The 72,089-nt window shown below is 35.8% G+C and overlaps 3 protein-coding genes and 1 pseudogene across 3 annotated transcripts in view; 3 read left to right on the top strand and 1 right to left on the bottom strand.

Annotated features, from left to right (window-relative positions):
- Window positions 1-11,217: 11,217 nt before the first annotated feature.
- On the top strand, window positions 11,218-12,681 carry LOC126586015 (RING-H2 finger protein ATL52-like). Its single transcript, XM_050250683.1, is given in 2 exon segments — window positions 11,218-12,528; window positions 12,531-12,681. Coding segments are annotated over 2 exon segments (1,062 nt in total). The 5' UTR covers window positions 11,218-11,510; the 3' UTR covers window positions 12,575-12,681.
- Window positions 12,682-19,179: 6,498 nt separating this feature from the next.
- Window positions 19,180-20,050, top strand: LOC126602751 (uncharacterized; annotated as a pseudogene).
- Window positions 20,051-63,375: 43,325 nt separating this feature from the next.
- On the bottom strand, window positions 63,376-64,056 carry LOC126602759 (uncharacterized mitochondrial protein AtMg00810-like). Its single transcript, XM_050269637.1, has 2 exons — window positions 64,012-64,056; window positions 63,376-63,918 (listed from the first exon to the last, which is right to left on the bottom strand). Exons 1-2 carry the CDS (start codon window positions 64,054-64,056, stop codon window positions 63,376-63,378), a joined length of 588 nt encoding a protein of 195 aa, XP_050125594.1.
- A 4,230-nt stretch (window positions 64,057-68,286) lies between these two features.
- LOC126602768 (fatty acyl-CoA reductase 1-like) overlaps window positions 68,287-72,089 on the top strand; it is a 9,295-nt gene continuing 5,492 nt past the window's right edge. The window contains 3 exon segments of the mRNA XM_050269645.1: window positions 68,287-68,450; window positions 70,310-70,410; window positions 70,897-71,073. Of these exon segments, the coding sequence (XP_050125602.1) occupies window positions 68,287-68,450; window positions 70,310-70,410; window positions 70,897-71,073 (442 nt within the window).

The following is a 72,089-nucleotide window of genomic DNA, read 5'->3' on the forward strand; positions in this document are numbered from 1 at the left end:
CATCCTAAAATTTACTAATGCATAAGACAATAGATAATATCTCTTTTTTAATAGTACTATAATTAGCTTGTGCAGGATTCCATACTCCTGAATGCAAACGAACAATTTGTTCAGGAGATCCGGAAGAAGATTGTTGTTTTAGGATACCTCCATAACCAACGTCAGATGCATCAATTTCAACTATTTTAAAAGAGTTGGGAGTTAGAATGCCAAGACATGGTAAGGTCTTGACATGAGTTTTTATCTGTTTGACAATGGAAGTGTGAACTGGAGACCAGGATGGAGGATTATCTTTGAGACGATCAAATAAAGGTTTACATTGTTGACGAAGATGAGGGTAAAATTCAAAGACATAATTTATAGAGCCCAAAAATCTTTGGAGTAGGGTTTTGTCAGTAATCTGATCTGGAAATTTATCAGCAAATTGAATGACTCTATTAATGGGTTGGATGGTAGATCTATGGATATTGTATCCTAAAAATCTAATGTTGGTTTGAAACAACTTAATTTTAGATGCAGACACAACTAATCCATTAGACTTAATTATTCTAGCAAACAAATGTAAATGTTTCCAATGTTCATCTATTGACTTTGAATAAATAAGAACGTCATCAATATAAACAATTGAAAAATGACTATACTGGTTAAAATTTCATTCATAATATTTTGAAATTCACTTGGAGCATTCTTAAGGCCAAAAGGCAATACATTCCATTCATAATGTCCGAAAGGAGTCACAAAAACTGTTTTATATTTATCATTTTCATGAATTTGGATTTGCCAAAAGCCTGATTTCATATCAAATTTTGAAAAAATAATTGCTTGAGAAAGCTTTTTTTATCAAATCTCTTTTGTTGGGAATTGGATACCTAATCCATTCCAGAACTTCATTCAAAGGTTTATAGTTAATAACTAACCTGTGAGTTCTTCTTTCTAATTTTGCGTTCTTTTGAACATAAAATGCAGGACAAGACCATGGTGACTTGCTTTTACGGATAATTCCTTTATTAAGAAGTTTTTGAATTTCATTTTTCCTAAATTCTAAAACTTTTTGACTCATTTGAGTAGGTCTAGCCTTAGTAGGAATTTTTGATTCATTAAACTCTTTTACATAAGGGAGTTTAACAATATGTTGTTTTCGGTGCTAAAAGGCATTGAGAATATCTGAACAAATGTCATCAATAAGTTTCTTTTGAAAATTATTAATGGCTTCTAACAAAGATTTGTTTGTTAGCCGTTCTTCAATTCTTTTGTGATTAATTTCTTCTTGTAAGAAATTAATTTGTTGGGATTTGTTATTGATTAGATTGATGGATCGTGATATATTATTCCTTTAAAGATGTTTTAGTTTTCGAAGGTCTGTTTCTAAACAAAACTCAAAAGTGATTTTCTGTCCCAAGATTTTGGTGGTAATCCTATTGTGATGAACCTTAAAATGATATATAAGGGCTAAGAATGGAAGACCAAAGATAACTGGATCAGAAATATTTTTTATTAAAACAAATGGAGTTTTAAAACAAACATCATTTTGGCAAACATGCGCTTTAGGTATTTCATATTTTAATTGCATCGGTAATTGGTTTGCAGCACTAAATATTTCTGAAGATTTATGAAAATACTTAGTAGGTATTAATCATTCTTGAATACAATTCAAATCTGCGCTTGAATCAATCGAAGCAATAGTTTCAAAATGAAAATCATCAATTATTATTTTAATTTTAGAATACCATTTCTGGATTCGGATTTTGTCTAGAAGACTTAAAACTAAATTTTCTGTGGATGATTGGTCATCGGAACTGCAATCTGAAGAAGAACTACTTTGTTCTCCATCATTGTTTTTGACAATTGTTTGGGTTCGAATTTCACTAAGATGTGAACGAATTTCTAGGTTCTCAGATTTTAAGAATTTAATTTCATTTTTAATTTTGTTAACTTCGTGTTGGAGATCCTTGATTGTGATTTCTTTCTTAGTCTTATTGAATCTTTCTAAGGTTTTGCTAAGAGAAATTTTTTGGGTTGAATGGAATTGGCTAGTGCCATGTTCTTCGGAAGAAACTAATTTCTTTAGTTTTTTGAGATAAAATGATTTAAGTTCAGAGTCGTAGACTTTGCTTATTAGTTCTATAAGAAGATTTTCTTGTTCTTCTTGTTTGTTAAGTACTGAGATTTTCTAACAGCAAGCATCAGTACATCTTATCTTGATGTCAAGGGATGAAGAGTTACTTGATGAATTATTATCTGAAGAGGATAATTCCAAATCATCTTCAGATTGACTATGGTCAATGTTCCTAAGTTCTAAAACTTGGATTAACTGAAGTTTCTCTTCCTCAGAGATCTTAAATTGGTTAATTGTTTTCTTGACACGACAATCATTGGCATAATGGCCAAATTTGCCGCACTTATAGCAATTTCCTTTTTGTTTTGAGGTTTTGGAGTGGATTTTCCCTGAGGGTTTCCTTTTCCACGTTTTTGTTTTGGGTTTTTTATAAAATGTGTTAGTTTCAAAATTTCTATTTTTTTATTTGTACGCCTTGTATTTGGGGTGCTGTCTACATGAGTACTTATTGGAGTACTTGTGATCAAGGTATAAAATATCGATGATATCGGAAACATCGGTAGTCCAAAAACACAGAAATTTCGATGGAAATATCGGGATATTATCGATATCGATAAAAATTGAATAAAAACCACAAAAATTGTAAGAAAAACTTGGAATTTTTTATTGAAACTTTGCAAGATGTTTATATAATCAATTATCTATTAGTTTATCACAAAAAATTGGAAAGAAATGCATTGCATGATAGATATAACTGATTTAAGTTGATTATATAGCGAGCTGTCAAACATTATGAGTGTAGAAAATATATAGTAATTAATGAAAGAAGTTTAGACACACCATAATCATTTATATATAATGAATTAATACAATATTTTACACTTTATACATTGCATGGTAAAATACATGAGTGACCTAGCAAGGTCTAAAAATATCGATGATATCGGAAATATCGGTAGTCCAAAAAAACGGAAATTTCGATGGAAATATCGAGATATTATGGATATTTTAGACCATGCTTGTGATAGACCTGTGATTTTTTCTTCTTCTTATTAGAAGGAGCAATGGGAGATAGTCCGTATTGTTCACAAAATGTACCTAATTCGTATTTAGCAATAGATTTGTCTTTATTAATTTGTTTTGAGATTTTCATGTCTATACACATTTTCAAGCCTTCCTTCTGGATAATATTAATTATATTTCCATAAGTAAGGTTATGATATGGTATAATACCATCTTCATTAATTAAGACATTTCTAATTTTGTATGCAAAAAGGTTTAGTAATCCATTTATAAATTTTTCTTTCCAAAAAGGTTGGTTACTGTCTTCTCTAAGTATGACTCTAGATATGAATACATCTTTGTACCATCTAAAGTCGCTTAAAATTGGACATCTCAGATTGCTAAGTTGATTATGAATTCTGGAAGTGACATTACTAGGTGTTCCTATGAAGTGTTCTATTATTGTGAAAGGTAAAGTGTTAACTATTTCTGGGACACCTTGCCCAATGTGTTCATCAAAAATAGGTATTCCTTCCTCATTTTTTTAACAACATTTTTTATTTCATTTCTGGATTGTTCAGTGATATGTTTCTCCCACCAGGAATGAAGCATTCCCGTAAATCCAGTGACCAAAAGATCAACAACATGAGGTTCGCTAAGGTTATGATTGGTAATATAACTATCAACAACCATAGAGATGTGTTGGAGTTTGTTAAGAAGCTCTTGTTCTGACAAACCATCAATATTCCATTCATAAAGTTTATCAGAAGAAACTGAGAATTGATTTTGGATATTTCTTTCTTCAAATTGAATGTCTGGAGGTGTGGGTCTTGGATACCAATTCTTGGTAAGAGAGGTTGGATTGACTCGTCTATTGGTAATTATTTTGAGTTCAAGGTTTTGAAAAGCTTGTTCAACTTTTTGGATAGAATAAGAATTATTTTCTTATTCAGAAGGTATTGAAGATATTTCTGATGAGGATTCGTCTGGATGATTTAAAACATGAACAATTTTTTCCTTTTTTAATTCTAATAACATTTGATCTATTTTTTGGGAAGTTGAAGTTGTTTTTAAGGCTACTGCCTTTGAAGAAGAATCTGGAAAGTTAACCAGCGGTTTTTCCCTGATTGATAACTTAGGTAGAGGTAAATTGTCAATTTTAGTCTCAATTTTATCAAGTTGTTTACCAATGGTATGAAGACATTGATTGGTAAAATTGTTCTGTTCAATGACTGGTTTTAGTCCGGAATCTTCTTTGGAAACTTAAAAGGGGTGGCTAGAATTTATGTCGATAAGAATGGTTTCTTATGAAGGATGACTAGAGGAGACAATAGTTTTGTCTTCTTTGAGCCAATTTTCTTTAGTTATTACTTTTAATTTATGTTTAGACTCATAATATTTTTCAACAAAGTCAAAGAAAAATACTTCAACTCTGTTAGTTTCCATAAAACTGGTCCATTCTTTGTAAATTTCTGATTTTTGGTCTTTTGTATATTTATTTCTAAAGATATTTCTTCTAGGAATGTTTCCTACGGACTCAATATTGGTATTAATCTTTTTCTTATCCCATCTGAATGGTTTAATTTCAGAGGGTTTGTTTAGAACTAAAAGTTGATGATTAATTTGACTTGCTTCAAAATCAGATTCTGTAGGAGAAGTCTGTTCTCATAATATAAATATATAAATATATAAATATATATATATATATATATATATATATATATATATATATATATATATATATATATATATATATATAGGTTCACATCAGTTGGCAATAACATGCTTCTAAAGGTTCAAGTAATCATTATCTTGAACAATTGATAATTCAAAGCTCTAAAATATTTAAAAACAAAACTTTCAAACACTCTAATACTTTAGCATGTTCAATCACATACATTAACAATAGGCTGGTTCAATCACTTATATTTTTCTCTCAAGTGAGACATATATATATACACACACACACACACACATGGTTCGTTTATAACCACTTATGTCTCAAGATACTAAACTAAGCTAGAAACTAATTTTTTTTTTTAATTTTACATATATTAAATAAATGGTTAAATAGGTATCTGTTATAACCTTAGGTGATACCCATAATCACCCATTTAAATTTCAAGAGTAAACGGTTATACTCATAACCGTTATTTATCTAAACGATTATTCATAATCATAACCGTGAGTGTTAAATAGGTGGGTAATTGCTGTTACCCATACCTGTGGGTATTTTGTCCATCTCTAGTTACAACTTACACGTGGTTTACTCGCATCACATTTCTGTCTTAAGTAAAAAAACCTAGCCTTTCTGCACGTGCTTATGCGCGTTCGAAAGGCATTTTTTTACATCACGGCGAGCTACGCGTAGTATCTAGAGTCATTTTTTCTTTTTACATTCGCTCACGCATAAAGACATTGTTATAGTTACAATGATCTAAGCGCAACGTACAATGTTTAATTATAAAATTTGGACTTGTCAAGAGACATTCTTTCATTTAATTATAAAATTTGGACAATGTTTAATTATATTTAGCTAACATTTTTATTATGTTATGCTTAATTTATTGCCGATACGATTTTTCTTTAGTTTTGAGGAATGCGAGAAATAATTTAAAATATATAATTAATTTTATTATCTGACATTCTTTATTATAAAATTAAGCATAACATAATAAAAATGTTAGCTAAAGATGAGAAACCAATATCCACGTACATGCAAACCAAGACATGTTTCTCCTCTTCCTTGCCTGTGCAAAGTATTACTCCATCATATATTTTCTTCCCTGAAACCATCTCTATTCCAAGCATTCGTAAACCAAACTTTGTGATAATTCCAAATTCTGAGTGGTAGCAATTTGAAACAAAGGGCAACCTCGCTACAGTTGAAGCAAGGTGGGACTAAGGACTATTAATCCCTGCGAGCATCAGTTATATTCAAAATAAAGTTAGGATTTTTAATTAATATATATACATTGAATGGAATTAATAGAATTAGTGTCATTTGTATCCGATACAATACCTTAATAAAATTAAACCATAAATTATTAACATAATAGGCACACACAATTAGGGGTTCGTGAAATCACGCAAAAAATAAAATAAAAATACACATTAGTGTACCTTAAAAACTTGATAGCAATATCTTCGTCACTCAAGATTAATGAGTACATTCACCTTTGCATTACATAAGTAATCAATATAAGTTGGAAACCATCATATTAAAATGGACATGAAACTAAAATACCCCCACCCTTTAAATTCTGCAAAAATGAGTAACCATTATTTAACTAATAAATTAGTATATAATAATGAAGTTAACAGAAAGTTTCATACTTCTTGCAATAAAACAATTGGAAGGGGGGCTGAAACCTTTCATAGTCAGATGGTGCAAAATATACTTCTTCTGTATTTTTCCTGTCAAACCAACTTCAAAACTGATTATACAAATTAAAAAAATTCAAACGTTCACTTACCTAGAAACCAAAAATGAAAATTTTATTAAATTAATTAAAATAAACTCATTGGCAGAAGGAACATCAAAATGAAAATTTCTACTAATTAATTAAAATAAGCTAATTCGCAGGAGGAACATAAACAACCGTTTGAATTAATCTAAAGAGATACAAACTAAAAATATTAAGATTAAGATTGATAGGAGGAAATGATTGAGAATTGAGAATAAAAGATAAAGATTGAGAGTTGAGAAGTTAAGACTCTTCGTCGATTTGTCTCTCTGTTTCATCCTCTGCCGCGCTCTTCTTCTTCTTTATTTTTGTAACGAACGAAGAAACAATTTGCTATAAAAAAAATATATTTGTGTAATTAGATAATATGTAGCGAACCTGGTTGAGAAGAAATTGGGAATTTCGTAAGATGAAGACTCAGTGCACGTTTCTCTTTTCTGATTCTTGAATTTAAATGAAATTTGTGGAAGGATCTATCTAACTGCTTTTTGCTCAAGGGTGCAGTTTTCAGTTTCCAAGTTCTATTTTTTCATTTGAGGGATTTATCAGGTCTCTTTTGTATTTTTTTTATCAATTTTTTTTTGTCGAATTTTATCAATTGTTTTTCAATAAAATAATATATTGGTAGTTCAGTTTGATAGAAACTCTGCTTTTTGCTGAATGTTGGGTGCAATTTTTCAGTTTCCACGTTTGATTTTTTATTTGAAGTATCCGTCCATTTTTATTTGTTGTTTTGTTTTTTCATTTTTTCCCAATAAAATAAACTTTTACAAATTTTTATATATTTATATGGGATAATAATCTCTCTCCTAAAATGGAGGACGAGTGGGGTTATTGGCCCCTTTTCTAGTGAGATTTAATACACGTCTTCCCCATTTTTATTTTTTTAATATTTTTTTGCTTCTAATAAAATGAATTTTAGATTTATATTTTTTTACAAAATTGCCCTTGCGTGTTTTCATGTATCAAATTCGGTTAGTTCTAATTTTTTTTGTTTAGGGGGCTTTTCAGTCCAAGACACCAATGTGTGCTTTTGGCTTTCTAATATTAGAGATTAGAGATTAGAGATATAATACGAGTTGATTAGTATCCCATATAGTCATGATAACAACACCTAAAAATACTCCACTACAATAATATTCCCTAAACTTATCTTTAAAAATTCTCTTTCGTTTTATTTGACAGGGGCACCATTGTCGGACAAAGTCTTCTAACAAGTGGAGACTGATGTTATAAAATTAAATGGCCATTGAAAATTAATTATTTCTCAAATATGACCAATATTTGTTATACAATTAAATTTAGGCTTAAATGTCAAAATAGTTGATGTGTTTTATCTTATGAGTTAATTTGGTTTTTGTGTTTTTAATTTGGCCATATTGATTTTCGTATTTACTTTCATTAGGCAATCCTAAACTACCCGTTAAAGAACCATTAAAATTGACATGTGCCTTGGAAGTGAGAGGACATAAATGTAACTTCTCTGTAAATCACTAAAACCACACAAGATTAAATGATTGACGATGACCATCTCACATGCAAGGCACATGTCAATTTTAACGATCCTTTAACGGAATGTCTAGAATCGGCTAATAGAGGTAAACACCAGGACTAATTGACCAAATTAAAAAAATGGACACGAAATTGACCGATAGAGTAAAACTTAGTGACCATTTTGACATTTAACCCTTAAATTTATCTAATTAACCAAGGAAGCTGATTTTCACACTTCATTTAGTCTCCCACACACCCTTTGTTTTATTTTTGGTATCGAATTGAATAACGTAAAGGAAAACAACGAATAAAATTAAGTAAGGGTATGACAAAGGAGAAAAAATGTGTCCATTTATCATTTTACTTAATCAATTGAGATGAGATATACATTCAGATATTTTTTTTCACATTAAAAAGAGAAACACCACTAAACTAAAATAATGATTGTCGACTTCAGTAACTAACTTTCGACAAATAAAATACAAAACCAACATATACAATAGTAATTGGCGACTTTCACTAAGTTGTCATGGTAACTAAACATAAACTATTGATTATTTTCTCAAAAATGAATAATACAAAATGTTTCAACATATTAAATTAGGCCAATTTTTTTTTGTGCTCCATGTGGTGTTATTGGACTTTCAATATGACCCTCATGGTAAAAAAGTTGTTCTGTTAACAATTGAGGTTCACATCTTAACTTCCGTTAAATAAAGAGGATAAAGTTGTCCTTTCAAAATCAGAAAGAAACCTAATAGCTAGAGCATCTTTATATTTTTTAACAAGCGATACTATCTACACTAAAGGGGTGTGGGACTCACAATGGACTAGCAATTATGTAGTTCAAATTTACATTTGACGAGAATCGAATATAAAACTTCTCACTTATAAATGAAGAGAAATACTAGTAAAATCGTAGTACTGAGCGGCACTAGAGCATCTCTATCTTGTTTTTGCACATCCACTAACCCGCGACAAATGGATGAAAGGAAGTCTCCAATTTTGTTCTTTGGCAACTCCTACTCTTGAACTCCGTGCTCGGAAAATTTTGAGGCAACTTAATGACAAGCAGCGGGCAGCTAAGTCGGAGTGGAATGGGGTACCGAGGACCAAGGGCGAAGCTACAGAGGCGCAAGGAGGGGTGTCCGCCCCTCCCCTCGTCGGAAATCTAGCCTTGGAGGGATGGTTTCGCCCCTCTGGTCCCGCCGGAAATGATGAAATGCTGTATGTTTCTGGGTTTTCCTTGCTGCTGCGCGCAGGGTTCTAATTTTTTTTTAAAAAACCAGGCCAGAAAGCGAAGGCGTTTTGGTCCTGCTTGAAAAAAATTAAAAAATCCTTCCTTTAGTGGGACGACGTCGTTCTGTTATTGAGTTAAAGAAAAAAAAAATTATTTAAACGGGGACCAGTCATCACTGTATCCCCTCTTCTTTGGGCCTGCCACATTTCGGTTTTAACTCCACCATATTCTATTTTGCTGACTTTTTGTTTGTATTATCTTTTTTTTTTTAACGTTTTAATTTCCTCATCATTTTCTCTATTCCACCATCTTCCTCTTTCTCAATTGTATTCCATATAAAAATATTTACCTAAAACTCTCAAATAGCAGGTCTTAGGTTCGATTATCGTAAAAAACGAATCTAAACCATTTTATTATGGCTAGCCCAATGTGAAGTTTAGCTAATTTCCCCTTAAGATAAATAATATTGTTTGTTAATAAATAAAAAACTCCCAAATAACGTGTAAACATTTTGTTATCCTTTTAAAAAAAAAAAAATATAAGTATGGTTCAATGTTTATTTATAGATTATAGTACATTTATTAAGTGCAATATATACTTATTTATATGATACATAACAAAATTTACGTAAATCCGCTTAAGCCTAGACTAGCTTCCAGCCCGCCGCCCTGCTAGTGTTTAGTGTCTTTTAAAACCTTGGTTTGTATTGATAAATTATGAACGGCGTTAATATTGTCTACTCCGATTTGGTTGTCTACATTTTTGAGATATTTTACCCTTTTAAGTTTCGCCCCTCCCCCTGACGATTTCTGGCTTCGCCACTGCCGAGGACGACCCTCTGCTGTGAGTTGGTTTGACAACATGCTCTTCGCTGCCTTATGGAGTAATGGGGGGTGTTTCTTTATCCAAAGCTACCGTATAGTTTTAGCCAAAAGAATTAATCTGCCTCTGCTTCTTCATGGAATCCTCTCTAGCCGATATAATTGTTTCCGCCTCTGCCGGTTTCATAATTTGTCGAACCCTAATTCATCATCGGTAGGCAGCGACCAAGCAATCAACTGACATATAAACGAAACAAGAACCCATAGTAATAGTTTCTTTAATTTGATTTTGAATGGACAACTTTACCCTTTTTATTTAACGGAGACTAATAGAAGTTTAGGTTTGGATCTTAATTGCTAACAGAGGTCACCACAAAGGTTTAATTAGTAACTTTTTCACCATAAGAGTCACATTAAAAGTATGATGTCACAACAAAGACCATAAAAAAAAAAATTGGCCATTAAATTATAGGAAAACTAATGAAAATAGTTTGAAAACTTTGAGTTTTAACGATAAGGACAAAAAAAGGGTAAATTGAATAGTACCAAGATTGACTTTTTAGTTTTAAAATGTGGTTTTTCGTTAAAGTGAACAGTAATGCGAGCTTTTCGTTAAAACTCTCTTAAATTATGCCTTTCACAAAAAACATATTAAATTACGAAAAAATCTTTGGTCCTTTTTTAAAGGTGGCAAAAAGACCGAGTTTTTTTTTTTTTTTTTTTGTCAAAAATTAAATTTTGTTAAATTAGATATTAAATTAGCTACCGACAGAAGTTGAGCTCACGTTATCTTGCAAATGCTTGACACATTTTCACCAACATAGTAAAGGGCCACGTACAAGAAGCCCGGGGGTTGAGTTAGTTGGCAGTGTTGTGTAGCTATGTATAAAAAAATGCAAAGAGCCCACTCTCCTCATCCCGATATTCTTTTCTTTTGGTCAGATATCCTCTCGCCTATATTCACCGACTAAAGAGATTTGGATTGGATCACGAACTCAATTACCAATCATCTACTTCCAAATAGACAGGAAAACAAACCATCACCATAAATAATTCCAAACAAAAAGAATAACAGATTAAATAAAAAGTGGTGGAATAAAAGGGAGACACACATCAGTAATCCACCCTTCTCTCCCCTCTCCTCTCCTACGTTGCTTCCCTTTTCCTCCAACGCCTCATTTTTTTCTCTATTTTTTTCTCTTTTTATTTTATTTTTAATTTTCCTCCAACCCCCTCATTGTTTCTTTTTTCTTTTTTTTTTATTTTTTATTTTTTTCTCCTTTTCTTTAACCCCACACACATACTCTCTCTCTCTCTCTCATAGAAAACATTAGCATAGATAAAGCAAAGCAAAAGTGAGTGACCAAATTAAGAAAAAGAGGACTTGCAAGATCTGGTGGGAGCTAGGGTTATTGAGTTTTTTTGGTCATATGGGCTCTGCAGGAAACCAAAATCCATGGGCACCATATGACTCATACAAAGATTGTTCCCAAGGGATTTGCAGCATCTACTGCTCTAAATGGTGCTATATCATTGGCCCTCCTCCTCCTTCACTCGATTTCACCGAAGCCGATGACCAAAACCATGGCTCTCCAACAGATCTCTCTCCTCTCATTATAGCAATCATTGGCATCTTTGCTAGTGCCTTCATTCTAGTCACTTACTACACCGTTATATCCAAATACTGCAGGCGAAGAGGAAGTGATGGAGCTCGAGACACGAACATGGACAGTTCGAATCCAAACCTAGTTAGTGAATCGTGGCAAGGCTCAAATAACGGTCTGGATGAGTCCCTGATCAAGTCTATCACGGTTCACAAGTACAAGAAAGGTGATAAGCTTGTGGAAGGCACAGACTGCTCGGTATGCTTAAGTGAGTTTGAAGAAAATGAGAGCCTGAGGCTGTTGCCGAAATGTAGCCATGCTTTCCATGTTCCTTGCATTGATACTTGGCTCAAATCTCACTCCAGTTGTCCGCTATGTCGTTCAAACATTGCTGCTCCTGCCATTGCTCTTGTTCCTCATCAGCAACTAGCGCTGCCTCCGGTTGAAGAAAATCCACAGGAGGAGGTGAATGTGTCCGCTTCGGAATACCAACATAGGAGTAATGAAAATATTTTGGTGGTTCAAGATAACTCGGAAGAGGTTGTTAGTCAGTTGGAGAGTAGAGTGAGCAGTTGTGAGATTGAACAAGATCATGGGATCCAGCAGCAGTTGAGGAGATCAGTTTCCATTGCTGATGTGTTGCATTTGCATGATAGTGAAGATGATGATGAGGACTTGGAAAATCAGATGGGAAGTGCTCAATTTACCATGGAAATTGGATCATCAAAAGGAGTTGATCAAGAACAAAATTTCAAATCCAGTAACAGCCCTAGAAGTAGTGGAGTTTTCAGCTTGGTAAAGGGTCCTCTTGTGCTGAAGAGATCAACTTCAACAGGGAGATTAGTTTCTCAAGGTAAGGAAGGGAAAAGAATTCTTTCATTCCTAATTGAAACCATTGTTTTCCTCTTTTCCAAAATTAGTGTAAAAATCGCTCAATTTCTTCTTTTGCTTTTGTATACCATATTATATACCCAAAAAGAGAGATCCTGCATACAAATATGAGACTAACTGATTTAATCTAGCGCTATAAATTATCGGCTTGTTAGAAGAGGTTTGAGTTCAAATCTTGTGTACGAGAATTGTTTAATTAAAAAAATTCTTACATGGTTATTATACTTGAAAGAGCATAAACTATAGAAATAGGAAGCTCTTAGAAATACTAGAGTTTGCTAGTTATGGTCTGCAATTACCATTTGTTTGCACCTTGGACTGCTAAATATATTCTATCTCATTTGTTTATTAGTTCTTTATATTATGGCATAATAAGTACAAGTGCTTGTGGGAATAAGGACTGGGACTGAGATCCTCTAGGAAAGTGGAAAAATAAAGGGCAAACAGGGAAATCAGTCTAAATTGATTCCATCTATTTGGTAATGGTTTTGAAACTGATTTTGGAGCAAGCTTAAAAATTTTCCCTACCACCGTATGTCTTTAACTTTAAGAATTTTGTAGCTTTCAATGGAATAGAGCTCTAGTCTCTATAGTAGAGGGACTACCCAAAGGTTGTGTAAAAATTCCAACAAATGAGGACTACCTAGAGACCAAAAGAGGGGGCCCGATGTTGATTTTGAGTGGAAAACAAACTCCACCCATGTGAATGTTGTATAACAGCTTATCCCACTCTCCCTTTACATGCGGATGTAGGCTTACCCACTAACAATTGCTGATGCAGCATCAGTCATGGGCCCCACGCCGAACTTGTGACATTTTTTTTACTATTGGGAAACCAACGGTAGAGATAGCTTTTTGGTTTTTTTCTTGTTTTTATCAACAGACACAATACTCCAACAAAATTAACAATGATTTTTTTTAATATTTTAGTATTTACTTTTAGGATTGTACTATAATGACCTTCTATTAGAAACAATATTCCTTTAGGCACCTGAATATTCTCATGAAGTCCCTAAAAGAGTGGTGAAGACCCTAAACTAGGGTCTTCCATTGAAGATCCTCTTAGCCCATCTCTAATGGTCTTCCATTTGGTCATTAAATTATCTTGAATTCTTGGACACACATTCAATCGTTAAATGTATATGTCATTATTGGTGTTCGTTCCCAAATCTCTTGTTGAGGAAGGGCACAATGAGGAATCACCAACCACCACAAAATCAATCTTCATTGAGTTGAAAATAAAGTTGAAGGAAATGAAACATCTTAGGCTCTAAAATATCATCATATCGAGTGTGAAAGAGTAGAAAATGGAAGTAGATTGGGACCAATATAACACTTCAGTCTAAAGCCACACAACCGCTGATATGGATAGGACATCTGCCAAACATTGAGTTGGTAGCCCAACATGATCAGGAAATAGACATCAGGTAAAGCCCAATACATGAACCCCTAAATTAGCATCACCAGCCCACCAGCATGCTAGGGTTTCAAGAATACAAACCATCTATAAATATTCGTACGCCTCTTCCTATTTTGTAAAATCAAAAACTCCTGCAGACCTTGAGGTCACAGCTATAGCGACGTAGAATCATGATTTATGCTGACAGTTTCATTATCCTACGTTCTTATATGGCACTCTTGAGTTTCTCGAAGGTCTTTCTCTATTTGTTCGACCGTGATTTCTCTGTATAAACATATGACGTAATTGTTTTTGTCATCTAATTAGGTTGGATGTAGAATCTGAAGACTTAATGGCTTTTTGTTATCTGAAGTTTGTAAGAGAGTGGACTCGGGTTTCGTTTTGTAACAATTTCTTCAATGAGAAAATCTCATAATGTAATTTTGTGTATCAAAAAAGGATTTAATTGCTTGTGTCATTGTATATACTCTCTTATTCTAAACTGCCGTTACGAGTATATTATTAGCATGTGTTGCGTTTTAAAATTGAGAGCTTATCAAGGAACCTTGTAGCACTCACTTGGCGAAATAAATTAATGTACAACTAACAAATAGTTGAAGAGATTTTGTGTCAAAAGAGCAAATGAAGACCTGAAAATTGGGCAGGAAAGCATGAAGAGCAGCGCGGATAATATGTGCACCAATTTTCTGCATAAACTCTGCCACTCAGTCTTTCCTTAGAAGTGAGAGGTTGTAAGTTCAAATCTTGTGGATGACGAATTTGATATCAAATTAGGTTGCCCATTGTGTGGATTAACCCAACTCCCCATAGTGTAAAAATATTGATGTACTTAAAAAAAAAAAATTGTACCAAAAGAGCCTAGCTCCTTCTAGACAGTTCTCCCTAGAAAACCCACCGAACTCAACCGTTGCTTATTGCCTTGAAGATAGGCAACCCAATCCACTCCTCCCCACTCATAACACTCTAGCCCACTCAGGCAATTAGGCTCAAGGTGAGCCCGATGGAGAAGTCAGACAATAATTGCCTGGGCCAACGCCTTGCTTATGTGACGTAAGGTTGATGTCACGATGATGTCACCCACAATTTAAATTATTAAAAAATTATAAAAAATTAATAAAATATAAAAAAATTATGAAAAACTAATTAAAATAAAAAAAATTATATATATATTTTTAATAAATATCTAACCATGTTCTTCCAATTTACACTACATTTCAATATTTTTAAATACTTTCAACTAATCTTTTATTATTATTCAAAATTATAAATAAAGTTATCCTTTATTATTTTATAAAATAAAAAATACTAATATTAAATACGAATTGCCTAAGCTATTCAATTTAAAGGGGCAGTTACTGTTCATTTAAGGAGATTGAGTTGTCTATTGCTTAGGGGGCCTTACTACACTGGAAGTAGGGACGACAATTTAACTCGTCAAATCCGATCGTCACAGGTAACCGATCTGAACGGTATGGTTTCGGGCATCAAATTTCGGATATTTTACAGTTATGGGTAACTGTCAAATTTTTTCGGTTTCGGATTTGATTATGGTTATTGGGGTATCTGCCCCAATTTCCTACCAAAAGGGCTCAAAGTTTAATAAGAAACCATCCAAAACTATTGTCCATGGGCCAAACTTACAAGCCCAACCTGCTACAAATCTACACTTCCGTAAATACCCCTAAATCATTAGATCTGACTCTTCACCAACCTCAACCTAGCATGAAAACGCCATAATAACTCCCTGTCTTCATATCAAATCGAATTCCCCCATTTCAAAAACAACCAAATCAAAGTTCAAATTGAAGTTGAAAAATGAAGCATTCATCGGAATAAAACCGCCAAAACAAGTTCAAAGAAGTTCAAGAGAAAAAATGGGCAAAAAAGTGGTGCAAAACTTACCAAAACCTCCATCGGAACAAACCCTTGAAAAGTGGTGCAAAATGTACCAGAACCTCCGTGTGAACAAACTGGAGAAAAAGGAGTCCAAAATTTACCACAACCTTCGTCGGAACAAACCGGGAAAAAAGAAGTGCAAAACGCACCAAAACCACCATCGGAACAAACCGGCAAAAAGGAGGTAATAATCTTATCCTTGTTATACTCTCATGCACTTCTTAAAGTTAAACATTTCTAGAAAATAGTATGATTGTTTTGCCACTATTTTAGAAAACAATGTGACCTGTTATGATTTGAATCCATAAACAGTTTGCTCCCTTATGTAAAAACTAACACTGTCTCTGGAAGAAAAAGAACCAAAATATAAAACTGTTTCTGAAGAACCTAAAACATAACACTGTTTCTAGAAAGAAAAAAAATAAGATACAATGTTTGTTTTGTCTATGTACAAACAAATACTGTATTTGGAAAGAAAAGAACCAAAATCCAACCACCACAATGTCCCTTATTATGATTTGGATCCAGAAACAGTGTCATTCTTTGCTACTTTTCCCGACACAATGTCCCTTTTTATGATTTGGATCCAGAAATAGTTTGATTGTTTGCTACTTTTCCAAATACAGTGTCCTTTATTATGATTTGGATCCAGAAACAGTGTGATTGTTTGCTACTTTTCTAGACACAATGTCCTTTATTATGAATTGGATCCAGAAACAGTTTGATTTGTGTTAAACCTAGTACTGACTCTGAAATCCAACAAAAAATAAACACTAGCTCCATAAACAGTGTGATTGTTTGCTACTTTTCGAAACACAATGTCCTTTATTATGATTTGGATCCAGAAATAGTTTGATTGTTTGATACTTTTCCAGACACAATGTCCCTTTTATGATTTAGATCTAGAAACAATTTAATGTGTGTAAAAACTTGACTGTTGACTATCTGTTTTCTTCAATCCATTTTCTGTTTGTTCTTCTTAAATAGTTAATTATAATTCCTAAGCTTTGTTCATTTTTACAAATGCAGGTAACCAAGAAAATCAGAAGGAAGACTTTTGCAAAGAAACCAACAATGGATAAGAAGAAAACTCCAGTGGATAAGAAGAAAACTTCAACTGAGAAAAAGAAAAGATGTCGGAGTACATATCTCCAATATCGGTGCAATATGATCGGGTTTTCAGACTCAATGGAAATTTACAAGCCAATGCTTGAAGACCGCAAAGATGTTTGCGAACAGTTGAAAAAGACACCATTCTAAAGTCTTATTAAACTCTACATGGATCACTTTCTTGTCGTAACCAAAAGGAAGAAGAAGTCCACTACGAACTTAATTAAGATTATAAATTGCTCCGACCCCGAAAAACAGAAGTTCATATTTGGAGATCGTGACTTAAGAGGGATAACACCTAATGATGTTGCTCTAATCTTTGGACTAAACAACGATGGAGTGAAACTGCCAAACACTGATAAATCCTCCAAATATGGTAAGGAGGATAGATTCATAGAGAAGTACTTTCAGAAACCTTGATATATGCATACTTCTTAACTTTCTAGCACTATAAAATCCAGAAACAATTTTGTTTTTAAATTCCATAAATAGGGTAGTTTCTAGTTTGTTATTTTCCAGAAACAGTATGTCATATTATGATTTTGATTACAGAAACGATATTACTACAAATATAGAAACAGTGATATCTGCATGCTATTAGTACTACAAATCTAGAAACAATGTTACTTAACAAAGGAGAAACAGTGACTTACAATCTAGAAACCTTGTTATATGCATACTTCCTTATTTTCTAGAATTATAAAATCCAGAAACAGTTTTGTTTTTAAATTCCATAAACAGTGTAAAACTACAATTGTAATTAGAATTCATTTTGCAAATCCATAAACAGTTTCACACTAATAATTTGAATTAATATTTAATACTTGTGTAACTATGTGCAGAATGCTGATCCTATTCCTTTTATTGAGAAAGGTGAGGAATTTTTCGAAAAAAGGCAAAGAAAAGACTGTTACAAAGAAAAGAAAGAGGTTGCTGCCGAAAAAGATGTAATGCAACACAATTAATGAAGCCCAAGAACAGTTCGACAAGTTGTATAGTGAGGAATTGCAAAAGCTTGGTCCAAATTATCAAATTCACATCCTCGGAATTGCAATTCCTAACCCTACAACTATATTTGTATGATATGTATATACCATTCAATTTCTTAAGTTCGTTAATATATATATATATATATATATATGTATATATCATTGAACTTGATGGGATACGCATTATACGAAAATAATTTCAAAGATCTAAACATCAAACTTGTTTATATATACTTCGAGATCGCATACGCATAAAATCGCAAAAAACAAACATTCAGAGATCAAGTAACGGGGACAAAACTTTTCGACGGTTATAAACGAAAAATCTTATTGAAAGATTTTTGATTGTCTTCAAGTTTACAAAGTATTGAGACTGAAAATGAATCCTGAATTACTTACTTGTATTAAAATTGGAAGACGATATTGATTTTCTACAAGGATTTAATAGGAGAATCATAGCCATTGTTTATCTACATAAATATGGCATCTGCTCACAAAAATCAACCCGCTTATTATTGAACTAAAACCTATTGTTAATACCTTAGCATTGAGAATTTAATAGTGAGGATAAGATTAGCTTTGAAGATCATGGCTTATATAGGTTCTGGTTCTTTTTTCATAAATAGTTTCAGTTGTTGTTCAGTTTTTCCAGAAACAGTTTTAGTTTTTGTTCAGTTTTTGTATATGAGTTGCAGAAGGTTTTTTCTTGTTTTGAAGATACGGTGTTAGTTTTTTGTTCAGTTTTTCCAGATACAGTGATGCTTTTGTTCATTTTTTCATAAATAGTTTTAGTTTTTGTTCACTTTTTCTAGAAGCAGTGTTATTTTTTTGTTCGGATTTTCCAGAAACAGTTTTATGTTTTGGTTCTTTTTTCCATAAAAAGTTTTAATTTTTGTTCAGTTTTTCTAGAAACAGTGTTATATTTTGATTCGGGTTTTCCAGAAACAGTTCTATGTTTTGGTTCTTTTTTCCATAAACAATTTTAATTTTTGTTCAATTTTTCCAGAAACATTGTTATCTTTTGGTTTGGGTTTTCCAAAAACAGTTCTATGTTTTGGTAATTTTTTTTCCATAAACAATGTTAGTTTGTTGTTCATTTTTTTCAAATATAGTGTTATTTTGTTGTTCATTTTTCAAAGACAATGTTATTGTTATATATGTTAATTTAATATTTGTGTATTGATTTTTTTTTGTTTTTTTTTGTGTTGTATAGTTATGGAGAATGGTAAACTAGCTCAGTTTACTTATGGTGATTTATGCGTTATTAGTTCTATTTCATTAACGTGTACATTCGATCAAATTTGTGTTGATCTTTGCTCTATGTTTAAAGGTTTGAGACCAAGTTGTTTTGAGTTGAGATATTTTTAGAGTGAAAGATCTACTTTTCTATTGGATTGTGATGCCGATGTTAAGAACATGTTGTTAGTTCTTGGTGTTGTTGGAAAATCTCTGGTAGAAATATTGGTTTTTGATAAATGCACAGATGATCTAGTTGAGTTACCTATGGATAATGTATCTTCTTCGTGCTATACATCATATTCTACAACGCTTGTTAGTGAAAATTATCATTTAGGGATGGTTCTCATGATATTTATAGCTACATGACTTCTGAATGGGAAAACTATATTGAATCCATGGGTCAAATTTTTAAAAGAGGTTGTGCTGATTTTTGTGACAAGTTGAAGAAGTTCTCTGTTGAGTGTGGGTTTGAGTTGAAATATTTGAAGAATAATAAGAGTCGGATTAGCGCTGAGTGTTCTAAGAAAGAATCTAACGGTTGTCTTTGGGGTGTATATGCATCAAAGTGTTCGATTAATGATTTTTTTATTATTCAGAAATTGCACAATGTGCATACATGTAAAAGAATGATCTGAAAGAAGAAAAACAAAGTTGTTGCTTCTTTCATTAAGGACAAGGTTTAGTCAAATCCACTTATTAAACCGAAGGAAATCATTTCAAACCTAAAACAATTTTGCGGACTAGACATTGATTATTCTACTATATACTTCAGTAAAGAGAAGGTAGTTTCTGAGATAAACGACGACATTGTTGATTCTTAAAAGTTGTTGCCTTGGTATATAGAATCTAACCTTGAAAGCAATCCCAGATCTGTATAATCATACTATTTTCATGTTTAGTTTTCATTTTCAGAGACAATATTTTTTTTTTGGTTATTTTTTCCGAAAACAGTCTTATGTTTTGGTTGTTTTTCCAGAGACAGTGTTAGTTTTACATTAGAGGAGAAGCTGTTTCCAAAGACAATATATATACAGATTTTGCTCTTGTCTCTTTTTTGTTTCATTTTCTGACATGATGAAGAAGGACGCATCAATTATATTCTAGTCGATTGCACCATCAATAAACAATGATGTCAAATATGACTTTAGAACAACAAGCTCATGTGCCATGTTCTGTTTCTTTGGTTGCCTCCAAAAATAGTCTATGTGTAAGAAAATTAAAAGTGTTAAATACACACACACACACATATAAATACATACATCACACTGTTTATGAAATTTAAGCAAAACAAGCAAAACATGTAGGCAAGAAAAGAAACAGTCAAAGGTCAAATACAACACTGTTTCTGGATCTAAATGAAATAGGCACACTGCTTCTTAAATGTAAACTAGAAAAGAAATCACTATTTTTGGATTCAAAGCAAAATAATTACAATGTTTCTTAAATATAATCAACTGATGTATGAAAGAAAAGAAACAGTCAAAGGTTAAAACATAGACTGTTTATGGAATAAGCACATTGTTTATGAATTTAAAAAAAATAAGCATATTGTTTATGAAATATAAGTTCAGTGTTAAGGTTACTGATAGGAGCATATTTATGCGACTTTGTTAGCCTATTTTCTTGCATTTACTCAGTTTCTATTTATTAGAGTGTTTTAAGCTATTTTCGTGTGTTTGTAGGTCCAAATGGCAAAGTTGGCAAGAAAATACATTTTGGAGCATTTTAGAGCAGTTTTGGGCTTGGAATGGATATCACATGCATGGAGCGAGGTAGATGGACATTTTTGAAGTTCAAAAGAGGCTAGGAATGTGCTAAAGAGATGGAGAAATTAATTCAAGACATAGAAGATAAGGAATCAACTAAAAGGAAGGAACATTATCCAAAACCTTATCTTATCTTATCCTAACCTTATCCTAATCCTATTCTACCTAAATTCCAGCTGCAAGGGGGTGTTATTTTCATATTAGGACATTTAAAAACCTGATTTCTAGAAGGCCTTACCTTTTCCTAAAAGGGTGCCGCATACCTTATCCCTTGTCCTTATAGAAACCTGCCACATCACCCCTTTTCTAGAAGCCTAGAAATCTGCCGCACCCTAGATCCTTGTCCCTATTGGTTTGTGCTGTGCAATCCTTTTCCAACACAACTTTTGGAATGCCAAATCCTTCACCAAAACTACCTTGTGCCGTGTGCCCCCAGCCTATAAATACACCACAATGCCGCACCATTCAGAATACCACACACAAGAGCCTAAAATCAGAAAGACACAGTTGTGCCGCAGCTTTGCAAGGAAGGAGAAGAAGAAGCTTGGAGCCGTGCCTGCCATTCAAGACCTTTGGATTGTTTGAGCGTTTCTAGGTGTATTCTATCTTTTGTTTTCAATGTTTAATTTCAATTGTCTTTGTTTAATTGCAAACATGAGGAACTAATTTCGTTTTAGCTAGAGGTGAATTCAAAGTCATGAACATATATGTGATATGAATTGATTACATCTAGTTATTATTTCATAAATCGTGAATGCAATTTATTTAACTATTTGATTGATAACTTATTCTTGTGTGTTGATTAAGGGGGCCCACTTAGTTTGCATGCATGAATTTGATGCTAAAATACAAGGGAGTTTCACCTAATAGTTATGAACTTATATTTACAAGTAGTGGAGGTTGCTAGTCACGATCGCGTTAAGTAAATTCCTGGCAGGAGTATTATGCAGTTCATAGTTACGAATGCCATGTCAATGCATATGATTTTCACAGAACTTAATATCTTTGATATTTATCTCTATTATGTAGTTCGTGTAGGGAACTTGATAAGAATAATTTGGTTGTGTCGCTGAGTCCAATTCAATGAATTTAGGAAAATCTGATGGTTAATTTGTGCAGTTCACGGTTAACTTGGGGCATTGTCATTTGTGGTTTATAGGAAGAATAACTGGAAATCGATTTGTATGCATATGTGTCATGTGTGGAGAATGACCATCTAGCTAGCCTTTCACTCCCTTAATTTACCCAATTTCATACCCTTTAGTTTGTTTTTGCAAGTTTGTTTGTTTAAGTCTTAAATTTGTCAAAACAACCCCCATCTAGTATTCTGAGTCTTTTTAGTTTAATTTTCGTCCAAACTTCCCTTTAGTTCCTGTTTCAAGTCAATTTAACTTAATTTGTGTGTTTTTTAGTCTAGTTTAGTGATATAGAGTTTAATTTATGTAGATTAGCAGCCCTCATAATCCCCCGTCTAAAACGATCCTTACTTACACATACTACAACTATCAAGATCTATTTTCGATTTATCAACCTCAATTCCCTTTACTGAAACTATGTTACCTAAAATTATGCCTTGTTTTACCATAAAGTGACCTTTTCCCAATTTAAAACAAGGTTAGTTTCGATGCATCGTTTCAAGATTAATGTGAGATACACTAAAATCTTCCATGAAGACTTCAATAATCTTCTCAACAAAATCTGAAATGATACTTACCATGCATCTTTGAAACGTGCCTGGTGCATTGCATAAACCGAATGGCATTCGACGATAAGCAAAGGTGCCAAATGGACAAGTAAAAGTGGTATTTTCTTGATCATCCAGAGCTATAACAATCTGATTATATCCCGAATAGCCATTAAGAAAGCAATAAAACGAATGACCAGCTAACCTTTCAAGCATTTGATCAATGAATGGCAGGGGGAAGTGATCATTTCTTGTGGTGGCATTGAGCTTCCTATAATCGATGCAAGCTCTCTAACCTATTTGGACACGGGTGGGCACAAGTTCATTTTCTGCATTCTTCACCACATTGACTCCCTATTTCTTTGGAACAACTTGAACCGGTGAAACCCAACGACTATCCGAAATTGGGTAGATCACTCCACAATCAAGAAGCGTGATAATCTATTTCTTCACAACTTCCATCATTGAAGGGTTGAGTCAGCGTTGAGCCTTTCGAGATGGTTTAGCCCCTCCTCCAAAAATATGCGATGTATGCATGTTGTAGGACTTATTCCCTTGATATCGGGCAAGGTCCATTCAATGGCTGTTTTGTACTCCTTCAATACCCTAACCAATTTCTCCTCATCTCCTGCCGTGAGTGTAGAAGAGACTATGATAGGCAAAGTTTCTTGGTCTCCCAAGAAAACGTACTTCAAATGATTTGGTAATGGTTTAAGCTTAATAGAGGGTGCCTGAATTACTAAGGGTAACAACTTATTAGTAGAAACGGGAATTGAATTTAGGTTTGAAGGCTTACCAACATGTTGTGGCAATGATTCAAGAGTAGCCACCATCTTGGCCACTTCTTCACAATTAGGCACGGCAAGGAGATCCTCATTCCTGTCGTGAGTGTGCATAAGTTCTGCCCCTTGGTCTTTGAGTCCCATTCATTTTGTAATGGTTGTTTCAAGGGCATCCCTATTTAGGTCTTCAAGGTATTCCTGCGCCAATGAATCGAGTATACCAATAGAAAAACAAGAATGATCATCAAAAGGATACCTTATGGCTTTAGAAATATTGAAATCAATAATGTTGCCATCAAATTCCATTGTCAACTTCCCCTTGAATACATCTATCTTGGTGCGGGTTGTTTTCATGAAGGGTCTTCCAAGTAGGATTGGCAATGGAGTAGAATGAGCCGAAACTTCCATCTTAAGAACATAGAAATTGGCTGGAAAAATTAAATGATTAACCTGCACCAAAACATCTTCCAAAACTCCTTTCGGATATGCATTAGAATGATCGGCTAATTGAATAATAACTCCATCATTTTTCAGCTCTCCTAGGTTCATAGATTCATAAATAGAGTAAGGCATGACATTAATGGATGCACCTAAGTCTAACATAGCATACTCGAATTTAGCATTGCCAATAACACAAGGGATTGTGAAACTACCTGGATCCTTGCATTTAGGGGGCAGTTTTCTTTATAAAACTGCTGAAACGTTCTCACTTATCCGTACCACTTCTTTGTTTGAAATCCTCTTCCTTGTTGTGCAAAGTTCTTTAAAAAATTTAGCGTATTTTAGAACTTATTTGATTGCATCAAGGAGTGGAATATTAACTTGCACATTCCTAAACATCTTTAGAATGTCTTTTTCACTCTTTTCTTTCTTAGATTGCATAAATTTGCTAGGGAAATGACCATTTGGTGGAATAAGGTTAGAAGTACTTGAACTTGGACCTAACTTACCTGTGTTGGACGACTTAGAGGCTTTAGAAGGCTGGGGCAAGGGTTGTTCTACCTTTGCCGTGACCTTGTCTTATTCTTCATCCTCGAGCAGCAGCTTCTCGTCCTTCTTTTGGTTGGATTTGGACATTTATGGGTCGGTTCCAACCTCCTAGCCACTTTGCAATGTGATAGCCTTGGCGGTTTCAAATCCTCCATTTGGATTAACAACGGTTGAACTAGGTAGTTTGCCTTGTTATCTAAACTGTTCCATGAATTCCGCCACTTGCCCCATTTGATTCTGCAATTCGCCCACTTCTTTGGCTTGATTTTGTAATCCCTGCATCAATGAAGTTAGTATTTGAAGAATTATATCGCTATCCATTGACAAACCTGAATTTGGTTGGGCAGATTATGGATGAGGTTGTGTTGGTGTGAATGGCCTTTGAAATATCCCGGGAGGTGGCTGTCTAAATCCACCTTGTTGTTGAGGTTGTTGAGGCTCTCTTCACTTCATATTTGGGTGATCTCTCCAGCCCAGATTGTAGGTGTTGGAGTATGGTTCATACTTTGGCTGATTTTGGCCTTGATAACCAATAACATTGGCACTTTCCCATCCCCCATTCCCTATCAATTGAGGACATTGATCAGAAGAGTGTCCTTGCATAGAGCACACGCCACAAGTACTTGTTCCTTGCATTTTGGATCCTTTAACAACCTGTGACACAAGAATAGTGATATTAGCCAATTGAGATTGAATTTCGGCCATTGAACTTACCTTATTAACTTGGTGTTGTCGTGGGGGCTCTTTCTATCTAACTCCTTCGTATTGTTGTGCATTCAAGGCTTGATTCGCGATTAAGATCTTTGCATCAACTAGCGTTTTATCAACCAAGGCACCTCCTGCCAAGGCATCTAACATTTGTCTCTCAATTGGAAGAAGTCTTTCGTAGAAATATTGAATCAAAAGTTCTTCCTTCATTTGATGTTAAGGGCACGATGTAACTAGAGTCTTGAAACACTTATAATATGTTGGAAAGGATTCTCCTTGGCTTTGTTGAATTCCATTAATCCTCTTCCTCAAAAGAATGACTTTTGAAGTTGGGAAGAATTTCTCTAAGAATGCTCTCTTTATACTTTCCCAAGAAGTGACAGTTCCAGGTGCTAATTCGAACATCCAATCTTTAGCCTTCTCCAAAAGAGAGAATGGAAAGGCTTTCATCTTCAAAATATTCCCATCCACATTAATGGGTGTCATACTCGAGCATACTACTTCAAATTCCTTAAGATTCTTGTTTGGATCTTCCATGGACAACCTATGGTATTTGGGAATGTGATGTAAGAAACTAGACTTCAATTCGAACTCATCAATTTTACCTTGAACTGCCACAGGATATTGAATGCAAATAGGCACGACATTGTCCAATCCCGAGGCTGAAAGTTCCTTGATTGTTTGATTGTCAACAGCCATGTCTTGTTCCTCTTCCAATTCCTCTTCAATTTCAACTTCAGATTCAGATTCGGAACTAGAACTAGGTGGATTAAGTTCTGGATGCTTCCTCTTCCTTCTTAAAGTTCGTTCAAAATTGTCGTCAAAGTCCAATATATGCTCACGAATAGGTTGAGAACTACAAGTCATAAACTAGTACCTAAAACAAAGAAAACAAAATAAAATAAAATCAGAAACACAAGAAAAACACAAACAGAAACAATGGGGAAGATTAGCAATTTTGCTAATCCCTGGCAACGGTGCCAGTTACCGAAAACTACAATTCTTCTTGTCTATAGTATTCCTTGATTTTATCTCTGGTCTCATCGTCAAGGAACTTGTAAGCCTTTGTTGTCACAGGGAGGTAACTGCCTTTATCAGTCTTTGAGCTCTCTGCATTTGTCTTCTTTGCAGGCTTCCTTTTTGTTTCTTTAGCAATCGGCTTTGCTTTTACCACTTTTGGTTTCTCCTTTGTTTTGTCAACAATTGGCTTCACCTTTTCTTTGTCAAGTACTTTCTTCTTCTTTTCAGTTTCAACCATTGGCTTCTTCTTTTCAGTTTCAACCATTGGCTTGTGCTTTTCAGTTTCAGCTATTGGCCTTTCTTCTTCTTCTTCAACTATCCGCTTCTCCTTCTCTCTTTCAAAAATTGGTTCCAAATTTTGTTTCTGCTGTGATATAACAATGGAAGGGCTTTCACTGTCACTAACAACATATATGTACTTGGCCTTCTTTTTTGGCTTTTTCTGGATGGGGACATAGTCTAACTCCGGAAGAACGTTTGCTTTACATTCATCCCTGTTTTGAATATTTTTGACCAAAGTTCTTGTCCTCTTTTTTTCTTCAGTGGCATTTTGTTCTTGTCCATCTTCAGTGATATCTAATTAGACATGGCTTTTAGTAGACTTGCCACAAGGATCAAAAGTAATAAGTTGTAAGTGAGTGTTTAGCAGAAAATACAATACACATGGGTCTATTTAGACATTTCAAGCCAGGCTCTTAGCCAAGGGTTTTAAGTAGAAAAAGGGAATAGACTATTTCGATACATACAGAGCAGTAGCTAGTTTGCATTGGTATCTTTATATAAGTTGCATGTGCATCAAATGGATGTAAAAAAGGCTTTTTTAAATGGTGATTTGGATGAAGAAGTCTATATGGAACAACCAGAAGGTTTGTTCTCCTTGGGAAGGAAAAGAAAGTTTGTATATTAGTCAAGTCGTTATATGGAGTGAAGCAAGCACCAAAACAATGGCATTAAAAGTTTGATTTTGTCATTCTATCATATAAAAAATAGTTGAATTTTCCGGAAATCAGGGCGACCAATCGCCACCTGCGGCGGTGTATGGCCAATGGGCTGCCGATGCTATTTTACACTAAATTGATATCTTGATCTCAGATTTGATATCCATATGATATGTTTTGATAATTATGAACCTAGTTTGAGTAAGGTACATTACTTGATTATTATATGAATCGACGATCCAACCGTTGGATCGTCACCAAACTTTAATGCATTATAGAATTTAATATTTGAGGATAGCTAGAAGTAACGGATCAGGAATCCGATGTACAGATCTTCCCCAATTAGATTTCTAAGTTAATAAAAATTAATTGTAAACCGTCACCTAACTATAGCAATTGGCGGAGATCCGACCGTTGGATCACGATGAGAATTTAGTATGTGGTTCTATGAGCATAATGTGGACTTTGGAAAGTTATGGATCGGAAATCTGATGTACGGATCTTCCGGATCGAATTACGTAGGGTTGTGGACCCTACCGTTGATCGAGAGTTGACTTTTGGTCAACATGTCTCGAAACGTTTTAAATACTAAATTGAGTACCATGGGCTACTAAGTGAAGTTTAGTGGGGCCACATTGGTTAGAGAGTGACTAGAATATGTATGATATAATTATTACCCTTAATTTCTTATATTAATATCATTTGTGAATATGATTTGGGTTATAAATGAATTTTATATTGAAATGTGAATTATATATATGCCATAGACCTATGTTTATTAAATGTGAATTCTATTGAAGTGTTATTTTTATTTCTGGCTATTGATCTATTTTCATTAAGTATGATTTGACTTGAGCATTGGAAATATGGTTTGTATTGTATGATTGGATTGATGTGATGAAATGTGAGGGCTAGTAGTGGACCGTTAACCCATTGTCATGCTTCGAAACATGTTTCACCCCTCGTGTCATTATTTCATTCTTGTTTCATTAAGTCTTTGTAACTTGAGAAACTTGATCCATGTCTTGTTTCATTGATTGGTGTTATACATTGTACTCTGCGATTCCATTGAGTGATGGTCCGGAATCGTATCCTAGTTGGATTTCGTTGAGTGATGGTCTGGAATCCTTTCTACGTCGTGATTTCATTGAGTGATGGTTCGGAATCGTATCCTAGTTTGGAATTTCGTTGAGTGATAGTCCGGAATCCCTTCTACTCCGCAATTCCGTTGAGTGATGGTTTGAAATTGTATCCTGGTTTGGATTTCGTTGAGTGATGGTCCAAAATCCCTTCTACGCAGCGATTCCATTGAGTGATGGTCCGAAATCGTATCCTGGTTTGGATTCCGTTGAGTGATGGTCCGAAATCCCTTATATGGCACAATTCTGTTGAGTGATGGTCCGGAATCATATCCTGGTTTGGATTCCATTGAGTGATGGTCCGAAATCCCTTCTACTCTGCAATTTCGTTGAGTGATGGTCCAGAATCGTATCTTGGTTGGATTTCGTTGAGTGATGGTCCGGAATCGTATCCTGGTTTGGTTTCCGTTGAGTGATGGTCCATAATCCCCTTTGTTGTCTTGGATCCATTGAGTAGTTTGAAATCCCGTTCTTTCGAGATGTAGGCTTTGGCAGAACTGTGTCGTTCTAGTCCTGCATTTCGATGAGTTGTATGTGTTATTGATGATGTGATGTTGGAATAATGTTGGTTATGGTTATTGTAATTATGAATAGACGCGTTGACCATTGTGACTAGTGAATATGATTGTGCTCCGTCGTTTGTTCTTTATAATATTGTATGATATGCATTGTGATATATTGTTGAGACATAGCGATTTATGTGATGAATGTTCGAGTATAGTAAAATGGTGAACTACGAATGGCGATCCCTATTGAGGGTACGTAGGCAGTCTAACGAGGATGTTAGATACAGCCATAAAGTATACCAATAATCACTATGCAATTCGAGGCTCGAGATGTGCTTGGTACATATCCTGGAGGCAGGGTATGTTAGATATATGGTTTTTGATGACGTCACGTGTCGATCTTAGACGTATGTCGGGATCGGGGTGTGACGGTTTCTAAATTTAAAATTGAAGATGAATGACTTGAATTAAGTAGATACTATATTGGGAATTAAAGTAAAGAAGCATAGTAGGGGTTACGCTTTGTGTCAGTAACATTATATAGAAAAATTGCTTCTTAAGTTTAAGCTTCTACAAATAAAAGAAAGAAATACCCCTTATAACCCAAGTGAGACTTTGCTTAATAATTTTGACAGGTTTGTTGCACAACTTGAGTATGCTAGTGTAATCGGAAGTTTAATGTATTCCAGGCATTGTATTAGGCTAGATATTGTATTTGCAGTAAGAAAACTTTCTAGATACACTAGAAAATACTTGCAAGAATACTTGCAAAAGTAGGGATAAAAACACTTAAAAATACTTGCAAGAATACAAGGCTATTGTAGTATAGCGGCTCAAGTAAGGTTGTTCTCCATAAGGATTGATTAAATAATTTCTATTTAAACTAATTATTTCAAACAAAATTTGGAAACGATTGATTTTGAATTTTGAAATAATAAAAAAAATTAATAAAACAATTCAAGAAAACAATTCAAGAAACCAATTTGAAAGAAAACAATTTTAGAAAACAATAGTTAAAGGAAATTAGGTTTTGCGGTCACGTTAACAATCCTATGTAGTTTTACTAATTACTTATGAATTACACATGCAACTTTGAATGTTAGGTTTTCCTTATGCATATTCTACTTGTGGCATTCAAGCTAGAACGTATATCAAACATGCAATCCATCTGTGGCATTCATATTAAATATAAACATGCATGACTCATTATGCTTTGTGAAAACCATTTGAAAAACCATGCAACCCTTAAGACGTGGCATTCGCCATAGGTGAACTTACAATTACTAACCACAAGAAGCATTCCTCAATTTCAGGGTGACATTCCAACAGAAGTTGCATCCAATTACTTATCTAAACATCCTATTGGTTGCAAATCATTAAGACATAAGGACAGTTTAAATATAGTGATTAATAATTCAAAGCACGCATGCATAATATCATAAGCAATTAAATAAAGACTACATATTCATGCTAAAGCTCAAGGCATCGTCCTAGCAAAAAAATTAGTTACAAACAATCATAAAACAAAATATTATTAAGAACATGATAGAAAACACCTTGAAAATAAACTTGAATTGTCATGGGCTCTCTAAGCCGAATTCTCCAAAAGTTGTGCGTTCTACACAAGGAAGAAAATATCGGTAATATCGGAAATATCGGTAGTCCGAAAACACGGAAATATCGATGGAAATATCGGGATAATATCAATATCGATAAAAATTACATGGAAACCACGGAAATTGTAAGAAAAACTTGGAAATTTTTAATGAAACTTTGTAGGATGTTTATTTAGTCAATTATCTATTAGTTTATCACAAAAAATTGGAAGGAAATGCATTGCATGATGGATTTAACTGATTTAAGTTGATTATATAGCGAGCTGGCAAACATTGTGAGTGTAGAAAATATGTAGTAATTAATGAAAGAAGTTTAAACACACCATAATCATTTATATATAATTAATTAGTACAATATTTGGAGGTTTTATTTAGGATATTAAAAAAAAAAGGGAAGTGAATAAAATGATGAAGAATAATGTGCCGAATTTGACACTTTAAATTTCTTACACATAAGAATAAGACTAAACTTTAATTTGGATGCCGATTATGTTTTTTCAAGTTTATATAAAGTAAAAGAATTGAATTTTGGAAGCTAGGAGTGTGTCAATTGAATTTTGGCCGGTGTGCAAGGTATCAATCTCTTCGTCTCGTCGAGTAGTACAACTTTCCTTTTTGTTTCACTCAATTTCGTTGAGTATTGAAAAAGTTATACTCATTTGAATCTTACCCAGTTTCCGGCGACCTCAGTGGCTTTCGAGGCAATTTTCGACCAAACCACAACGAGTCAGACATCGTGTGAGATACCATTCTCTTCGTCTCTTCGAGGGCTACAACTTTCCTTTTTGTTTCACTCAATTTCGTTGCGTATTGAAAACGTTATACTCATTTGAATCTTACCCAATTTTCGGCGACCTCAGTGGCTTTCGAAGCAATTTCCGGCCAAACCACGGCGAGTTGGCCGGCGTGCAAGGTATAAATCTCTTCGTCTCGTCGAGTAGTACAACTTTCCTTTTTGTTTCACTCAATTTCGTTGAGTATTAAAAAAGTTATACTCATTTGAATCTTACCCAGTTTCCGGCGATCTTAGTGACTTTCGAGGCATTGTCCGGCCAAACCACGACGATTCAGACGTCATGTGAGGTACCATTCTCTTCGTCTCTTCGAGGGCTACAACTTTTGTTTTTGTCTTGCTTGATTTCGTTGAGGTTTGACAAAGTTATGGCCGTTTAAAGTGGGTGTAAATTTTCGGCCGAAATTCTGATTTTCTCCTATTGGGAGAGTCCCACATCGCCCATGCTTGCTCACTGCCCTCGCAATTTGTCCTATAAAACCCACATTCCCCTGCTCAGTAAGCTATATCTTGTTCGCCCTTTGGGCTATGATCAAGTGAAGTATGTGTTGAGTTTTCTCAACATATTTAAGTATTTTTTAGTATTATGTGGCGATATTATCGATAATTTTCGATATTTTGACAAAATTCATTTGGATAGTTAAAAAAATATCTGATCTCCAAAAAAACGATAATATCGGCGATATTTCGCCGATATTATCGATTTTTTCTTCCATGGTTCTACAAAACCCTAATGGCTAAATAGCTTTATTTATACTACTAATAATCCTTATTGGAAAATGTCTTCTAAAAACTAGGAAACATAATTGAATAAAATAACTGGGAAATACATTCCTATTCTAAATTTGGGAAATCTGCCCAGCTATAAAGAATCCCACGTTTCTAAATCCTCATGGCTCCAAAACAGGCCCAAAACAACTTAAATTGAAGCTTGAGATGTTCCGAACATAATTGCAGAAGGCCTCGAACCCAAAAAACATCATCTTGGATGCCAAAAAACCCAAATAAGCCCAAAATGTCACTTTGACTGCATTGCATGCTGTTCCTTTATTTCATTGCCAGAAAATAACCGCTTGGTGGAAAAATGTGAAACTTTGACAGGAGAAAGCTGAGAGACTCACGAACATTCCACCGTTTGACTACTTTTTGCTCAAGAGGAAGTCGAAAGTCCTACATTAAAAATATAAATCAAAAGTCCTACATTAAGAATATAAATCAAAGTATCAAAATCTCACAAAATAACCAATAAATTAATACTAAGATAAGAGTAAAATAGATAGTATAATATCGATTCATCAACTACTCATTGGAAAACAATAAATAGAATTTTTGGTTATCTTAAAAGAACTATTAACCTGAGTTTAACTTACTCTGAGTTTCCAACAATACTTGAAGGATATTCAGATGTAGGTTGGATAACAAATGCTATTGATTATAAGTCTACATCAGGGTGGATTTTCACCATTGCTGGATGAGCAATTTATTGGGCTTCAAAGAAACAAACATGTATAGCACATTCAACTATGGAATCTAAATTTATAGCATTAGCAACAGCAAGTAAAGAAGCGTAATGGATTAGAAATTTGTTATTGGAAATAGAGTTGTGGCCATAACCAATGCCATCCATTTCTTTATACTGTGATAGAGGCTACTTTGTCAAGAGCAAACAATAACATATACAATGGAAAATCTAGACATATTAGCTTAAGACATGAATATGTCAAGCAATTAATAACTGATGGGGTTATTAATATTATTTATGTTAAATCAAGTAATAACTTGGCAAATCCGTTACCAAAAGCACTTTCAAGAGGTTTGGTAGTTAATACACCTAGTGGATTGGGGCTAAAACCTTTTACTGAAACTTAGCCACCAATAATGGTAACCCGACTTTGTCTAGAATATCACTAGTTTAAGAGTTTAATGGGTAATAACAAGTTATTGATAAGTGGTTGTAAAAGCATTGAAAATTAATATATAGCACATTCCAGGATGATCAGTGCAAGACTGCTACATTTAGGAGAATGAGTTTTATCTCTTAATGAGATTATTTGTAGTTATGTCTATAGTAGTAGGGGTATGGGAATGAGCCCCACCTATATGAACATAAGAAGTGGTGCAGCTTCTACCAAGAATTGGGCTTTCTTTTGTAAATGTTCATGAAACTATGATGAAGCATAAGGCCATAATAGTGCTTAATTAGTTCATAAATTTCTTTAAGGAAATAAAATATAGTCATGTGTGTAGTAATTCCGGTTTTAACATAAGAACAATTGATTTAAACTTAGGTCACTATTGCATTCATTATAACTTTGAATTACTTACACTAATTAAAGGTTTTAATTCGAAATACACCTTTTATTTTATGCATGATTATATTGGTATGCTTGTGATTAATTCTAAAGAGAGAATTCTTATAATGTTATGTATTATATATATATATATTTTTTTAAATAGAGAAGGATTGTTGAATATTTTAATAATAATATTAATATATTCGTGTTGGAAGAAGTTAGGTATTTGCTCAACAATTACTCTTCATCATATTAAAGCAATGTGGTTATCCAATTTTGCTAAAAGATACGATCCATGTTAGACTAGTGCATAGTGTACTAATAGACATGAACTTTGGTAATTGATGATTTGCATCAGGCATGCGTATTGGGTATAAGTTTTCCCTTTATTTTGTCCTTATCATTAAAACTCAAAGTTTTCAAGCCCTTTTCATTAGTTTTCCTTAATATTAATTCAATTGTATCCCATGGTGAGATGGCATGCTCAAAACCAAAGGATGTATCTCATGTCAAGAAGGCAGTACCAAAAATCAAAAGATATGTCTAACGGTGCAATCCCCTCTATATATTGGTAAATTGGTAGAAGAGAAATTCATATAGAAATTTGTTGTATAAGTTCTTTTTATTTATTTCAAATGAATATAATTTGGTTTTGCTAATAGAATATTACATACTTTGTTATATCTTGGAAGTGATTTGCCAATAACCTTTTAGCAAACTTATTCGAGTGAGACAAATAACACTTTAAAAAAATGAATTAAATTGTATCTCAAAGTCATCTTTTATATTATTCTCTATGTTTCTATATTTGCTCTAACATCATTACCAATTGCAAAACAATGAGTAAATTTTAAGCACAACTCATCAGGAGTCGCACGATTACCAAGATCAATGATATCGTTAAACTTCGTATATTTTCTACCTTATTATAGAATTACAGATAAGATCAAGATACAATTGAAAATACAAACTTTTCATTTACATTATTATAGACTTTAATGCGTGTCTTTTCTACCAATATTTTTCTTTTTTTGATCTAGCGCCCATACATATACGTATTATCCCAGACTCCTTATTGGCAGCACTAATGGAAGTTGCACCGCTCTAGTTGCTTCGTTTTTTTTTTTTTGTCAAAGATAGAGTATATTATATTCTCAAAGGAAGGTTAATATCCTGGGCCAAGATATTAAACAAAAATTCAGGCCCAATACAATCCCACACGAAATCCCTTCCTTTCTCACCAACATACTTGGCCACCAAGTGAGCAACTTTGTTACTCTCTCTAGACACAAAGACGAAAACAACAGCCTGCATCCTACGTGCTAGAAACTCAATGTCACCAAGTAGACATTCAAGCCTGAAATCTTGGGTTAGCTCCTTTCTGATCATTTGAACAATAGTTTTAGCATCAGATTCTATAATTACATCCCCAAAACCCCTCAGTAAACAGACTTCGAGGGCCTCCCGGATTGCTGCTGCCTTTGCTGCAGCTGCGAAGTGGAATCTCATGGATCCCGATCCCCCCGCACCTTGGAGAACACCAGCAAAATCACGAGCCACCAAACCCAGACCAGCCCGTTGCGTCACTTTGCTTCAGGTCGCATCCGTGTTGATTTTTATCGTACCAAATCCAGGTTTCTGCCAATGTTTCTGTCCAGCACCATCGTGGGCCACCTTGGTCAGAACTGGTTTCATACACTGCTCTCTCTTTTCCGCAACGTTTCTATACTCGGCTAGACTCCTTCTCCAGTCCATCAGAATCACAGCTAGTTCATGGTTTTTATGATTCAAAATTATATCGTTTCTGTTCTTCCATAGTCGCCAAAGCCCAAAGACAAATTCTTGAAGAAGTTCCATCCTGTTATCTAGTTGCCAAAGACAAAATTGCTAATCTTCCCCATTGTTTTTGTTTATGTCTTGAAATCTCTAGTACAACCGTTTCCCATTGTTGGGGCCCAAAAATATCACACACCAACCCAACCAAGTCTTAAGGCCCAATTGTCATGCAAAGCCTACATTCAAGCCCAAACACATGCCAAGGCACGGGATCAACAAGAAATATATTTACAAATGATAGGAGCATATTTATACGACTTTATTAGCTTGTTTCCTTGCACTTACTTAGTTAATTTCCATTTATTATAGTGATTTAGAGCATTTTCGTGTGTTTGTAGGCCCAAATGACAAAGTCGGCAAGAAGTGTAATTTGGAGCATTTTAGAGCAATTTTGGGCTGGAATGGATAGCTTGAATTTGGAGCAAGGTGGATGGATGTTTTTGAAGTTCAAGAGAGGCTAGGAATGTGTTTAACATTTGGAGAATCAAATTTGGAAGCTTGGAAGATAAGGAATCAGCTAAAAAGAAGCAACATTATCCAAACCTTATCCAACCTTATCTTATCCAAACTACCTTATCTTATCCTAACCTTATCCTAATCCTAATCTACTTAGTTTTCAGCTGCAAGGAGGATCCCTAATTACATGAATACATCTAAGAACCTGATTTCTAGAAGGCCTAATCCCTTTCCTAAAAGGGTGCCGCATCTTTTCTTCTAGAACCCTACAAATCTGCGGCATTCTCCCCTGTTCTATCCTTCTAGAAACATGCCACAAGACCTATTCCTAATCCTCCTTAGAATCTACCTAAGAGTTGTCCTTTTCCTTGGTGGTTTGGGCTGCCAAATCTTTCTCCAAAGTTATTTATGTTGTGCCCTCCCTGCTTATAAATATGCCGCACAAATCATTCACCAGAGACACCACACCCCTTATATTCACACCACAATTCGCACCATCTTTCATAGAAAATCGCCATTGTACCGCAACTTTGCAAGGAGAAAGGAAAGGAGATACTTGGAGCCGTGCTTGCCATTCAAGACGTTGGATTGTTGGAGCGTTTCTAGTGTCGGAAATGTGCCCTAAAACCAATCATATGATGATACTTTACGGACATTTCACATGTTAAACTAATCTAGTTTAATATCAAGGGCAAAGATTATTGTTTTAAGCCGTCTAATATAAATGTTATATGCTTAAACGATAAGTCCAAGGAATATGTAATTAGGAGAATGTAATTTAAAGAAGTTAGATTCATGAGACCATTCTCTTTCGTATACATATCCTAAACGTTCCTAATCATAAGATTGCCAATTGAGCATTGACAGTCCATTAAGATCAGTACGTGCTGTGTCTTCTCTTAGGGAGAGTGACTGGTCTCGAGTCATTGGTGTGATTGACACCAAGACAAGCATGTAGGTGCTCAATAGAGAATGAGTCCACTGAACACGATCAACGAGGAGTTCTCATACTCATGTCACATGAGAACTCATGGTTGGGATAATGCAAAGTAGTCCTTTGACCTGAGGCATCATAGTTGTCTTGTGGTTAGGTCCTTGATCTTTGACTATGTCAAAGTCACTCTGTCAGAGGGTGTCCACGGCATAGTTGGGGTTAAGTCACTTAGCCATGGAGGCAAGTGAATGCGCAACAAGGGATCTTTAACCTTCAAACCGTTTGAGGGAGAATACTCTATGATATGATTAAGAATCTCTGGCCAGAGTATGAATGAGATTTAGGAAGTCGTTCCAAATCACATTCAAGGTAATCATATAAGTAAATGAATCACATTTCGTAGACATGATTAAACTATCAAACCAAACAATGTGGTCAAGAGTATTATATTAGAGAAAGACCATATTGCATTGTAATCCTAAACTGAATACGTTCTCCACCTCTTCTAATTAGCTTGGGTAACCATGACATACTGCTAGGTGTCATTCATGGTTTGTGGAAGCCCTAAATGTGTATAATCACTAAAGGGAGAATTGAAAGTAAGTTTCAATTCACAATCTATTTGAAAGAGTTCTATTCGCCCACTCCCGCGCTAAAAGGAACCTAATGGATCATACACCATGTAAGGTAGAGATTGAAGAAACAACGGAGATGAGTAAGGATAATTAAATGGTTTAATTATTTATGGCAATGATTAATTAATATGTTAATTAATCAAACGAATAAAGTTCGTTAAAGACCTCGGGTTAGTTTTGGGCCTCAAGGCCCAATGGGCTTCAAACGTCAAGCCCATTGACTTAAGTTGTATGACAACTTAATGACTAAATATTCACAAAGGCCCAAACAGCCCAATAACACCCTATGGCCGACCATATTGATAAAGGAGTGGGTTTTGGACTTATTACAAGTTTGCCACTCCAATGAAGGTAGGTATAAATATGACTTTATAGCCTTTTCTTCATTAGGGTTTCTTTTAGAGAAAAGATGAGAACACAATGTCTCTCCCTTTCTCTCTAAGAGGCCGGCCACCCTAGAGGATTTTAGCTAGCAATCTTACTTCCTCTAGGTCACTTATCTCTTCTTTAAGTCCATCCTTGGTGTGGAAAAATTAGAGGTTCTCAACTTTGGGAACTTGGAGAATCCTTTTAACCATCCTCATCCAAGAAATCCATGGATCTAAGAAGCAAGGAATGAAGGCCCTCTCCTTGGGTGATTAGCCTTTGCTTATGCAAAGAGGAATCAACAAAGGTATAAAATCTCTCAACTCACTTTGTTCTTGAGTTGAGTCTTGGTTCACCTTTCTACTGGGCTTTGAATTTCATGAGTAATGTTTTGTTTTTGAGTGCATACAAGCATGATTCCGCCTTTAAATGTTAATTGCATGCCATAGATGTTGCTTAAATGAATATGTTTTTCACAAAATTTCCTTCAAATGGTATCATAGCATAGGTCTAGTAGTTGGTGAATCATTTTGGGTTTTGTAGTTCATAGTCTTTGATTTGAATGTTGTAATTGTTACACGCTTTATTCTTGCTTCTTTGAATGTAAATTTTGTTAGAAAATTTGCCATCTCAAATGTTGCAGATGTAGTTCATATGAACATGAATTTTGGAGCTAAAATTTGGTGCCATGTTTTTGGGGAAATTCGGCCAAATCCAAAGGGTGGATTTTTAGGTTCTTGTTTGTCTTGTTAAAAGTGTTTTAAGGTGACTTTTGGAACCCCTAAGTACCCTAGGATGTTAACCCCCTTTTGAGTAGTGAAATTTTGAATTTTATTGAGTGAAAACATTCATGGAGCTCTTATGAGTTTTCATATGTGTTCTTCAATGTTCTTGATGTTCTTACCAAGAACAAAAAGTTTTGGTGTTTTGATTCAATATGTTTGTTGCTTTGAATAAAGTTTTGGTTTATTATTGATTGGTGATGGATGATTTATGCCTTTATTGTTTGACAAAATATTTTTCTTACAACCCATCCCAATCAACTTTTCCTCACCTACCTATCCACTTGCACAAAACACTTTCAAATTTTGAATTTTTCACCAAAACTTTTTCCCCCTCCTTTTTCACTCTCACCAACCGGCCACCCTATTAAAATAGGGTACTTTTGAGGCTTTTATGCAATTACATAAAGTTTTGATACTTTTGTGTATTTGTACTTTGACCCAAAAGTTTACGTTTTTACGTAAAGGCCCAAAAACACTAAAGGACAAATTGTTTTGCTCCTTTAATGAAGTTTTTGTATTTGATGAAATTTTTGGGTTCTAGTTGTAATTACATGAAGTAGTGGACTTTTGTGTTCTTACAAAGTGACCTCAAAAGTTTGTGTTTTGCCACATAGCCCAAAAAGTTGTGGTTATTGCATTTGGCCCAAATTAGTTGAGAACAAAATAGTTTTGTATCTTTAAATGAGAATTGGATTTTCATTTCATTTAGCTCCATTTAAATCAATTCAATGGAAATAAAAACCAAATGAAAATGTTGCATTCAAGTTTAATTAGTTAAAGCGTTAATTAATTAAAGAAAGGGTGATTATGAACCTAAGCCTACGATAATTGAGCTATGTAAAAGGCCGTCTCAAATTTGTTTGAACCATGAGAATGTGTAGATTAGATTTTGGTTGTAATTTGATATGATCAAACGTTGTAAAAGAGCATAAGCTCTTCTTTACTTTAAAGTAATTTGTTTTGATCAAATGTTGTAAAAGAGCATAAGCTTTTTTTTACTTTGAAGTACTCCTTTCTTGTTTTATTTGATATGCATGAAATTGGAGTAGTTGGGTCTCATGCCCAATAAGAAAAACACGCCTTAATATGATTAAACGCGAAACTATAATCAATCACCATTCCTAGACAGAGATCCAACACTAGGCTCGTGTTGGATCTAATCAAAGGTTCATAGTCATCCTAAGGCCCAAAGGCAACTATACAGTCCATCAATGAATGCAAACCTTATGTGAAGGAAGATTTTGTGAAAACATGTTCATTTGAATAACATCTATAGCATGCAATTAACAATTAAAAGGCGGAATCATGCTTGTATGCACTCAAAAACAAAACATTACCCATGAAATTCAAAGCCTAGTAGATTGGTGAACCTTGACTCAACTTAAAACAACATTTGTTAGTTGAGAAATTATACCTTTGTAGATTCCTCTTTGCATAAGCAAAGGCTAATCACCCAAAGAGAGGGCCTTCATTCCTTGCGTCTTAGATCTATGGATTTGGATGGATGAAATGGTTCTCCAAGTTCCCAAAATTGAGAACCTCTAAGTCTCTTCACCAAGATTAGATTGGAGAAGAAATGAGTGACCTTGGAGTAATAGGATTGCTAGCTAAACCCTCCAAGGAGGCCGGCCACTTTAGAGAAAAATGAGAGCTTATGTTCTCATCCTTTCTCCAAAAGAAAACCCTAAATGAATTTTGGCTATAAAGTCATATTTATACCTTAATTAATTGGAGTGGCAAACTTGTAAATAAGTCCAAAACTCACTCCATCTCTAAATGGCCTGCCTTAGGGTATTTTTGGGCTAATTGGGCCTTTGTGAATCATTATTCATTAAGTTGTCATACAACTTAAGTCAATGGGCTTGACGTTTGAAGCCCATTGGGCCTTAAGGTCCAAAACTATCCCGAGGTCTTTAACGAATTTATTCGTTTGATTAATTAACATATTAATTAATCCTTGCCATAAATAATTAAACCATTTAATTATTCTTACTCATCTCCATTGTTTCTTCAATCTCCACCTTACACGGTGTACGATCCATTAGGTTCCTTTTAGCGAGGTAGTGGGCGATTAAAACCATTTCAAATCGATTGTCAGTTGAAACTTACTTTCAATTCTCCCTTTAGTGATTATACACGTTTAGGGCTTCCACAAACCATGAGTGACACCTAGCAGCATATCATGGTTACCCAAGCTAATCAGAAGAGGTGGAGAACCTATTCAATTTAGGATTACAAATGCAATACGACCTTTCTCTAATACAATACTCTTGACCACATTGTTTGGTTTGATAGTTTATTCATGTCTACTATCCAATGTGATTCGTGTGCTTATATGATTACCTTGAATGTGATTTGGAACGACTTCCTAAATCTCATTCATACTCTGGCCAGAGATTCTTAATCATATCATAGAGTATTCTCCCTCAAACGGTTTGAAGGTTAGAGATCCCTTGTTGCGCATTCACTTGCCTCCATGGCTAAGTGACTTAACCCCAACTATGCCGTGGACACCCTCTGACAGAGTGACTTTGACATAGTCAAAGATCAAGGACCTAACCACAAGACAACTATGATGCCTCAGGTCAAAGGACTACTTTGCATTATCCCAACCATGAGTTCTCATGTGACATGAATATGAGAACTCTTTGTTGATTGTGTTCAGTGAACTCATTCGCTATTGAGCACCTACGTACTTGTCTTGATGTCACACACACCAATGACTCGAGACTAGTCACTCTCCCTGAGAGAAGACACAACACGTACTGATCTTAACGGACTGTCAATGCCCAATTGGCAATCCTATGATCAGGAACGTTTAGGATGTGTCTATGAAAGAATGGTCTCATGAATCTAACTTCTTTAGATCGCATTCTCCCAATCACATATTCCTTGGACTTATCGTTTAAGCATATAACATTTATATGAGACGACTTAAAACAATAATCTTTGCCCTTGATATTAAACTAGATTAGTTTAACATGTGAAATGTCCATAAAGTATCATCACATGATTGGATTTAGGGCACATTTCCAACATTATGTTAGTAGTACCATATACTCTTACTTTAAAAACCGTTTTACAAGCGTAGTGGGAGTATCATATACTACTAAATCAATCGTATGGACCAATAGTTGTAATAGGACCAAATTGTTTTAATAAGATTAAAATGTATGTTTATATGTGATGAGACCTAAAACCCTCAACCAAACCATTATTAAGTTGATAAGCGTGAGAGTGCTTTGAACACTCTTTCGTGACCTTCCACCGTGGTAGGCTCCGATCGTTTGTGACTCGTACACCGACTTCACCTTATCATGGGGGAGTACAAAGTGCGTGCTTACATTCAGGAGGAGTTCTATATGCATACATGATGTTGTGAAGGTAGGCAACGAGAATGACCAACATCATATCATTGTGAGGTTGTTATTGAACACCTACTTGAACTTGCATGGTGGGAATGACTTAACTAAGTGCAATGGAGCCAACATCATATCATTGTGAGGCTTTATTCTCTAGAGGCCAAATAAGATGGGTACTTGCAAGAGATGCAAATGAGTAAGCGTACTCTCTCATTATTATTGATGCTAGCCAACATCATATCATTGTGAGGTGGACTTGGTAATGATGAGTCTCTCATACCCTACTAAGAGTTTCCTCCAAAACTCTCGAATTCCGATGAGGGATATGGAATTTGCCAGAAATAGTGGGTGGGGCTATTTGAATTAAAGACCTGGATCAAATGGCTTAAAATCAATCAATTTATATTCGTTATATATTTATATACCAATATATTTGCAAACGCTATCCAAAACTTGACAAAGAAAAAGTCGAAATCTTTAGTTTCCGGACTTGGTACTACAATCCCATAGATTGTCTATAATGGCTTGTATATGTACCTAAGTAGTCTCATCCTCACAATCTTTCTATTGATAATGTATCATTGGAAGAACATGTTAGATAAGTCTATCATAAAGAGGACAATACTTTTAATGTCATAATTCTTCAATTACAAATTGTTGTATGAAGAAATAAGAGTTGCTTTGAACAAGCCTTAACTAACGCAAACATTAGTGCTTGTTTCTTTGTTACATGAACAAGGAACTTGAGAAGTAAGCACAAGGGCATGGACACTTTATGTGCCATGATTCTTCACTTACAAATTGTTGTATGAAGAAATGAGAGTTGCCTTGAACAACTCTTGAAAGTTTGTAATTATGTTTAGAACATAATGGTTGGTTGACAAAAATAGTCCATCAACATGGACTTATGATGATTTTGAATCATTGAGTGTCGAAGTGTTAAACCACTTCTAGAGACGGAAACTAGGCATGGACTTCACTTTTGTGTCCCTATCCAAATGGTTCACTAAGTTTATTGTAAACTATATAGTGAACAATAACCACACGCTCTCCAAATCGTTTGATGTGTATAACACAATTGAAATAAGTTTCAAGAGAGATAGTGGAAGTTTAGGGACCATGACTATTGTAGTCAAAGGAGAAGTTAAATGAAGAAGGGGAAATAACTCCAAGGGAACAAACTTTCTTTATGAAAGGATGGACATTGGAAGGGGTATTTGCAAGAAATGTCTTGCAAGTGTCAAGAACACACCTTTCGAAGGTGTTGTAAATTGTTCTTGAAAAGTTCAAAACAGTTGGTTCTTCTACTTGAATGCTTGATTTCGTATTAGTAACTATGTTTTACAATCGTTGTAAAAGTGTGGCTAATAAGAAGTAGAAGATTAATGAGAGAAGAGAAAGTACTTCACATTCGGAACGTGAATCAAATGTAGATCTCTGTGAAAGCAGATCGTACTTACTTCCTCATATGAACTACCAAAGAAATTGGAAAAACCAAAGATTGTCTTTACATTCCAATGTTAAGGAACTTAATTCCATCACTATAAGAGATGGATGAATGTTTTGTTTGACAAAACATTGTTCTTTATTAATGAATGATTAGATTATTGTTATCTAATTGATTATCTCTACAGTAGAGATGATGTGGTAGTGTTAATTGTTTAGAATATAACGATGCTTAAAACCCAAAAGGTTGCAAGGTAATGACTAATCCCAACTGAGTTGTGATACCTCTAAAACATAAGTTACGAGTTGGTCATAGATGGATGCTTTGGATCATTAGATCCGGATCCAATGCCTTCTTGTTAAAATTGTATAGAGGCAAAATGTTTGAATCTTTATTCTTTTGGAAAGGAAGAAAGAATCACAAAGTTGTTGAGGTTAATTCACTTAGATGTTAGTGGCACTTGTCCACAACATAATACTACTCATGTTGTATGACATTCACCGAAGATTGCTCTTGGTTGGACTATCATTTATTTTGAATAAACACAAGTCCGAATACTTTGCAAAAGGTTTCAAAGAATTCAAGAAATGTAAGTTGATGAGTAAGATGTCTAAAGTATTTACCTCCTTAGATTTGATCCAAGGAAAGGTAACACTTTAGAACAGTTTCCTTGAAAGATATCAAGGAAAGAAGCATCATATGATAATGGATTTCTCCATTAAGAGAAGAACGAACTCGAATAAGATTTAGTTCGTTGGATGTTATCAATTACCCATATATATAGGATATATACTTCTGGGACAATATGATTGTCAATTAGAAGATCTTCCAAAATTTTCATGACTCCATAGGATGTAGTTGGAAAGAAAGACAAATCTTAATCATGTTAAGATTTGGGGTTGTGTGCTAATAAGCAATATTTGTTTGAGAATTATCTTGTGGATATCCTTAAATTAACCTTTGGGTATTACTTCTATAAACCAACTAACAAATGTTGTTTTGTTGGGTAGTTCATTGTAATCCTACAATATGATTTGCCTAAGCGCAAATGAACGAGAGATAGAACTCAAAGAATGGGTTCTTTGAGAGACAAGATGATAATCAACAAATATAACAACCTAGTTCCTACACCACAAGCTCCAAGGTAGTCGAGAAGGATTTATAAACTGTCTCAGTTGAATGGTTTGAACTTTATGACTATGTCATAGAGTTACACCTCTTAATTCGAAAGAAATAAGAATGAAAATCCTTATGACTACATTGAGTGTATATACGACATACACTCAAGGAAATGGTAAAATACCATTTGACCCGAAATAATGAAACCTTTATAGCTAATTGGTAGCTTAAAGTGACTACAATCAAAGAGATTGGTTAACTTTGAAGAAACCATCTTTAACGTAGTCTTGGTTTCAATTAATTCGAAGATTGCTAGCTACAACTAAATGGTGATTCAATGTTTGGACACAATATGGGTTTCCTAAACCATTATTAAGATAGTCTTGATAATATATGTCTAAAACTATGAATCACAAGACATGTAAGTTGTAGAGATCCATCCATCATGAATCTTAGCAAGCTAGTAGGAGCTATAAGCGTCTTATGAGAGAAAGATCAAATCGTTTGATTTCTCATAAAGATGTAAATGAATATTTTGTTTACTAGGTTTACAAAAGATTAGTGGGAGTTAATCATGTTCCTAAATTTGAATATATATATTTAACACATATATGATATATTAATTTTGGAAATGAAAAGAATACTTCGTTAAAGTTATGACTTTAAACATTCTATAACGATAGAATGTATATGGGAGACATAGTCTATAAACATGGGATGAAAATCTATAATGATAGATTTCAGGATATAATTGGATTATATCAAGCCCTAATGATAGATAAAAGATGCTAGGAAGTTTCTCATATGATGATAAACTTCAATCAGAAGAACAACTCTAGTGAGACTAGGAGGTAGCTCTTCTTAAAGGGAACGTATCCTTTGACTCCCGAAGAAATAATGCGTAAATAGAATCCTTTATGTATACGCAAAAGGTGATTTATGTATTTCATATTGTATGAAAAACATTGATATGAGTTGTACCAAGATCGGTACAAGACTATATCAATGCAAGCCCAGGATCAGAACCATGGCAACTGTCAAGTGAATCCTTAAGTATTTGAGAAATAATAAAGGATGCATTCCTCAAGAATGAGGAAGAATTAGAGTAACGTAATGGAAGCGTAAATGTATTAGATTATGAATCTAATCCATTATTGGATGTTTCTTCAATATAAATGAAGAGATAATCAGATATCTCTTTATTATGACTAAAGAGATATTTGGATGGAAACATTAAAAGTAATGACTTTAGTATGTTCCATTATGAATGCAAAATATATTTCCATATAGAAGCTTACAACAATGTTGTTTGGATGGGAAAGTTCATTTATGAACTCTCTATTCGGTTCTAACCAGAAACTGTCTCCGGTGTACCGACACTACGACACTAATGGGGCGATAGCTCAAGCCAGGGAATCATAGTCTCATCAAGATCCAAACTCAAATGAGAGACTGAACCACATGATTGAGAATCATGTATAATGGTGACATCGTTATTCTCAAGGTTACTTCTATGGATAACATATAGATATCCATTGCCTAGGCCTACTACTCAGCCATTTTTGAAATGACTACAGAAGAGGTATCATCATTGGTGACCAAGCTGATTGGCTCTAGTGCAAGTGGGAGATTGTTGGAAATGTGCCCTAAAACCAATCATATGATGATACTTTACGGACATTTCACATGTTAAACTAATCTAGTTTAATATCAAGGGCAAAGATTATTGTTTTAAGCCGTCTCATATAAATGTTATATGCTTAAACGATATGTCCAAGGAATATGTAATTAGGAGAATGTAATTTAAAGAAGTTAGATTCATGAGACCATTTTCTTTCGTATACATATCCTAAACGTTCCTGATCATAGGATTGCCAATTGGGCATTGACAGTCCATTAAGATCAGTACGTGTTGTGTCTTTTCTCAGGGAGAGTGACTAGTCTAGAGTCATTGGTGTGATTGACACCAGGACAAGCATGTAGGCGCTCAATAGAGAATGAGTCCACTGAACACGATCAACGAGGAGTTCTCATACTCATGTCACATGAGAACTCAGGGTTGGGATAATGCAAAGTAGTCCTTTACCTAAGGCATCATAGTTGTCTTGTGGTTAGGTCATTGATCTTTGACTATGTCAAAGTCACTCTGTCAAAGGGTGTCCACGGCATAGTTGGGGTTAAGTCACTTAGCCATGAAGGCAAGTGAATGCGCAACAAGGGATCTCTAATCTTCAAACCGTTTGAGGGAGAATACTCTATGATATGATTAAGAATCTCTGGCCAGAGTATGAATGAGATTTAGGAAGTCATTCCAAATCACATTCAAGGTAATCATATAATTAAATGAATCACATTGGATAATAGACATGATTAAACTATCAAACCAAACAATGTGGTCAAGAGTATTGTATTAGAGAAAGACCGTATTGCATTGTAATCCTAAACTGAATACGTTCTCCACCTCTTCTGATTAGCTTGGGTGACTATGACATACTGTTAGGTGTCACTCATGGTTTGTGGAAGCCCTAAACGTGTATAATCACTAAAGGGAGAATTGAAAGTAAGTTTCAATTCACAATCGATTTGAAAGAGTTTTAATCGCCCACTGCCTCGCTAAAAGGAACTTAATGGATTGTACACCGTGTAAGGTAGAGATTGAAGAAACAACGGAGATGAGTAAGGATAATTAAATGGTTTAATTATTTATGGAAAGGATTAATTAATATGTTAATTAATCAAACGAATAAAGTTCGTTAAAGACCTCGGGTTAGTTTTGGGCCTCAAGGCCCAATGGGCTTTGAACGTCAAGCCCATTGACTTAAGTTGTATGACAACTTAATGACTAAATATTCACAAAGGCCCAAACAGCCCAATAACACCCTATGGCCGGCCATATTGATAAAGGAGTGGGTTTTGGACTTATTACAAGTTTGCCACTCTAATGAAGGTAGGTATAAATATGACTTTATAGCCTTTTCTTCATTAGGGTTTCTTTTAGAGAAAAGATGAGAACACAATGTCTCTCCCTTTCTCTCTAAGAGGCCGGCCACCCTAGAGGATTTTAGCTAGCAATCTTACTTCCTCTAGGTCACTTATCTCTTCTTCAAGTCCATCCTTGGTGTGGAAAAATTAGAGGTTCTCAACTTTGGGAACTTGGAGAATCCTGTCAACCATCATCATCCAACAAATCCATAGATCTAAGAAGCAAGGAATGAAGGCCCTCTCCTTGGGTGATTAGCCTTTGCTTATGGAAAGAGGAATCAACAAAGGTATAAAATCTCTCAACTCAATTTGTTCTTGAGTTGAGTCTTGGTTCACCTTTCTACTAGGCTTTGAATTTCATGGGTAATGTTTCGTTTTTGAGTGCATACAAGTATGATTCTGCCTTTAAATGTTAATTGCATGCCATAGATGTTGCTAAAATGAACATGTTTTTCACAAAATTTCCTTCATCTAGGTGTATTCTATCTTTTGTTTTCAATGTTTAATTTAACTTATCCTTGTTTAATTGCGAACATGAGGAGCTAAACTCGCTTTAGCTAGAGGTGAATTCAAAGCCATGAACATATATGTGATATGAATTGATTTCCTCCAGTTATTGTTTCATAAATCGTAACTTGTTTTTGTATGTTGATTAAGGAGGCCTACTTAGTTTGCATGCATGAATTTGATGCTAAAATGTAAGGGAATTTCACCTAATCGTTATGAACTTATATTCATAAGTAGTGGAAGTCACTAGTCATGATTGTGTTAAGTAAATTCTTGGTAGGAGTATCATGCAGGTCATAGTTATGAATGCCTTGTCAATGCTTATGATTTTCATAGAACTTAATGATCTTTGATGTGTATTTCTATCATGTTGTTCGTATAGGGAACTTGATAAGAATAATTTGATTGCGTCACTAAGTCCAATTCAATGAAATTAGGAAAATATGATGGTTAATTTGTGCTTCTCACGATTAATTTGGGGCATTGTCATTCATGGTTTATTGGAAGAATAACTGGAAATCGGTTCATATTCATATGTGTCATGTGTGGAGAATGACTCTCTAGCTAGCCTTTCACCCATCAATTCACCCTAATTCGTTTTTTTTAGTGTTTTGAGTCAAGTTAAGTTAAAATTTGTCCAAAGTCACCCTTAGGTTCTGTTTTGAGTCAATTTGGTTGTTTTGTGCTATTTTGAGTCATTCTAGTCAATTTTGAGTCATTAGAGTCTAGTTTTCTGTTTTTTAGTCTAGTTTAGTGTTTTAAAGTTTAAAGTGTGTTGATTAGCATCCCTTCTAATCCCCGGCCTAGAGCGATCCCTACTTACATATACTACAATCATAGGGTTTTAATTTGTGTGTTAGTTTATATCACATCAACAAACATGTCATGTCACGATGATTAAGCCGAATATTCACGCCATGCTCATGCCTATTCATCACGCCATGCTTCCTTAGCCACAATTCATGCTAAGCCCAAGTCACATATTCAGGGTTTGTCAGCTGGATTGTAGTGTGGATGGTTACGGAAGGTTATTGGGCCTACGTGGAATCGGGGTCATAGAAGCCTTTAGGTTGCTTAGGGGCCTAAAGATCCAAGCCCATACCCTTTGCATTTCACGCAGGCATCATTGAGAGAGAACTAGCCTAGTTTACCTTTTTCCCTAGTAAGACAACTCTCTTAGTTATGACTAAACTAGATTCTTGCATTAAATGCATGTTAAGCCCAACAAGTCATGCCTTTAATGTTGACTTTCCCTTCCTATCCTGTACAGACAACCACAGCGAGAAGGCTGCACTGGGAAAGCTGCGTCTCTGGAAGAAGCAATCTGCAAGTCTTAATAGTACAGCTAGCTTACACCAAAAGATGAATAATATGAGGCCTAAGGAGAAGTGAGGGGAATACCAACCCTTCACTTACATAAGGAGGGAGAAGCCATTACAGAAGGGGGGATTAGAAGAACACAGAGAAAGATAAAGATAACGTAGTGAGAGAGAACCACCCAGGAAGAAGCCCAAAGAGTTCCATTTAGCCCAGAAGCATATTCCAAGCCTCAAGCATCATCATCCAAGCAATTTTAGTAACTCTCACAACCTTCCATCAAACACCTCAGCCATTAGAAGCCATACTATCACCCCAGGAAAGCCCAAATCATGCAGCTAAGAATTCTATGCAACCATGCAAACCCTTTCTCTCTCATGTAAATTGATAATCTTCTAGCTTCTACACCACGCTTCGCTAAGTCATTATCTTGATCATTCATGCTATCTTCGAGCCATAAATATTATCGAGGGATTTCCTAAGACAAGCTAACTCTTTTGATATATCTCGGGACTTGTTACGAATCGGTACTAAAGGAGACAAAAAGACGTTTTCAAAGCTTAAGTCCATGTTGACCTAAAAGTCCCTCAACATAAATTGGCAACTCTACTGAGACAGGTCACAATCTTCATTCAATGGCTCCAAGATCCGTAAGGAACACTACCAGGAGTGGCAATGCCTCAGACATAGGCGAGGCTGCTTCCCTACTCAACAAGTCTCAACACGAGGGCCAACACCAAGAAAACCTGGACGAATATGACATGCCAGACATCATCCCAGCCATTCATGTCTTGGGTGAAGCCCAAAAAGAAATTGCCGCGTCAGTGAAATAGTTAAAAAGATTCAATCCTGAAGCCAATCAAGAAAGCCAGTGATAAGGACTACACGCCTAGGGAACAAATAAGCTATTTCATTGACGCTTTGGGTCTTCATACCGGTGACTGCAACCTTTGTCTTAGGGAGTTCTAAAAAGGTCTAACTGACCGTGCCCATACTTGGCACATCACTTTTGCAATAGGTTCTATCTGGAACTAGGAATAGCTAGTAGACAAGTTTTGTAAAAAATACTTACAGCATGATGAAAGAGTCATGATGACTCAGCTTAACAATACACACCAAAAGCACGGGGAAGTTCCGGTGACTTTTGTCAAACGTTTCTAGGACCTTACCTTTGATAGCTATGACGAAAAGGATGATGAATCTCTTGTGGAGATCTGCATTAGCAACATTGTAGCTAACTATAAGGTGTGCTTGGAGAACATCGGAATCAACCATTTCAAGAGGCTTTTAGAGGCAGTGAGAAAGACTAACTTGTCGGTCAAGCTTTCCACGAAGAGATCCTGGAAGATTGACAATAAGGAAGCTCATTAGGCCATAGCCGTGGATGACAGGTCTAACTATAACCCACAAAAAATGAAGGAAAGGGAAAGCGCTAAGGAAACCTATCCTCTTTTACCATGCAGTGATAAGGATTCCAAGCCATCATCGATACCATGCTTACATATAGATTCATCAAGTTGCCTCGACCGTACAAAACCTCTTCCAAGGAAGATAGAAAGAATCCTAGGTACTGTCACTACCATCAGTATGTGGGATATCCTTCTATTATATGCCAAACTTTGCGAAAAATTCTCTATGCAAAAATCTGTGAAGGAACACTAGAGCTGCCATACAAGATGCAAGCCACATACATTGACCATCTGCCAAAACGTCGAGGGAAAAAGATGGCAGCTGTCATCACATGCTTCGGAGATGACGATGTCTACCACCCGTGAATCAAAGACCCCAAGCCATTGAAAGCCATTTGGGAATCTTCTGGGAACATGGATAAGGCTTACTGGTGCAAATACTCAAAACTACAGAGTTATGATACTCCATGGCCTCGAGCTGAAGGGTAGGGAGATGAGGATGCAAATCTCATGGATTTTGCCCTAAGCCTAAGTGACAAAGCCTTCACCATCGATATGCCAGAAAAATAAAATGATGTAACCTCGGAAGAGCAACTATTCAATCTGAAAATGATGATTGTAACTTTGTATAGTCTTTCTGACATGGAAACCGACTCAGTTAAGTGTTACCTTTCTCAAGGGCAAGGGCCCACTGCAGCTTGAATATGGGCAGAGGCAAGGACTGCAGCTGCTAAAGCTCTCATGCATGTTTCCGATGACCATGGCCCTTAATGTTATGCTGCCCAATTGTAGAGGGCTTTCCTTGAAAACAATAACTTCATTATCTTCACTAACGAAGACATGGAAATGGCTTTCCTTGACCACCGAAGGCTACTATACTTGGAAGGGCAGATTAATGACGTCTTCATCAGGTGAGCTTGATTGACACTGGTTTTTCCAACATTTTTCCCTTGGTAGTGCTCATTGCAGTAGGCGTCCCAACATCAAAAGTGGTAAGGTCTTAAATCTCTATCAAAGGGTTTGGGAATAACAATGATGAAACTATTGGATACATTGAGATCGACTTGAAGATTGGCCTTATTAGGTCATCTACTAAGTTTTATGTGATTGACATCAATGTCGCTTACCACACTCTGTTCGGAAGGCCATAGATAAACAACATAAACTCGTGGCCTGCACTTACCACTAGTGCATCAAGGGAAGGATTAGTCTGAGGCTTATTCGTATCCCGGGAAACCAAATGCCAGTTTACCTAGATAAAGCTCACTATTTTGATGCCAAGTTTTATAACGATTTCTCAAGTGCCGGAAGTGGGATATCATAGACCTCAGGGATACCTTTACCCCCTTGGGAAGAAGTTTGAGATCTTAGTGACCAAGAATTCTTAGCCACAATGGAAAGAGGAAAATGAATACAGCTAAAGGCCATTGTCCTTGCCTCTACTTCACCTTAATGCTCCAAGGTAGTGCTACTCGAGTATAGAGGCACTGCACACCAAGCAAGTGAAGTTCCTAAGGAAACTGAAGACATACATGTACCTGCTACCGAGGACGTATCTCTGCAGAAAATCATGCATGTGCTAAAATGCATGCAAGATGAATCCATTGCAGTGGTAGAAAAGCTTGAAGAGGTAAGCCTAAATAACGATCCCTCTATGCAAAAAATGATTTCTATTAGTGTTTACTTAACTATTGAGGAAAGAAAGAACTAGTCAGCTTGCTAAAAGAGTTCAAATACATCTTTGCTTGGAGCTATGAAGAGATGCCAGGCCTTGATCAGAATTTGGTGTGCCACATGCTGAACACACAGCCTGGGATCAAGCCTGGAGTACATCAAAGGAAGAATTTCCACCCGAAAATAGAGGCTAAAATCAAAGTCGAGGTAGAAAAGCTCCTGGCGGCCGGATTTATTAAACCTATCAAGCATCATCTTTAGCTAGCCAACATCGTCCCAATAAAAAAGAAGAACACTGTCCAAATTCGGATATGCATTGACTACCATGATCTCAATGCAAAATGCCTGAAAGACGAGTTTTTATTACCCAACATGGACATCATGATCGATTCAACCTTAAGGCAATGCCTGATGTCATTCATGGATAACTTTAGTGGGTACAATTAAATCAAGATGTCTGCTAAAGATGCTAAAAAGACTGTTTTTCGCACGCCATTTGGAAACTTTTATTGCATAATCATGCCATTTGGACTAAAAAACGCCGGTGTCACCTATCAGCTAGCAATGATGGCAATTTTTCATGACATGATAGGGAAAGAGGTGGAAGACTATGTGGACAACCTCGTCGTGAAATCCAAAACCAGGGAAGGGCACTGGGAAATGCTAAGGAAAGTGCTGAGGAGATGCTGAGCATATGGGTTGAAGATGAACCCCAAGAATTGTGTCTTCCGTGCTTCCTCAAGCAAGTTCCCGAGCTTAATGCATCAGTATGGCATCGATATAGATTCAAACAAGGTGCGCATTATCAAAATCCTCATGCCACTGATAAATACAAATGAGCTAAAAACCTTGATGGGGAAGCAATCTTACATTCGACGCCTTATCCCCGGATTAACAACAGCAACATGAGCCTTCGCCCTACTACTCAGGAAAGAAAAGGAATTTGTGTGGACCAAGGAATGCGATGAAACTTATCAATGGGTCCACCAGCTAGTCACCAACCTTTCTACCATGAAGGCACTAGTCCTAGACATTCCATTCAAGCTTTACTTAGCCACAACAAGCACTGCCGTATGAACTCTACTTGCCCAGGATAGTCTAGCAAGGGAAGAAGCACCAATTTACAATGTCAGTAGACAACTAAAAAGTGCCGAAACCTATTATAAGAAGATGGAATGCCTTTGCCTAGCTCTTATCTACACATTACAGCGGCTGCACCACTATTTCCTAGCCCATAAGCTGTACTTTATGGTAAAGTCTGACTTCGTAAGGTACTTGCTTAATAGACCTATACTATCTAGTCGTTTGGCTTGTTGGTTGCTCCAACTTTCCAAATTCGATAGTATATGTGTTACGCCTAAGGCTATCAAATGCCAAGCTATGAAAGACATGCTAGCACTGTTCTGAAGAAGAAAAGGCCACTATTTCCAAGGAAATCCTTGGTGTGTTGCTAGAGTTCGCTGCCACCGCTGTGGAAGAGGAACCATGGATTATGCATTTCGATGCTTCTTCCACAGCTGTAGGATAAAGAGTTTTCATTGTATTGTCAATCCAAAGGGCCAAGCTACTACCCTATCTTTTAAGCTAAGCTTTCCATGCACAAACAATGTAGCCTAGTACGAAGCTTTCATCATGGGCCTTTCCACAACCAGGAAAATAGGCGCAAGGAAGATACAAGTCGAAGGGATTTTAAATTTGGTCCTGAGCCAAGTCCAAGGAAGTTTCGCAATGAAGGAAATAATTTTGGCACCATACCACACTATAACTAAGAAGCTCATGGCAAGCTTCAAGAAGGTGGTGTTGGAACATATTCCTGGCATAACCAACATATATGTTGATGCCCTAGCCACACTTGGCTCTAAACTTACCCTTGTCAAAGAACAACCTAACTTTGTTATGATCAGAAGGGAGGTCCTAGCCATTGATGCAGCATTGCCAGAGGAAGTGTCAGAAGATGACGACTAGAGGGAAACTGTCAAAAGGGAACTTTCGAAGCCAAGTGAAGAGCTCAGAATCAAATGCCTTAAAAAGCATATCAATGTTGCTGGAACACTTTACAAGTGTCTGCCTGAAGGAGTGCTAATCCGATATGTCAGACCATAGGAAGCACAAAAGCGGTTGCACAAGATCCATGAGGCCACATGCGGAGTCGACCAAATAGTAAGTCTTTATCATCGACTACAAAGGAAAGGGTACTACTGTCCAGAGATGAAGCAATAAGCCATATGTATCTAAGCAGAATGTCCAAAATGAAATAAAACTCTTTCCCAAGGAGAGGCGTTTGCAGTTTCCATCGTTGATGATTGGAGGTCTTCATACTTGACTTTCTTCATCGATAGGACATTGCCAAGCAATGTTAGGGATGCAAGCAAGCTAAAAAGGACAGCCAATAGGTACTTTATGGATGGGGCAACTCTATACTGAAAAGGATCCAATAGGGAACCATTGAGATGCCTTGGGCCATCCGAGTTATACAAGTTATGCAAGATATACATGTTGGAGAATGCAGTGAGCACCAAGGAAGGAAGAAGTTACATAAGCAGTCACTGAGTTTAGGATACTATTGGCTAACCATGAAGGAAGATATGCACAACATGGTTAAGAAATGCCATGCATGCCAAGTCCATGGAAACTTAATCCACAAGCCTCCAACGCTACTATAAAACATGCGTACTTCATGACCATTCTATACTTGGGGGCTTGATTTGATAGGAACAATCAATCCGGCTTCCGAAAGCCATATATGGATCCTAATAGCCACTGAGTACTTCACAAAGTGTGTGGAAGTAATCTCTCTCGAGAAAGCAACATGAGCAACAATATCCAATTTCATCAGGGAATGCATAGTTTGTCGATTTGGGATACTATATAAGATTGTAAACAACAACGACACACGTTTTGTGAACAAATAAGTAAGTGCTACACTTGATGCTTACGAGCTCAAGCACCGTCGCTCTATGTCGTACTATCCCTTGGGAAATGGTCAAGTCGAAGCCACAAACAAGACACTGCGAAGAATCGTAAGCAAGATGGTCATAACTACACTGGGGTTTGGAGCACTCATCTTCCATATGTCCTATGGGCCTATCGCACATCTCCAAGGAACGCTACGAGTTTTTCTCCCTACTGCTTGGTGTATAGGTCCGAAGCTATTTCCCCTATGGAAATAATGATGCCTACGGTAAGAGTCTCAGCATTCAAAGACGTGGAATGAGATGCTGCAGCATGCGTAAGCCGGAGGTGGAAAAACCTTGAGCTATTCGAATAAAGAAGGGTAAATACAGCTAGGAAAACAACTTTATACCACCAGTAAGTTAACAAAGCCTACAACCTCACAGTCAAGCCACACAACTTCAAGGAAGGAAATCTCATCCTTAGGACAACCGAGCACATAAAGAGGCAGATCTTCGGACCTTTGAAGTTTGCCCCACATTGAGAAGAATCTTTCCTAGTCCAGGAAGCCAACTGAAACAGTTACTACTACTTGACATCGGTCAAGGAAGGTATGCTAACGGAACTTGTCAATGCAAAGTGGCTAAAGTGGTATTATTGCTAAAGCGTTCATGCCTATTTTAAAATAACTAGCTCATTCTATGCAATGATCATTTTACTTACTTTATGAGGCCTTGTAAAGCCATGCAACGATTGATGTACCCTAAATTGTAATGAAATGAAGGAGCATTTTATCAAAATCTTTGGTACATTTGTTTCTTTACATTGGCAAGAGTAACTAGAAGGATTTCTTCTAAACAAGCTATAACAGTAATCATGCCAAGGCTATAATAAAAGCCCACGTCAAGCAAGCCGTCCTAAAGGGCAAATCATGCCAAAGCCTATCAATGCAATGCTAAGCAAGCTATTCAATTGTTTAATGCTCATGCAACATGCCAAGCAAAACCATTGAGTCAAGCAAATAAACCTTTTTCAAAGCTATATTCAGGCAACATGCCAAAGCCTATCAATCCCATCTCTTTGATAATTCTACATGGTATCAGAGCCAGGAAGTGGGCTCATATTATCATGTGATGGGTGAGTCCACTTAACCCCGTGCGATAATAGTTTGTCAATATGTGGATCTCCCACATAAGACCCACTAATTGGGTCCCATATGAGGGGCCTTTTGAAATATCCCACATTTACCGTGTCCCTCTAAAAAGAAGAGTTTAAATATCCTAACGAATACCGAGGCCTTTTGTGATAAAAACCCTACAATTGATGGATTGTGCAGGTGGTAAGGGGACAATATCGATGTTGTTGGAAGTGGGCGTATAGCCTGTCTCTCTGATGATTTCTATATAGTATCAGAGCCAGGGAGTATGCCCATATGGCTCGTCTTTCTGATGATTTCTACATGGTATCAGAGACACGGACATGCCCATACTGCCACGTGATGATTGGGTCTCTTTGGCCCCACGCAATGATGGTGGGTCCCTTGGCCTCGCATGTAGGGTGAGTTTTCTTAGCTCCACATGGTTGCCGATGTGTGGATTTCCCATGTGTGACACACTAATTGGGTGCCACGTGAGGCACGTATTGAAATATCCCACATCGACTGTATCTCTGAGAAAAAAAAAGAGTTTAAATATTCTAACACCACTCCAACTAACATCAAGGCATTTTGTGATAAAACCTCATACCTGACGGGATTATGCAGGCGATAATTACTAAGTTGGGATAGGACTAGCACTTATGTTGTTGGAAGTGAGCCTTTAACATGTCTATCTGACAATTCTACAAGATGAGGGTCAAGCCTTAGTTCATTGTATTCCAATGGCATTTTGCAAAGGTATCCTGAATTTGGAAGCTGAAGGAGACTCCAAGATCCTTAATGATGCTATTAATGTTGGATATGTTGGCATGAGCCCTAGTTTGATTAGGAATATAATTGTTATTATTGTATTTCCTAGTTTGGTTAGGAGTTATTAATTATTTATTTGTACTACAAGAGATGTGATTGATATATATATATATATATATATATATATATATATATATATATATATATATATATATATATATATATATTACCTCCAAAAGGGAGAAGAATAAGAGAGATATATAGATTGAAACCTTAAAATTAATTTTATCTTGGCACCAGAGCCAGTTCCGATCCTGAATATTTCTCCTTACAGTTGCTGCAAATCTCTGAAAACAATTTTGGAGCCTTACCGTGGCCGCAAATCCTTAAACCCTAAAAGAAACCTTTTTTTTATCTAGCAAGTGCCTTGAAGCAAGAGACATTGCTTCTTGGAAAGGTTTAGAAAGCAACAAAACCTAAGAAAACAAAAACCCAGTGTCTTGAAGTAAAGGATGCTGCCAACCTAGACTCCAAAGTACCCACAGTCTCTTTCATGGCTGATTATCAATCCCAAACCCAAGTGGGGCAATTAGTAGCGCACGCTGACACACATGTTGGGTCAGTTTCTGACATCAGGAACACCATCGCAGGGATTATGGGCATGTCGAGCCCACCAGCAGACAATCATCATAATTTAGGCAGTACAATTGATTCGAATCCAGACAGTTTGGGCTAGGAGCTGTCCCTTTTAAATTTAATTAATTCTCCAGAGCAGTGCAATGATCTAGGTAACACGAGCACAACCTTAATTGCATCTGTTGATCTTGACACATGATGGATTATTGACTCCGGAGCCACTGATCATATGACTTATGATCGATCCCTTTTTAATTCTGCAACACCTCCACCTCGAGATAGTATTGTCACTGCTAACAGCGATGTGGCCCAGGTTACAGGAGCAGGTTCGATTACATTCACTCCTACTATCTCCTTACACAACTGCTTACTTGTTCCTACACTCTCTAACCATTTATTAGATGTAGGACAAGTTACCGAACAAATAAATTGTGTTGTGCAAATGTTCCCGTCTTTCTGTTTACTTCAAGATATTCGAACTTAGGCGATCATTGGGCATGGTACTAAGAGGAGGGGGTTGTACTATGTTGACGATGTTGCACAAGGCCGTGTTAATCAAGTTCAAAGTCGTCATAGTGAAAAGTTGAAGACTGTTCAGTTATGGCATCGTCGTCTTGGTCATTCTTCCTTTGGTTATTTACGAAAATTACTACCGTCATTGTTTGGTAATATTTCAGATTCTTCTTTACAGTGTAATGTTTGCACATTAGCTAAAAGTCACCGTACTTCGTATTCTCCAAGTTTTAATAGACGAGCAGTTCCTTTTGAGTTAGTTCATTCTGATGTGTGGGGACCATCTCCGGTTACTACTCAGCATGGAGTGCGTTGGTTTGTAACATTCGTTGATGACTGCACCAGGATGACTTGGCTATACCTCATGAAAAATAAGAGTGATGTGGGTGGCATCTTCAAAATGTTTTATCATATGATTTACACTTAATATTCGCTATCTGTCAAAGTACTTCGATCCGGTGGTGAATATCTTAATCAGGATCTGTCTCAGTTTTTCAAAGAAAAGGGTATTCTCCACGAAACTACTTGTCATCAGACCCCTTAACAAAATGGAGTAGCTGAGCAGAAGAATCGACAGATCCTTGAGATTACTCGTTCCCTCTTCATTGGTATGTGTGCACTTAAAGCTTACTGGGCTGGTGCTGTAACTTATGCCATTTATCTCATGAATCGACTGCCGTTGCGTGTTCTCTCTTTTAGAACTCTTTTGGCTGTGCTTGCTGATCATGTTTCACTTCCTTCCACCCTTCATCTCGAACCACGAGTTTTTGGGTCTGTGGCATATGTGCATCTCTACAAAAATCAACAAAGCAAACTTGATCTATGTGCAATACGATGTGTGTTCCTTGGGTTTAGTCCACACAACAAGGGTTATCAATGTCATCATCCATCCACTCAACATATGTACGTCACTATGGATGTTACCTTCTCTGAAGACAAACTATTTTTTCCTCCCAGCCATACTCCTCAGGGGGAGACAACCTCAGGTGACGATTATGGTGGGTTCGATATAGTGGGGAGTTTCCCTGTAGAAAACTATGCCAACCCAAGTGAGGAAAACTGTGCCAACCTAAGTGGGCTTGATAACTCAGATGGCAACAGCCCTGTTGCACCTGATGCACGGACATATTATGAAAATTATGGGCCATTTGAATGGCTAACCCGTGCCACCTCACGTGGGCATTGTGAGAGCTCAGATTGTGACAGCCCATGTAGGCTTAATAAATCCATCATTGTTTCAAATTTTTAGCATGCAGTTGCACCGAGTAGGACAATGGGATTCGGCCCAAATGGGCCTAGATTAGAGATAGAGGCTGCACCGAATGTGGGAATAATTGATGTTGGCCCAAGTGAGCCTGGTTTGATGATTGCGGCTCCACAATTAAATGAACAAATAAGCAGTAACAGTGAAGAAGAACATGTCAACCCCTCTCATACTCCTCAAGTGCACGTCCAGGGTCCAACAGATATCCCTGAGGTAAGTTTTCACTTAGATACTATTAAATCATCTTATGTGTTACCTCTTCGACAAAATTGAGGAAAACCACCAGACAGGTACTCTCCAGAAGCAAATGTGCGATACCCCATTGCGAATTATGTATCCACTCATCGACTTTCATCAAAATATTGTGCACTCGTTCAACAAATGGAATTAATTAAAATACCTACCAAAGTGGAAGAAGCCTTGAGAGATCCGAGGTGGACAGAGGCAATGCAAATTGAGGTTGAGGCGTTACAGAAGAACAAAACATGGAGTGTGGTCGCACTCCCTAATGGAAAGAAATCTGTGGGATGCAAATGGGTATATACCATCAAACATAAGGTGGATGGGACGATCGATAGATACAAGGCAAGATTGGTAGCCAAAGGGTATACACAAACTTTTGGTAATGACTATCAAGAAACATTTTCTCCAGTTGCAAAAATGAATACAATCAGAGTGCTGTTATCTCTTGCCGCTAACTTGGATTGGCCACGAGAAAGTTTGATGTGAAAAATGCCTTTTTGCACGGAGATTTAGAGGAAGAGGTATATATGGATTTTCCACCGGGATATAGTACTGAGAATTCTAATGGAAAAGTGTGCAGACTTCGAAAGGCATTATATGGGTTGAAACAATCACCGAGAGCTTGGTTCGGGCAATTCACTCAAGCTATGAAGAAGTATGGATACCGACAAGGGAACTCAGTTCATACTTTATTCATCAAGCGTAAGGATGGTAAAGTGACCTTACTTATTATATATGTGGATGATATGATTGTCACAGGGGATGATACAAAGGAGATTGAACGGCTACAGGGGTACTTGTCTTCCGAGTTTGAGATGAAAGATCTAGGATGACTCAAATACTTCCTAGGAGTTGAAGTTGCTAGGTCTCGAGAAGGCATATACTTATCACAACGTAAGTATGTGTTGGATTTGTTATCAAAAACTGGCATGCTAGCTTGTAAACTAACAGATACCCCTATTGTGCAGAATCATCATCTTGCAATATATCAGGATCAAGTCCCGACAAATAAAGAAAGGTATCAGAGGTTAGTTGGAAGATTGATTTACTTGTCACTTACACAACCTGATATTGCTTATGCGGTAAGTGTAGTAAGTCAGTTCATGCATGAACCTAGTGAGGATCACATGGCGGCAGTAATGCGGATTCTCAGTTACCTGAAAAGGGCTCCTGGAAAAAGGCTAATGTACAGAAAGCATGGACATATAGATGTGAAAGGATATACCGATGCAGATTGGGCTGGAAATATTACTGATAAACGGTCTACATCAGGTTATTTTACGTTTGTTGCCGGTAATCTTGTGACCTGGAAGAGTAAGAAACAAAATGTGGTAACGAGATCATTAGCGGAGGCCGAATACAGAGGCATGGCGTATGGTATTTGTGAGCTTTTGTGGCTTCAGATTCTACTTACTGAAATAGGATTTAAGCCGAATGAACCTATGTTGTTGTATTGTGATAACCAAGCAGCAAAAGAGATAGCTAACAACCCGATACAACATGATAGGACCATGCATGTTGAGGTAGATAGGCACTTCATAAAAGAAAAGTTGGATATTAAGCTAGTTGATATTCCGTTTGTAAGGACGGAAGAGCAATTAGCAGATATTCTAACACACGCAGTTTTTGCAGGAAGATTTCAGGACTCACTTTGCAAGTTGGGCTTAGGTGATATCTATGCACCAACTTGAGGGGGAGTGTTGGCGTGAGCCCTAGTTTGATTAGGAATATAATTGTTATCATTGTATTTCCTAGTTTGGTTAGGAGTCATCAATTATTTATTTGTACTACAAGAGGCGTGATTGATATATATATATATATATATATATATATATTACCTCCAAGAGGGAGAAGAATAAGAGAGATATAGATTGAAACCTTTAAATTAATTTTATCTGGATCTTCTCATCATTGTTTTCAATTTTAGCGCATATCCTTTTGCCTTTTTTTTGGGAAAGCTAGTTTTGTTGTGGATGCAACGATAGAGCAACTCAGTTTTGAAACTTTACTTCTAGCTGCCCAAGGGCTTTTCGTTTAAGATTATATATTTTGTCTATCCTGTAAATTATCCATTAAAAAAAAAAAAAAAACTAGGTGTTTTTTCTTCGATAAAATGGCCTTAGGGATATGGTTGGGCTAAGTCACATGGTAAGTCAACAATAATTTAGAATACTACTAAGTTGTACTGCTAGTAACTAAATTTTACTTAGTTTTTTTCTTTTCTTTAGACATTGATATTAGGGATGAGAGGTTGGGGTAGGCCACAAATTAGTTGGTAATTATTCGGTATTGAACTCATGTTCATGAGAATCGAACTTAAATCCTCATCACGAAAAATACGGTTACAACATTGTATTAGTGTACAAAACTCACACTGTCTATCCGACTTCTCTCGATCAATTTCTGAATTTTAGTTTAAGTATGAACCATGACTTCATTCTCTCCAACACTTTCAATCCAAAAACCACTGAAACAAAATATTTCTCTGTCTCTCTCTCTAACTTTCACAAATGGAGTTGAAGACCATTCAAGGATATCTTCAGAAAAAGACCATTTTGGTTACTGGAGCCACATGCTTCCTTGCAATAGGTCTCTCTCTCTCTCTCTCTCTTAATTTGTAGTATGCCATGCAGTACTTTTGGAGAAAATACTAACGGTTCAACCAAATGTGAAAAAGGTCTATCTTCTTTTAAGAGCTTTGGATATCAACTCAGCCAATAGATCGTATGCTTAATGAGGCTTATACTACTTATACAAATTTGCAATTACCATACATATTATAGTGTGAATATTAAGAAAGCTTCAATGAATATGTTCTGGAGAAATTACACAGAATGTAGAGAGAGAGATCGAAAAAGAGAAAGATGTATTGATTCCTTCGTATTTTGTTATGATTACAATCACAGTTATATATTCTCTCTTACTTAGCTACTAATCTTCTTCCACCTCCTTATCTCAACCATAATTCCAACAACTTATAACTACCTATAACAGCTCATCTATTGAATCTATTGACAAGTGTCACTTAGTTTGACCCTTGATCTTCTCTTCACTTGGATAGTTGTTTTCTTCACTTGGATCCTTATATCCCCCCTCAATCGGATGCTCGAGTGAACTGAGCATAAGATTGCCACAGTGTTGATGAAATAAAGGTGCTGATAAGCCTTTTGTAAGTATGTCTGCTGATTGTTTAACGGAGGAGACATGTTGAACAAAAAGATCTCCTCGAGTAACCCGTTCGCTTACAAAATGATAATCGATCTCAATGTGTTTGGACTTGGCATGAAAGACTGGATTAGTGGAAAGGGCAATTGCTGAGATGTTATCACAATAGATCAGTGGAGGAATATGAATAAGAACATGTAAATCACAAAACAATTGACGAACCCAAGCCAATTCTGCAATTGTAATTGCTAAAGCTCTATACTCAGCCTATGTGGAGGACCTGGAAACTGTGTGCTGCTTATTTGATGCCCAAGAGATTGGATTTGAACCAAGAAATATAAAAAAGCCTGAAGTAGACCTTCTGTCATTTGGATCACCTGCCCAATTTGCATCACTATAGGATTGTAAATGGATTGGTCCTGGCCTGAACTTAATGCCAAAACTTGATGTTCCTTTGAGATATCATATAATCCTTTTTACTGCAATAAAATGGGACTCCATAGGATTGTGCATGAACTGACATGCTTGATTCACTGAGAATGCTATATCTGGTCTTGTAAAGGTGAGATACTGAAGAACACCAACAATGGTTCTGTACTGCTCAAGACTATGGTATGGTTTTCCATCATTCTTAAGTAATCTATGATATGGTAGACAAGGTGTAGCACACGGCTTACAGTCCTGCAAATCAACTTTTGCAACCAATTCATTAATATACTTTGTTTGTGATAAAAACAGCCATTCTGATGTATAACTGATCTGTAACCCCAAGAAGTAATTCAGTTGTCCCAAGTCTTTCATATCAAACTCTTCTATGAGACCTGTAATCACACTTGAAATTAACTTAGAGCTACTACCAGGAAGTATCACATCATCAACATATAGCAGTAGAACCATAGTGCCTTTGGATGAATGTTGAACAAACAAAGAGGGATCAGCTTGTGAAACTTTGAATCCTAAGCCAGGTAAAAAGTTTGTGAACCTGTCATTCCAGGCTCTAGGAGCCTATTTAAGACCATATAAAGACTTTTGTAATTTACAAACATAATTGGGAGGATGTGTGTCACTGTGAAATCCTAGAGGTTGTTCCATATATACCTCTTCTTGAAGAATTCCATGCAAAAATGAATTTTTGACATCCATTTGTCTGAGGGGCCAATTGAATTATGCAGCTAATGCAAGGATCAACCTTATAGTAGTGGCTTTACCACAGGACTAAAGGTCTTTCTATAATCAATGCCTTCTTCCTGACTATATCCTTTTGCAACAAGCCTGGCCTTGTACCTTACAATACAACTATTGGCATCTCTTTTAATCCTGTATACCCATTTACATCCAACTAAGTTCTTATCAGGTGGCAATAGAACCAGAGACTAAGTTTTCTGTGTATTCAGAGCACTAATTTCTTCTTTCATAGCCTCTTGCCATTCTGACACTTTTGAAACTGCTTTGAATGATTTTGGTTCTGTGATGGATGCTTGAGAATAGCTTATAGATGCAGAGAGAGCCTTTCTTTTGAAGATACCATTTTTGGACCTTGTTTTCATAGGGTGAAGATTCATAGGCATGGGAAACACAACTTGTAGATATGCTCATGTTGAAAATCAAGATCCACAGGAATGGGATACTGTGTAGAAGAGTCAGAATTATCAAGTAAGGTCTGTGTAGGGGAAGGAATAAAATCTAAGGCATTAGATGCAAGTGTATCCAAGTATTCTGAGGCTCTAGATGCAGTCAAAGAATCTGAAGCAATAGATGAATGCAAGTTCAATGAATCTGTGGCTGTAAATGATGATGATGAAGGAGTATGAGATGCAGGGGACACAACTTGATTTTGTAATGATATGGATGCTGGTGTAGGATTTAGGGAATGCTCATGTGAATTTGCAGGTGTTGACACTGGTAAAAAGGGTAATGATGCTGCATGAAGATATGGAAAAGTGGTTTCATCAAATAAGACATGCCTAGATATGTAAGTTCTTTGAGTGATCATGTCTAGACAAATGAACCTTTTATACTGATCTGCATATCCTAGAAAGACAGATTTTCGTTTTTGGTTATAGTTTGGAGTTATTGTATAGGGTAAGTTGGGGAAAACATGCACAACCAAAGACTTTCAAATGACTAATATCTGGAATTTTATGAAATAACAACTGAAAAAGGGATTTCATTTGTAAACAGTTGATGGCATTCTGTTGATCAAATATATTGTTGTAGCACATGCATGAAACCATAACTTAGATGGTAAATGTGCAGTTTGAAGTAAGGTAATGGCAGTTTCTACAACATGCCTATGTTTTCTTTCTGCTAACCCGTTTTGTTCTGGGGTGTAAGGACAAGATCTTTGATGTAACATGCCTTGGTGTGATAAAAAATGCTAAAACTTTGTGCTGACATACTCACCCCCACCATCACTTTGTAAAACTTTTGGTTTTGCAGAGAATTGAGTACATAGATAAGCATAAAATTGTACAAATGTTGTAAAAACCTCTTATTTATTATTTAAAGGGAAGACCTATGTATATCGGCTACATTCATCTATGAAGGTTACATAATACCTAAATCCTTCATGAGATAACAAAGGGGTAGGTCCCCATACATCACTGTGTAAGACCTCTAGAGGTTGTACAGATTTAGTGACAGGAAAATTGAATTGTAGCTTTGTAAATTTTCCTTCTAAGCAAGGTGTACAAATGGAGTGATATGTATCAAGTAATGCATGGATTTTATTCTGATGTAGAATTGTAGAGGTAATCACATTTGATATATGTCCTAGTCTCTTATGCCATAAGTGTGTATTGAAAGGCTTTGCTAGGCAGCATGTATGCTTATGAGATGATGCAGGTGGCAACTTCTCTAGTATGTTGAAAGGAATGAAATAGTAGCCCTCTCTACACAGCCCCTTGAGTATTATTGTTCCTATGGATTTGTCCTGAACCCAGAAGAAAGTATCATCACAAATGAATCTACACTTAGTATCCTTACACAATTGATAGATGGACAATAAGTGTTGTGAAATTTTTGGAACATGAAGAACATTCTTCAAGGCAAGTGTGGTATTGGAAACAGATAACTTTGATGTGCCAATATGAGAAATATGCAAACCTATACCACTTGTTGTGGTTATAGTGTCATTCCCTTGATATGTAGTAGCTAATTCCAGATTCGCTAACTCATAGGTCATTGAGCAGTGGCGCCAGTGTCTGCAATCCAAAATTGTTGCTGAGGCACAGAAGGTTGTGAATGAGCATGCATGGATGTGAGATTTGGTGCAGGAGATTTGCCTTGGTATGCAAAGTTGCCTCGGTGATAGCATTGCAGAGCTGAATGTCCAAACTTCCAGCAAATTTGGCATTGAGTTGGGACATTGACATTGGAATTGGAAGTGTGGCTTTGAAAATAGTCAGCAGTAATAAGTCCCTTCTTGTTATAGATTTGACAGATAGGGATTTCAGAATGATGCTCTACACAGGTGGATTGATAGGGTTTTGGTGCACCAAGAATTCTAGGACTACTATTTGGTGGATGATTATATGATCTTGGACCATAGTTAAACGATCTGCCTCATCCTTTGCCATGAAAATTATTCCCTTTGTAACCACCATAGTGATAAGATCCCTGATAGGAATTGGTATATCCTGAAGCATTTGACATTCCTCTATGATTGAGAAACTGTTGGCTAGAAACTCCAGAAGTAGAACCAACTTTATTAGATTGTGATGATTCTTAATCAAGCACCAATGCTTTCCCTTTGCTTGACTAAGTATCAGCAACCATTGCAGCCTCAAATGGCAAAGAGGATGAGGAGTCAAAGAACTGACCAATTATAGCTTCTTCTGTAATCAATTGTGACCTAAAATCTTAGAGAGAAATACCATTTTCTCTGCCCCTTATGACACACCAGAAAGTGTTGAATTCTGCAGGAAGTCCTTTCAGCGCCAGAATTATGATATCATCATCTTCAAATATGACCCCTATAGCTGCAAGATGATCCCGTGCATCTTTGATCTTTTGCAGATAAACAGAGACAGATTCAGACCCTTTCTTGATGTTTTGAAGCTCAGTTTTCATCTGAAAGATTGTAGCTTTGGTAACTGCAGAAAATCTTTCAGTGAGATTCACCCACATCTCGTGAAAGCTTTGACTTCCAATTACACATGACATTGTGGTAGTAGACAACGTTGCAATCATCAGTTGCATAAGTGCACGATCGTGCATCTTCCAAACCAAGTAATCATCTTTCTCAACTCCTTCAGCGTCAAAATCATCATCAAATCTTGGAGGACACTTTCTCGATCCATCAGCAAACCCCATGATACCATGACTCTCGAAAATCAACTTGATTTGGAAACTCCAAGTGAGATAATTGGAGTCATCAAGCTTTACCGTAACCGAAGTAGAAACCGTGGAAACAAGACTTGTGATAGGATATTGAACAATCTTCAATTGATCAACAGTCACCATTGTCGAAATTTTTACAGATGCTTTTTATCAAACACGTAGAGGGCAGATAAAGAAGAACGGATTCTTGAGGATCTTGGAGAGCAGAGAAAGCCCAAGTTGCAGAATCACACAGTTGCTTTGCAAAATAGAGGATTAGAAGAAGAAATGAATGTTGTTAATCGAGGTGTGGAAGCGCCAGATCACGTTATGGGCTCTGATACCATGTGAATATTAAGAAAGCTTCAATGAATATGTTCTTGAGAAATTAAACAGATTGTAGAGAGAGAGAGATCGAAAGAGAGAGAGATGTATTGATTCCTTCGTATTTTGTTATGATTACAATCACAGTTATATATTCTCTCTTACTTAGCTACTAATCTTCTTCCACCTCCTTATCTCAACCATAATTCCAACAACTTATAACTACCTATAACAGCTCAACTATTGAATCTATTGACAAGTGTCACTTAGTTTGACCCTTGATCTTCTCTTCACTTGGATAGCTGTTTTCTTCTCTTGGATCCTTATATCCCCCCTCAATCGGATGCTCGAGTGAACTGAGCATAAGATTGCCACAGTGTTGATGAAATAAAGGTGCTGACAACCCTTTTGTAAGTACGTTTGTTGATTGTTCAGCGGAGGAGACATGTTGAACAAGAAGATCTCCTCTAGTAACCCGTTCCCTTACAAAATGATAATCGATCTCAATGTGTTTGGACTTGGCATGAAAAACTGGATTAGTGGAAAGGGCAATTACTAAGATGTTATCACAATAGATCAGTGGAAAGGGCAATTGCAATTGTTCTTTAGAACTAAGCACAACATGAATTTCTTTTTTAGTACTTAATTCTCTAATTAACTATTTTAATTTTTTGATATATATGAACCAAGATCTTAGGAAAGGAGTTGTTCAAGGTTCTCAGGGAGAAAATGGGTGCACATTTTGATTCTTCTTTATCGGAAAAAGTTGTGGCTGTCCCAGGAGATGTAACTTTTGAAAACCTGGGAGTGAAAGACTTAAAGTTGAAGGAAGAAATGTTCTATGAAATACAAATCATAATCAACTCTGCCGCCACGACCAATTTTGATGAAAGGTAATGCATTCACCATGCAATCCATGTCTTGTCTTCCGTTTCGTCCTCTCCAATTTTGACATATTTAAACTACGGGACTAAAGTGAAACTTGAAGTAAACTACATGGACCAATACATAGTGAAATCCTGCCACTACACAGAGAGACTAGGTATGATTTTCAGACATATTGGATTCCAAGCAAGATTACCACAGTGATGGAAATGAGTTGAATCCTTGTATGACGACGTAGGTTTGAACTCTGTCGATGACTAATCTAACAAAATCTATCATTTGACAAAAAAAATGTTAAAATTTTTGGAATCAAACTTTTATCAAAATTCGAAATATTTTGATTTGGTGTTTTCTCATAATTTTTGGAACATAATTTAGAATGTCATACTTTTTATAAGTATTTGGATATCCATAAAAATATTTGTATGCGCAATTTAATGTTATTAATTTCGTATAATAATAGTACCTTGTATATGCAATTTAATGTTATTAATTATTTAGTACAAGTTCTGTAGTATATAGTATCTTTATGATTGTACATAAGTGTATAATTAGATATAAACACTATGAATAAAACACATTAAAACTAATAGTGAACACCATAAGCTACTTAGTACTAGACTTTATAGTCTAGTGATAGGTCTCTTTACTTGTATGAGATGTCTTAGGTTTGAATCTTGTGAATAACGAGTTTGTAGCCAAATTATTTCTCTCACCCCATAGTATAAATATATCGATGAGCTCAAAAAACAATGAACACAATAAAAGTAAAAAATTGAGTTGTAGATATATATAGTAAAACCTTCATCTATAAATGAATGTTTTGTAAAAATATCAATATACTCAAAAAAAAAAAAATATATGAATGTTTTGTAAATTAATAACCTAAAATTTTTAGTCCAACTCGGGCCAATGTAATAAAACCATAACCACGCTAAATGCATAAGATAATAATTTTCTTAAAATTCTTTAAGGCCCGGTGAATGTATAAATTAATAATTGATAAATTGATACTGTTGATTGGCTGATGGAGAGCTGAATCTTTTTTTGAACCCATTGTTGCATATTTTTTTACTAGAAAAGGGATGCTCATTTTTATACTCGCACAATGCTCTCCTAATCTCATTAGTCAATGTTGATTCTTTTACTCTTTTCAAATGAGGCGCCATGAGGACCGATATAGATAATGATTCTCAAGTCCCAGTGATTCCTTTTATAAAAATTATATTCAATGTATATGCAACACCTTGAAACACTTTATTTTCTAGGCATTAAATTCTGAAAACACTTGATCTTCTAATTTGAAGTTTATATGTATCTTTATTTTTGTATAAGATATAAGATACATCTATGAACATTTTTTTTGGTTAAACGATAGATTTATTAGATTAGATAAAATTATGGAGCAAGCAGAGTTCAAACTCACGCCTTAGTTCAAGGCAAAGTTCTTTTTAAACTAATAAACATTAATTTATCAATAAATTAATAAATTATTTATTTATACATATAATGATATCCTTTCTAAAACAATAATTTCCTTAGTCCAATTTTTCGCCCTCGCAATATTCATTTATAGAAGTTCTACAGTACAATTAGTCAATAGCTATAAAACTTTGAAACTTTTTTATTGTACAATTGGAAAATTCTGGAAAAAAAATTTGAATCGGAAATTTAGAATTTCCAGACTTTCCATATGCATGCAGTACAATTTTCATTTGATATTTCATAAATATTTGAATTTGAAAAGTTTTCGATTCGAGAAATAATTTATCATGCCGAATCGAAATTTCTGATCCAACTTCCACCACTAATATACTAATATAGACTCACACGCAACATATACACTGTGTGATGTTTGTGTCCGCAGATATGATATTGCGCTAAACGTGAATACATTTGGAGTTCTTCATGTGTTGGGTTTCGCAAAGAAATGTTTAAAATTGGAGATGCTTCTCCATATATCAACCGGTTAGTTTTTCTTTGTCTTTGTTTATTTCTTTATCCCAAACTGTTTTGCAAGCTTTTCTTATTTATATCGTAGTTTTATTATTTGAAATACATTATCTTTTGTTTCTTTTACTATAAATACTTATGGCCAAATTTTTGTCAGTAAATTTATATATTATACATGTATGTATGCATTTTTAAATAATACTTTCATTCGTCGTATAATTTCAATGTTTTTAAAGTACATATTTTTGAAACTCCAATGTACTTTCACATTTGGTACACGTAATTTCATATAATTTCCAATAATACAAATTATCCGTGTATTTTGCACGTATTTTTAACATGTTTTTTAATAAATAAATAAATAAAATTAAAATTGTAAGCAGTCGCTGAATTTTTCAGAATATTTTTTCATGTCATATAATACACATAGATATTTTTCACATATCCGAAATTTACTAACCATGCTCCCAATATCGACATATATTGGTGAATGTTTTACAGCTTATGTGTGTGGTGAAAGGGCAGGAATCATAGCAGAGAAATGCTCATCTTTTTTAATGGATGACAGAGAAAATTTCGAACTACATGAAAAGAACGTGATGGAGGAGAAGTTAACTGAATTAAAGGCACAAGATGCTACTGAAGAAACTATTACAAGCACCATGAAGGACTTTGGCACTTAAAGGTTTCAGAGCATTTTATCTAATCTAATCGTGCCCTATATTAATCACCCCCACATATATATCTTTTTGGCCAAAACCCGTCACACATGAATTTTATATTTTGGTTTATTTTTCTGTTAACCTATTATTTTCTTTTTCTTTTAACTATTATTTTCTTTTTCTTTAACGCAATTAACAATTAGGGCTACATTTTAAGGAAAATTAATGAAAAAGGGCTTCACAATTTTGAATCTTAACAAAAAATCACCTACTAATTTTATTTAATGGTTAGGATAAACCCAACATTAAATCAGCCCAATAAAACTGACCCAAAGAATGAGTTTCCAATTGAATCTATTTCTTGTCTCTCGAATTCTCTTCTGAATGGCAATTGGGAGGCTTATCCGTTCTTGGCAAGTGCTTGGGATTTGGGTGAATCTTTCCAGGATTGTCGCTGGTCTTGGGTTCCAAGATCGGCCAATTTGGCGGCGGATTCTCTTGCGTCGTTTGGTAATTTGGAGATGTGTAATGTTGTCTGGGTCAACCGGCCCCCATCTTCTTTGGTTTTTGTCCTAAACAATGATGGGTTACCTTGTCCTCATTAGTTTCTCCCGTGGCGGGGTTGAGGGCGACGCTTTGCTGTTGCTGCGTCTTATTTGTTGTACCCCTCTGCTCTGTCTTTGTGGTTTGGTTGTGTTTGCCTTGGCTGGCTTTCGGTGTTTGCTTTGGCCTCTTGGCCCGGGAATGATATTCTCAGTTTACCAAAAAAAAAAAAAAAAAAAAAAAGAATGAGTTTCCAATTATACCCTGACAACACCTTTTCCCGTTTATTTAATCCGTTTCACTTCAGATGAAATAAAAAATGCTTTTGTACGGTTTCTACAAGTTTCTACATATCTCATGTCATTTTCTCTCTGCTATTTTCTCAATTTATAATTCCGATATGATCGTCAACGATGGAGATGACGCCACCCTTGTGATCCATGAGGAAGCCAAGACCAAGAAGAGTTCGAGAAGTTCGCGATGCTCCCG

The sequence above is a fragment of the Malus sylvestris genome, chromosome 2, assembly GCF_916048215.2.
Source record: "Malus sylvestris chromosome 2, drMalSylv7.2, whole genome shotgun sequence".
Lineage (NCBI taxonomy): Eukaryota > Viridiplantae > Streptophyta > Magnoliopsida > Rosales > Rosaceae > Malus > Malus sylvestris.

What these genes read in the sequence shown, in the direction of transcription:
- LOC126602759 (XM_050269637.1), bottom strand. Translation starts at nt 64,056, where the DNA reads ATGGATGTCAAAAATTCATTTTTGCATGGAATTCTTCAAGAAGAG. An exon ending in ATGGAATTCTTCAAGAAGAG is followed by an intron (nt 63,919 to 64,011) that starts GTATATATGGAA and finishes GGTCTTAAATAG; the next exon opens with GCTCCTAGAGCCTGGAATGA.